This window comes from Phyllobates terribilis, unplaced genomic scaffold (assembly GCF_046119375.1).
Source record: "Phyllobates terribilis strain yellow unplaced genomic scaffold, ASM4611937v1 Scaffold_2__4_contigs__length_985480577, whole genome shotgun sequence".
NCBI lineage: Eukaryota > Metazoa > Chordata > Amphibia > Anura > Dendrobatidae > Phyllobates > Phyllobates terribilis.
Genome location: NW_027362762.1, coordinates 241,837,745 through 241,909,833, shown reverse-complemented (window position 1 = coordinate 241,909,833; position 72,089 = coordinate 241,837,745).

The window sequence follows — 72,089 nt, the reverse complement described above, 5'->3', positions numbered from 1 at the left end:
TTAGTGAAAATCAATTTAGAGTTTATCATGTTTGTGTACCCATTTGGGGAGAACAATATCTGCACCAAATACTCAATTTCACTAGAGTATAACTATACAAATGCATGGAGTCCTACATCTCTTCCAGTAATGTAAACCCAAGAGATGGAGACCTAACCAGGAGTGTTCACACTTCCCTAAATGAGGGCCTAACACCACCGAAGTAGCATAAATTTCACTAGAGTATAAGTATTGCAAAGGAGACCAAAATCTCTTCCACTACAGCCAACCCAATAGATGGAGACCCAATCAGGATTCTCTACATTTCCAAAAATAAGTGGCAGACACTAACAATGTGTAATAAATTTAACTACAGCAGAAATAGTGTAAATAAGACTCACACCTTTTCCAGTACAGCCAACCCAGGAGATGGAGACCTAACCAGGAGTATTCACATTTCCCTAAATAAGGGCCTAACACTATCGAAGTGGCATGAATTTCACTAGAGTATAAGTATTGCAAAGGAGACCAAAACCTCTTCCACTACAGCCAACCCAATAGACGGAGACATAATCAGGATTCTCTACATTTCCAAAAATAAGCGGCAGACACTAACAATGTGTAATAAATTTCACTACAGTAGAAATAGTGTAAATAAGACCCACACCTCTTCCAGTACAGCCAACCCAGGAGATGGAGACCTAACCAGGAGTGTTCACATTTCCCTAAATAAGGGCCTAACAACACCGAAGTGGCATCAATTTCATCAGACTACAAGTAGTTTAATGGAGACCCAAACCTCTTCCACTACAGTCAACCCAATGGATGGAGACCCAATCAGGATTCTCCACATTTCTAAAAATTAGGATCTAAATCCTGCAGCAGCAGCAGTAAGAACAGGCACAGAAGCCATATGACAGACTGCAATTCCGCGAGATCAATGCAGCACACTAAAAAATGACAACATTGCCTACTCTGTACAGTCTGCAATTGGGGTGCTAAAGTCCTTGGAGATCCATGACTTGTTGATCTTGAAGAAAGTTAGGTGGTCTACACTTGGGACAGCCAGATGAGCTTATCCGTAAAGACACCACCAGCAGCGCTGAAGACACATTCTGACGGGCGAGTTCAGGCCATTCATCCATTTTTGAAGACCAAAATGTAAAAGGGTACAAATCCACCCTGATGGTATTCATATTAAGCTCTAGATACTCCTCCACCATCCTTTCAAGTTGTTCACCACGTGTCAGACTTGTAGTCTGTTGTGCTGGTGCACGAGGTGGTCTAAAAAATCTGTGAAAGGACTCACAGAAATTGCTTCTGCCACTTACTCTGTTGTTGCTGCTAATGTTTTGGCGTTGACGAACTGACGTGCCGGATGTTGAAAGACTACAGCTGCGATTCACACTGTGTGCCTCACTGCTATCTTGGGGAAAAGCTCCATTAAGGTTGCTTAAAAGCTTGTTTCGATACTCCAACAAAAGCGGGAAGCATCTGGCAAAATTGACTCTTATATCGTGGATCTAACAGAGTGGAAACCCTATAGTTAGCATTATTTCGAATCCTAACTATACAGGGATCATGTTGCAGATAGTGCATCTAGAAGGCACTCATATATCTGGCTCTTCCAAGAGTTCCAAAGCCAGACTGTATTGTGGGCTGTGTAACACTGATGCTTGTTTCCTCCGTCCCCTCCTGCCAACCACGTTCAACCAAGAGGCGATGATTATCCTCTTCATCCCCTGACAGCTGCTTGCCCATCACCTCTTCCTCCTCCATTAGTTCCTCGGCTCTTGCAAACTCACTAACAGTTTGTCTGATATCCACCATCACTTAGCATCCGCCAAGTCTGGAACTTTGAGACATTCTCATCCCTTCTGCATCCTCCTCTACTTCTGGGACAACCACCTCCTGCAGCATCTTATTCAAAGTCAGCTCCAGTATGTAGATGACCGAAATATCATCAGCGCTAACCAGTTTAGTAGCCATTTCAAAACTGTGCCGAAGGGTGCAGAGGTCCTTAATCTGTTCCCACTCTGTAAACGTGATATGCCCCACGTTGATACTGCATTGGACCAGGCTATACGACATGACATTCTGCATCAGAGCTCGTTGCTGAGTTGCTGCAACATGTGTAGAGTGGAATTCCACAGCGTTAGCACATCGCAGATCAACCTGTTAACTGGCACGGACAAAGATTCTGTATCGATGCAAGTCGATGACATGAGGGGTGCGAATGGCAGAAGTGAGCACACAGCTTCCGTGCTTTGTGAAGTAGCTCATCCAGGCCAAGATAGTGGTAGAGAAATTTCTGTACCACCAGATTGAGGACGTGAGCCATTAAAGACAGTGTGTGAGCTAGCCTCAGCCTAGGGCCGCTAACAGGTTCATACCGTTATCACACACGGGCTTCCCTGGCTCTAGGTTCAGCAGAGACAGCCTTTGCTCAAACTGAGCCTGGAAAGCTGCTCACAACTTTTCACCTGTATGACTAGCATCTCCAAGGCATATTCATTTTAAGACTGCTTGATTGCTGTGAGCCCTGACTGCACAGTACGGAGGTGGTGTGGATTCACTCTGCATTGTTGGAACGTTTGTCTCGTTAAGGCAAAGGTTGAGTGTGTAAGTAGAGGCCCTAGAGGAGGTGGAGGACGCAGAAGCAGTGGAGGAAGTGGAAAATGCAGAGGTTTCTTCTGCAAGACTTGGGGATTCCAAGATTTGTGGAGCAGCCCATTCCTCGCCTGCCCACACAGCCACCAGAGTCACCCAGTGCCCAGTCAGTGAGATGTAACACCCTTGGCCATGCTTACTCGTCCAGGTGTCTATGGTGAAATGCACCCTGGCAGATGTAGATCTAGACAAGGAATGGGTGATGTTGTCTGCGACATGCTGGTGTAGCGCACACACAGCTTTCTTAGAGAAGTAATGGCAGCTGGGCAACTGGTACTGGGGGACTGCTATGGCCATCAGTTTCGGAAACCATCTGTATCTACCAGGTGGAAAGGCAGCATTTCCATGGCCAACAGATTGGAGATGGTGGAGTTCAACCTATTAGCTTTGTCATGCGTAGGATGAAACAATCTTTTACATGACCACAATTGTGGGACCGAGGGCTGTCTAAGGTGCTGAGAGAGGGTGGAGTATGGTGAATCAGACAAACTGCTGGACCGTGAGTGAGGTGCAGGTGCAGATGTTACGGTGGATTGACAAACATGCAGTGTGCACGATGAAACAAAGACAGCAGGCGTGTCCGCTTCTGTTACAGCTGACGGGCTCTCACTCAGCCTTACTGGAGCGGGTAAAGAACTGGAGTTTCTGCGATGGGAGACCTGCGTGAGAATATTTGGCATGGTACAGTAACAGAGGTGGAGGAAGAAGCAGCGGATGCGTTTGATGGGCAGCTAATGGTTGTTGAGGTCCGCTGGTCCACATTTCACCGCGGTGAGATTCCCAGCTTTAAGCATGTTGTTTGAGCATGTAAATGTTCATGCATGTAGTAGTCAAATTATTGTAGTTTTTCCCTCTACTGAGTTTTTTATCACAAAGTTTGCAGATAACGTGAGTTGACTCATCCTTTGCGGTGACAAAAAAGGCCCATGCTAGTCAACCCTTGCCACCCCTGCGAGCTGCAGACCTGTGACCACTGCTGGCCACAGCCACAGTTGTAGCTAAGGATGCAATACTCCTAGTGATTGCATCACTCAGTGTCTGCACTGTATGGCGAAATGTAACCTCCTCGTCTTCCTGCTCCATCTCCTCAGATGAACTACTCGGCTGCGTGACTCTGGGTTCACACCAAGTAGGATCTTCAAGCTCGTCATCATCCAATATGTTATACCATTCCTCACCCTCACAGTGACAGCACAGTACAGTCCGCATGAGCCTCAGATATCAGAGTCTCATCGGGATCACCTCCCTCCCCTGCAGTTAACGTCTGGGGATGAGGGTCATGAACCTGCTTGGACCCTTGTTAGTCCTGCCCTAAATCCAAGTTAAAAATTGTTTGGGCATCGGTACAGATGCTTTCCTCCTCTTGACTCTGTGACTGTTTGGAGTACACTTCTGATGCCTACGGTATAGAATGTGTGAACAGTTCTACAGACTCGCCTATCTGTGGTTCGCTACAGACAGTTGTGAAGTTGGACCGTTGTGACACGGGGGGAAGCATGGGTAAACATCTGTGGACTGTACTATGTGTGATGTTGAGGTGGAGGAAGAAGAAAAGAGGGCACTTGAAGCAGAACTTGCCGTCCACTGGAGCACCTGCTCTTTCTTGCCCTTATCAACAAGGCGTATCGCTGTGCTGCTGCCAAAGAAAGGGAGTGGAGTAGGCCATCCAGTAACAGAAGTTGTCAGTTGCTTTTGGATAGGACCTGCTTGTGTTGGTTCACTAGTAGTGTTGAGCCACCCCCCTGGTGTTCGGGTTCGGTTCGTCGAACACCGGGATGTTCGTGGAACTGTTTGTCGAACACCTTAGATCACCGTCGAACACCTTAAAACACTGTTAAAACCAATGGCAGGCAAACAAAAACACATAGAAACACACATAAAATACATTCAAAGGTGTCCAAAAGCTGACAAACTGTTCAGAAGACTCTCTCTTTAAAAAAGCCGGCTGGCAATTCAGCAGCGGCATACACCGGTACCCGACAATTTAGAACAGAAAGAATAAAGCATCACACATAGATTAGATAGATAGAAACATGTCAGTCACATATATAAGAAGTACAGTGACAGTGTTGCTTACTGTACTTGTCATTTAGTGTTAAAGGATTTATTAAAAAAAATAATAGTGTTTTCATGCACCGTCTCTTTAAAAAAGCCAGCCGGCAATTCAGCAGCGGTACCCGACAATTTATAACAGAAAGAATAGAGCATCACACATAGATTAGATACATAGAAACATGTCAGTCACATATATAAGAAGTACAGTGATAGTGTTGATTACTGTACTTGTCATTTAGTGTTAAAATAAAGGATTTATAAAAAAAAAATTGGCGTGGGGTTGCCCGTAATTTTAGTCTCTAGCGGACGTTAAGCAGACGGCTGGGGAAGATGTTTGAAGCCTGGGAAGGGGGTAATACCCACGGAGCTTCCCAGGCTACTAATATCAGCCCCCAGCTGAATACCTAGCCTTTACTAGCTATTAAAATGGGGGACCCCCAAAATAATGACGTGGGGTCCCCCCTATTTTAGTATCTAGCAAAGGCTAGGCAGACAGCTGGGGGCTGATATTAACAGCCCAGGAAAGGTGCCATGAAGATTGGCCCCCTCCCAGGCTAGAAACACCAGCCGTCAGCCGCCCCAGAAATGGCGCATCCATAAGATGCGGCAATTGTGGCACTTAGCCTCTCTCTTCCCACTGCCCTGTAGCGGTGGCAGTGGGGAATTGGGGCTGGGATTGATGTCAGCTTATGATGCCAGCAGACATCAAGCCCAGGTTAGTAATGGAGAGGCATCTATAAGACACCCCCATTACTAACCCCATAGTCAAAGTTAAAAAAAACCACAACACCCAGAATAAAGTCCTTTTATTGAAATAAAGCACAAAATTCTTTATTGTTCTAAATTAAACCATACTTACCATCACGCCAATTCCAGCTGAAGCCAATGTCTTCTGCAATAAATGTAAAATAATAAAGCAACATCATCCTTAACTTTCCATGGTTCCCACGACAGCTTCAGCTCTGCTACATTCACATGACAGGCTGGATCGCAGCCGAGAGCTGCCATCCAGCTTGCCATGCCGCAGACACTGAGAAGCGCAGGCATGCTTGTGCTCCTAAGTGTCTCGCTGTGACGGCATAAAGATGAGCCGAGGTCATGTCCAATGAACTCAGCTCACCTCATGCACGTGACTGACAGCGTGGGAAAATTCTCCTGCGCTTGCAGTCAGCGTGAGAGAATTCTCCTCCTGAAGCGCTCTGAGCAGGAGAATTCTCCCACGCTGTCAGTGACGTGCATGAGGTGAGGTCATGTCCAATGAACTCAGCTCACCTCATGCACGTCACTGACAGCATGGGAGAATTCTGCTGTGCTCAGCGCTTGAGCAGGAGAATTCTCCCAAACTGGGATGGCATTGAGATGACAGGCTGGATGGCAGCTTAGCGCTTCCATCCAGCATGCCATCCTTCATGCCATCCTTCATAGACACTGCAGAGCGCAGGCAATTCTCCCACGCTGTCAGTGACGTGCATGAGGTGAGCTGAGTTCATTGTACATAACCTCGGCTCATCTTTATGCCGTCACAGCGAGACACTGAAGGGCACAAGCATGCCTGAGCTTCTCAGTGTCTGCGGCATGGAAAGCTGGATGGCAGCTTTCGGCTGCGATCCAGCCTGTCATGTGAATGTAGCAGAGCTGAAGCTGTCGTGGGAACCGTGGAAAGGTAAGGATTATGTTGCTTTATTATTTTACTTTTATTGCAGAAGACATTGGCTTCAGCTGGAATGGGCGTGATGGTAAGTATGGTTTAATTTAGAACAACAAAGAATTTTGTGTTTATTTCAATTGAATGACTTTATTCTGGGTGTTTGTGTTTTTTTTTAACTTTGACTATGGGGTTAGCAATGGGGGAGTCTTATAGACGCCTCTCCATTACTAACCTGGGCTTGATGTCAGCTGGCATCATAAGCTGACATCAACCCCGGCCCTATTACCCCACTGCCACCGCTACAGGGCAGTGGGAAGAGCGAGGCTAAGTGCCAGAATTGGTGCATCCTATGGATGTGCCATTTCTGGGGCGGCTGACGGCTGGTGTTTCTAGCCTGGGAGGGGGCCAATATTCATGGCACCCTTCCTGGGCTATTAATATCAGCCCCCAGCTGTCTGCCTAGCCTTTGCTAGCTATTAAAATAGGGGGGACTCCACATCATTTTTTTTGGGGTCCTCCATTTTAATAGCTAGTAAAGGCTAGGTATTCAGCTGGGGGCTGATATTAGTAGCCTGGGAAGCTCCGTGGGTATTACCCCCTTCCCTGGCTTCAAACATCTGCCCCAGCCGTCTGCTTAACCTCCGATAGAGACTAAAATTACGGGCAACCCCACGCCAATTTTTTTTTTAATAAATCCTTTATTTTAACTATAAATGACAAGTAAAGTAATCAACACTATCACTGTACTTATTATATATGTGACTGACATGTTTCTATGTATCTAATCTATGTGTGATCCTCTATTCTTCCTGTTATAAATTGACGGGTACCGATGCTGAATTGCCGGCTGGCTTTTTTAAAGAGACGGTGCATGAAAACACTAATATTTTTTTAAATAAATCCATTAACACTAAATGACAAGTACAGTAACCAACACTGTCACTGTACTTCTTATATATGTGACTGACATGTTTCTATCTATCTAATCTATGTGTGATACTCTATTCTTTCGGTTCTAAATTGTCGGGTACCGGTGTATGCCGCTGCTGAATTGCCGGCTTTTCATGTTTCACTGTGAGCACTGTTCCCATCGATTTGGGCAACCACTGTAATTCCACAACCACCATGGCTGTGGCATTACAGTGAGTGGCAGACAATTATTATTTTTATCATTATTTATTATTATAGCGCCATTTATTCCATGGCATTTTACATGTGAAAATGGGGTATACATACAAGAACAATTACAATAATCTTGAACACAATGTGACAGCGACTGGTACAGGAGGAGCGAGGACCCTGCCCGCGAGGGCTCACAATCTACAAATCCCTGCATGATTGATGATCTAAATAGCGCCAGACATGCAAGACACGCTTTTGGTGCATGAACAGTTATAGAACATAACCTCAAACAGCCGAATTTTTTGCAAATCGTTCACGTTCGTCGAACGACTCGAACACCGCCCAAAACAGCTCAAATTTGAGATTGGCGAACAGTTCTAGTCGAACACCGCTCATCTCTATTCACTAGTGCTTTCACTAACATTACCACCTACCCATGTATACCTTGAAAACCAAGCCTATTCCCCCTTCCACCACGACCTCTCTTTTTCCCACTCATGTTGCTCAGATACTGTGGTAGGAGTACTTTATTAACTAAAGAAAAATTAGTTTTTTTGCTCTTCAACAGCTCTTCACACATCTGAATTTCACACTAAATGACAAGGTAAGATATGGCCTGCCGTATAACGTTACTAACAGACGAAAGAAATTTTTTAGTGTCGATGAGGCTGATAAAACATTCAAGATATTCTCCAAACAATATAAAACTGAGATGTCTCCTGTTCTATCACGTTCGTAACAGAAGAAAGTTTATTTTTCTGTGGATGAGGCCTGTATATCATAAAAGATATTCTCCAAACAATTTAAAACTGAGATGTCTCCTGTTCTATCACGTTAGTAACAGAAGAAAGTTTATTTTTCTGTGGATGAGGCCTGTATATCATAAAAAATATGTTGCAAACAATTTCAAACTGAGATGTCCCCTGCTGTATAACGTTAGGAACAGAAGAAAGTATTTTTTTTAGTGTTGATGAGGCCTGTATAACATTGAAAATATTCTCCAAACTATTTCAGACTGAGATGTCCCCTGCTGTATCACAATAGGAACAGAATTTTTTTTTTTTACTGTGGATGAGCCTAGTATGACATAGAATATATTCTCCAAAATATTTCAAACTCAGATCTAGCCTGATGTATCACGTTATTCACAGCAAAAAATATTTTTTTTTACCCTGCAATAGTTCTGCGTAAAGCTGAATTTGACCGCCACTGACGTAGTAGCTGGCTTATAGCACAGTGTATCACTTTTGTCACAAGTTTGGCACAGAGATCTCCCGGCTTCTTAAAGGTCTCCAGAGATGTACTGGACCAGTTGGCTCAAATAAACTGGAAAAAGGAATATACGTGGCTAAGTTGTGACATTGTGTCATGATACACCAGTATACCTTACCATATTGCAATGCAAGCTTTAAATTTCCATCAGAAAAAGCATAGTAACTATACTTCTGATTTATCTAACTATATATTAATTGTTACGCAATTATCGATGACTCACAAATTTTTCACATGTGGGCATTAATACTATCTTCAAGCCAAAGGAGTTTACATGGGGGCCAAATATTCATCATCCATCGCCAACATGGTAATGTCATATTGGGAGCACGAGATGCTGTATGCTTCTCCTTGGTTCCGGGACCTTTTCTGGTAAGGCAGATACATTGACGATCTGATCTTTGTCTGGAGTGGCGATGTATCTGCCATACCAGATTTTCTGGCATATCTAAACAACAACACCTTCAATTTGTCTTTCACCCATACTTTTCATCCCACCTGCATTTCTTTTTTAGATTTCAAATTTGAAATTATTGAGGGTAATATCATCACATCCACATTTGTGCAACCTATGACAGGTAACAGTATCTTACATGCAAATAGTGGACATCCACTGTCTACCATTAAATCTATGCCGGTGGGTGTATTTACTCGCATCAAGCGAAATTTCAGTAATGCCATCAAGTTGGACAATGAAATTCGGGAGTGCAGGAATAAATTAACTAGGAGGGGATATCCCTTGTGGACACTTAAAAGAGCGAAGGATAAAGTCAAGAATAAATCCAGATCTGATCTTATTCGAATACCGCCCACCAGTAACCCTGATTGCACTGTTTCAACTAATAACCAAAGAGACAAACCAGTGATTTCCCTGAAATTTAGTCCTCAATTTTATCAAATTAACACATCATTTTAAAATATTTGCCCATTTTACTTGATGATGCCATATTGGCTAACATATTGGAACCGGGATGTAGAGTGGTAGCTAAATGTGCCCAAACTTTGGGGAATTTACTATCCCCAAGTTTTATTAACCCAAAAAGACAGCGCCACACTTGGCTTGATTTTAAGTTTTTTTTTAGGTGCGGCCAAAATCGTTGTGGGATGTGCCGATATGCAAAGGTTACAAAAGAATTCTCTAATACAGAAAAAACACAACAACATGAGATAAGGAACTTTATTAATTGCAATAGTGAGTATATTGTATACATAATTGAATACACGATTTCCAATATGTTGTATGTACAACACGTAAAATTAAGAAACGCATTGCGGAACATATCAGAGACATTGCTAATGCGACTAATCGCAATATATCTTGCGCTTCTAGGCACTTTATACAGACCCATAACAGAAATACTTCTTCTTTCCAAGTAAATGGCATTGAGTGTCTTTCTATGAATCCACGAGGTGGGGATAACAGGAGACGTCTTCTTGACCGTGAAGCTTTCTGGATGTACTACCTCAACACGTGCCATCTGGCCAGCTTAAACATGCAGAGGGAGCTTTTATTCCATTACAACTAATAGCTCCTTTTTGTATTCACCTCTCTACTCTTTTTCTTTTTGTATTATTATCAATATTATATGTTGTTGTTGTCCTATGCTTATATTATCCAACCCTATATGATGCAGTGGAGTTGCTTATTTATCCTATAGCATAGCTTGATATTAATAAGTCACGTGATTTAGGTGTATAGTTTTATTGGTGGAGTCTTATATATAAACCAGGCAATTGCTATCTGTATGTAGCTTGGATAAAGAATGCAACATTTGCGTTCGAAATGCGTTGTTTTCATGGACATGTGCTTTGGCATCAGTTTTTAATTTAATAAAGAAGAATTTTTTGGACTTATCTGCAGCTGGAGCTTCTTTTTCTTTTGCACATTTTTCAGACTGCGCCCAGCAAGAGAAAAAATGTATTTTTTTTACTCTGAGAACAGCTGAAGTTCAACGCCACTAAAATAGTATCTGCCTTTTAGCAGACTGGATCACGTTTGTGACACTAAAAAAACTTTTGTGGACTCTGCCTGCAAACCAAAAAAATATATTTGTTTTACTGGGCATACAGCTGCATTTCACCCACCAAAAAAAGGAAAAACTGGGCTAACACAACTTGACCTATTAAATTAGCAACAGAAAAAAAAGTTTTTTTTGCTCTGCAATCAGAAGCTCTGCAGACTCAACATACAGCAGAATTTCAAACCCACAAAATCAAAAAGTGGGTTGTGCTTGCTTGTTTGATCACATTAGCAAATGCAATAATAGATTAAGGCTATGTGCCCAAGCTGCGGTGTTAGGAGGGCGGTTGCAAACAACTTTAATAAATGGAACGCAACCGACCCCGGGGTCCGCAATGCAGCCTGGACTGCTGCCGAACACTTTCCGGGTGGAAAGGAATGCGACAAACTTAAATGTTAAACCCTTCCATGTTTCTGCACACAGGAACGGGTATAGCGGTTCGCTCTATCTCCGTTAACTGCACGGGAGAAGAGTGTCCGGGATAGCACCTACTTAACTGATAAACCACTCCGTGTTAAAGCACATGGAGCGGGTTTCAGCGGTTCACACAATCTCCAAGAACCGCAGGGAGACGTGCGACCGGGGGAAAAGCAGTAGCCCTGTCTTCGATACAGGCGCTATGCAATAGGAGTTGGCGCTAAGATGCGTGTGTGACTCACGCCGACGGGTATGTGTCCTCTGCCGGCGTGCTACCAGACAGAGGAGTATTTCTCCACATGGTCCACAGGTGTCTACAGGGAGTAGGACGTCTGCAGGCTGCTCGGGGTGTAAGTTGACCCCCTCTGACAGAGCCAGACTGCAACACAAAGCTACCTGCCTCTATGGAGCTAACCTGCCTCTATTGAGCTGACCTGCCTAGCGGAAACTAAACGTGGAGCACATACGTCCACACAACAGCATCATGCTCAATGATCCGAGCGCGCCGCCATGTTTGTGGGCGGGCCTTTTAAAGACTAAGCCCTGCCCACCGACGCGCCATTGGTGACGTTACCCGTGGACCAATCAGGCGGTGCCAGGTCACCGGGTCAGGTGGGTGCCAAACCATCAATCACGATCTGCCAGGTCACGGGCATGCTCAGTACGGCGAATCCTGGACTTAAACTCCAAGCACCCTGTCTCCCTCTGCAACCTATGCTTAACCTTGCTAGGTGCCAATACATCGGAGACAATCTGTATGTCTCGTGGACCAGCTAAGCGTTGTGGCTGACGATGATGCTGAGCAGCATCAGCCCTGGCTGGACTGAAAGGGAGACCACAGAAGGTCCTGGACCCATTTTGAATCCAGAACCAGACCGATGCCTAACATTATCCCCCCCTCCACTTGACACTCATTTTCCTCCATGAGCCTGAGGGCAAGGATGTGGTACATCGGGTCACAGAGAGGATTCACAAAACTGTGACCCCTCCGGTGTACAGGATACCCTTTTTTAGGGCGGGAAGCAGGATGGCAAGAAGTGACAACTGGTTCTCTATGTGTGGGATCCTTCACGGGTGACAGAGGGAAAGGACCCGCCGGTCTCTGGCGGAAAGATTTATCTCTCGCATAGACGGAACACGTGAGAACAAAGTCCTTGACGTCCTGGCGCCAACGGGGCCACCAATAGGACCGTTGAAGGGACTTAGTGGTACGTTTGACCCCCAGGTGAGCTCCGGTTTTAGGGGCATGAGACCAGGAGAGCACCATACTCGCTAGATTAGGGGAAACAAATGTCCTCCCCGACGGAACCGTGTTGGAGGATACTGCAGCCACGCCCTCTTCCTGAGAGTTCTTTGCGACATAAGCTGACAAGACCCGGGTCCTGGAAACAGACAAGGAATCTGTACCGGATGTCGCAATGATAGGAGGATCAGAGACTACCCTCCGGGTGACTTTGACCAAACACTGAGATGCCCAATTCTCACTCCAGGAAGAAATTCTCCCCGTATTCCAATCAATGTGTGGAGTATGACAACGTAACCAGGGGAGACCCAATAACACCTCGTCTAATCCACCGGGAATAATAAGAAAAGAGATAACCTCCCCGTGGCCCTGAGGAAATGACATGGTGAGAGGGATCGACTGATGGGTGATTTGCACATCCAAGAGTGAACCATTGGCAACACTAATGTTCATTGGACTAGAGAGTAGCTCAATAGGGATGGCATGCCTCTGGGCAAACGTAGATGATAAAAAATTGCCCTCAGCACCAGAGTCCACCCACGCCTTGGCAGAAACTACAGATTTATCAAAGGACAATGTCACATTATATGATAACTTGGAGGAAGAAGTCCCGGAATTTAATATACCTCCACCAACGGTGGTAAGACCTACTCGTTTTACCGACTGCTTGGAACCCTTATTTACGGGGTGCTCCAAGAGATGTGCAGGTCGGGAACGAGAGGGACTAGACTCAGTCCGGGATATATCCATAGCCTCAGGCTCCGGGACGAGAGTCTTGGGTTTGGATCTAAAGACGCCTGGTGCCAACAGATACAGAGGACTGCCAACCTCTAGCTCTAACTTGTGTTCTGCATGACGCAAGTCTATATGGTAAGAGAGAGATATTAACTCCTCCAGAGAGGCTGGAATCTCTCTGGTAGATAAAGCATCTTTAATATGCCCAGCCAGACCCTTCCAGAACACCGGGATAAGCGACCGCTCAGACCAATCCAGTTCAGCCGCTAAGGTTCTGAACTGGACGGCATAGTTACTGGCGGTGGCCGAACCCTGGACCAACGCAAGGAGCTTAAGAGCCGTATCATGCGTGACCTGAGGACCCAGGAAAACACTTTTTAGGGTCTTAAGGAAAAGACCCGCATTTACTACAGCCGGGTCGTTCCGCTCCCATAGAGGAGTAGCCCACTCCAGAGCCCTGTGAGAAAGCAATGAGATGATATATCCCACTTTGGCTCTTTCGGAGGGGAACCGTGCCTCCATCATCTCCAAATGATTGGAGCATACATTAATAAAACCCCTGCAGAGTTTACTATCCCCAGAAAATTTCTCCGGGAGAGCAAACCGTGGTAATGGGGCACTTGCAGTGGTTGCAGTATTCACCGCAGCCGAGTTAATAATATTGGCTGCTAGAGTAGCCGCCTGGGAAGCTACTGCAGTGATATCAGTGACTGGAGCAGTTTGTTCAAGAGTTCTAAGTCTGGTCTCCAGTTGCTGTATATAACGCTGCAGTTGTTGATTGTCGGCCATGTTCGGCAAGACCCTGGCGCTGGGATACTGTTAGGAGGGCGGTTGCAAACAACTTTAATAAATGGAACGCAACCGACCCCGGGGTCCGCAATGCAGCCTGGACTGCTGCCGAACACTTTCCGGGTGGAAAGGAAAGCGACAAACTTAAATGTTAAACCCTTCCGTGTTTCTGCACACAGGAATGGGTATAGCGGTTCGCTCTATCTCCATTAACTGCACGGGAGAAGAGCGTCCGGGATAGCACCTACTTAACTGATAAACCACTCTGTGTTAAAGCACACGGAGCGGGTTTCAGCGGTTCACACAATCTCCAAGAACCGCAGGGAGACGTGCGACCGGGGGAAAAGCAGTAGCCATGTCTTCGATACAGGCACTACGCAATAGGAGTTGGCGCTAAGATGCATGTGTGAATCACGCCGATGGGTACGTGTCCTCTGCCGGCGTGCAACCGGACAGAGGAGTATTTCTCCACGTGGTCCACAGGTGTCTACAGGGAGTAGGATGTCTGCAGGCTGCTCGGGGTGTAAGGTGACTCCCTCTGACAGAGCCAGACTGCAACAAAAAGCTACCTGCCTCTATGGAGCTAACCTGCCTCAATGAAGCTAACCTGCCTAGCGGAAACTACACATGAAGCACAGACGTCCACACAACAGCATCATGCTCAATGATCCGAGCACGCCGCCATGTTTGTGGGCGGGCCTTTTAAAGACTAAGCCCTGCCCACCGACGCGCCATTGGTGACGTTACCCGTGGACCAATCAGTCGGTGCCAGGTCACCGGGTCAGGTGGGTGCCAAACCACCAATCACGATCCGCCAGGTCACGGGCATGCTCAGTACGGCAAATCCTGGACTTAAATTCCAAGCACCCTGTCTCCTTCTGCAACCTATGCTTAACCTTGCCAGGTGCCAATACATGGGAGACAATTTGTATGTCTCGTGGACCAGCTAGGCGTTGGGGTTGACGACGATGCTGAGCAGCATCAGCCCCAGCTGGACTGAAATGGGAGACCACAGAAGGTCCTAGACCCATTTTGAATCCAGAACCAGACTGACGCCTAACATGCGGAAATGAAGCAGAAATTTTCTGCTTCATTTGTGCATGTCCTCTGCCGGATAAACGCATGCGGAATTCCACACGCGTTTATCACGCGATTTCCACATGCGGAATTGCCTTGCGTCTTTTATTGCACTGCAAAGGCAATTCCGCTTGCGGAAACGCAAAATTAATGAACATGATGCGGATTTTTCCCCGCAGCAGAAACACTGCGGAAAAATACGCAGCATGGGCATTGAACCTGCGGAATCCCTTTGGGGACCATGGGGGGCGGATTACATAGCGATTAACAAGCGTATACACTGCGGAAATTAAGCAGCATATGCGCTTGAAATTCGCTACGTGGGCACATAGCCCAAAGGTATACTCATGCATGGAGCTCAACACAAGCGGTGCACAGTGTTGTTCTATGGCATGGGCCCTGCTCTTTCTTTCAGAATCTCATTACTTGCACAATAAAACAAAAAATTTGCTGCATCATCGATTGCACAGGTACACAGGCCAGGAATTATCTACACTATCTGACTTCCACACAAGCGCACATCTAGCTAGCTAATATCTGTCATTACACAGGAGTATACTGAGCTGCGTCTGTCTCCCAGCAGTTACATGGATAGAATGGCGCTGAGAGATCATGGCCACTTTTTATGTAGGGAGGACATGTGATTTCAGCAGCCAATTGCACAAGCCCTTTTGTCTGGACAGTGTGGATGCTTTCTGCGCTCTGATTGGCTGGCTGCGCTTTCCTGACTTAAAGTTACCGCCTACCGGAATAAAAAATAAAAAGCGTAAGTCACTGATCTGACCTGTTCTGAGCTCTGCACAGCCCCCACACTAATCTATCACGTCTCCCCGCTCAACATACCCTTGCACTATGCTAGAAAAACTGTTCAAAATGCTGTGGTTGCTAGAAAAACTGTTCAAAACGCTGTGGTTGCCCCTTATTCGCTTTCCCACGCTTATTCATTGAACAATTTCCGATTTTAACAAATTTTGCTCGCCTTTCTGACCACGAATCCGAATGTACCATATTCGTGACGAATTTGAAACTTTAAAACATTCACCGAGCAAATTCGCTCAACACTAATGAATACCCTCATGCTTGTTATGACAATTCTCTTGGGAAAGCCAGCCTGTAGCTAGCAATCATAGGAGATTGTGATTTTCAATATACATAGCTGTGCTAATGCACTGCTATGTATAGTACAAGTGATTAGATGACCGCATCTTTAAGTCCCTTGGACTATTAAACACAGTCAAAAGTAAAAAAAAATGTTTTTAAAAATATGAACAAAATAAAAAAATACAAAAGTTAAAAACCCATTAAACATAAAGCATTTAAAAAAAATTTGATATTGCTGCAGTCGTAAAAGTCAGATCTATCAAAATATAAAATAAATTAATCTGATAGGTAAATGGCATAATGAGAAAAAAAATTGAAACTTCAGAATGAATCTGTTATGCACTGAACTCACTCATACATGGACAACATGAATAATTAAGGCTATGTGCCCACGATGCAGAAATGCTCCGGATTTTTCCTGAGCGTTTCTGCATCTCCCTGGCAGAAAAAAAACGCATGCGGATTGTACATGTGTTTTTCCTGCCAGGGACATGCGCATGTGAAGCATTCTTCACATGCATTTCCGCATGCGGGTTGAAAAGCGCTTTCCAAGCAATTTTAGCATCACTTGGAAAGTGCTTGTCAACTTGGTCACACTATATAAATCCGTGCAAATGGCATGGATTTATATAGTGTTACCCGAGAGAATGTAAAAAAATAAATCTATACTTACCTTTCTATGGCCCCCGCAGTCTTGCTTCGCTCAGTGCTGACTGCCTGCAGATCGCGGTACACTGCACTGAAGGACCTGCCGAAGTCAGCGCCGCATGACCCGTCACATGACTATGACGTCAGCGCAGGTCCTTCAGTCCATCGCTAGCTGCCAGCATGGGAGGATGAGCGCACCGGGGGCCGTCAGAAGGTAAGTATCATATTTATTTTTTATTTTATTCTTTTTTTACAGTTTCTATGGTACTCCTCTCCTCTAGACCTGGGTACCATCTGCACATTGGAACGCGTGGCATCTACATATGCAGTGATGCGTAATCCATGCATTCTAATGCAAGTCAATGGCGGTGAAAACACAGCGCTTCCGCAAAATAATTGACAGTGCTGCATTTTTCTCCGCAATGATAATCTGCAGCGTAAATTTCCGCAGCATGTGCACAGCACATGCGGATTGTCATTGGGGAACATGGCAGGCCTTCTACCATGTGTTTTCTAAGCATTTCAGCAGCATTTTTGCCGCTGCGGAAGCGCTTAAAAAACGCATCGTGGACACACAGCCTAAGCCTTCAACACAGTCCCCGCAGTCACTAGTGGTTATTGTATAAGCTGAGATAGCCCTTACCACAGACTAGACAATGGCAATTCGGACCTATGATGCCTGAAAGACAGTTGAACATTTCACGTTCGTCCTAAAGAACCAGAGGGCAGACAAAGTACAAATTACCTACAGAAAGGAAAGTATGCTGAAATAGAAAGAGATCACAGAGTGAGTAAAACAAACCACTAAATACAAAATAAAAGATGATGTACTGTACATACTGTTAGAAAATATGTCGCCTATTTCCTAAAAAGAAACAGAAGTTAGGTGTATGGTAAAGAACAAAAACAGCAGAGAGATAAAATCTAGCTGGTCTTTCACTGACTGGCTTAAACTACAGTAGCATGGCTGGACATTTAAATGAGACCATCACTAGCAGAAAATACTAGCAGGGGTGAAAGTATTTAAAGCAGCACCCAAAAGGTGATAGGGTAGATAAGTGAGTAAATAAAAACACCTGTTGCCCCAAAAAGACTGAAGCAAGAGTAACAAAATCTAAACACCCCGAGAACAGGCATAGCTGCTGTGACTTGGCTGACTCAACGAGGGGCCGGGAAGGTGAACCAGGTGCAACTCTGGGACCAACCTTGTGTGAGAGCAGGCGACTCCCACGGGACTGATGGCTGAAGCTGACAAGCACAGCAGATGAGCACGGCTGGTAGTCAGGCAGGTGATGTGGGTAGGCAAGGAGGCGGGCATGGCAGGTAGACAGGCAGGTGGGCACGACTGATAGACAGGCAGGCGGGCTCGGCTGATAGACAGGCTGGCGGGCACGGCTGATAGACAGGCAGGCGGGCATGGCTGATAGACAGGCTGGCGGGCACGGCTGATAGGCAGGCTGGTGGCCACGGCTGATAGACAGGCTGGCAGTCACTGGAACCTGAGGGCTGAGGAGAGTGTTAGCACACAAACAGCAACCTTGCACAGGCACCTCTATTTTGGAGGAGGAGCTTTATATAGGAGCAGTCCTCTGACCATTGGCCGGGGACTCTTTAGGACGCCGCGCCTCCCCTTTAAGAGGGAAGGAGCGCACGCGCGCAATCTAAGTACAGTGCCTGGGGAACTGAGCGTGGTGCGTGCACCCCGGGCAGATGCAGCAGGGGAGCTGGAGGATGCTGGACCGGGACCACAGAGGTGAGGGGATCCAGAATCGGAGTCCAGAAGTGAGAAGTGAACTGAACTCCTCGGTCCAAGACAATGTGGAGGGGTAAGCCATGGAGACGAAAGATATGACAGATGAAGTCCTTAGCCAGCACTGGTGCGGATGGAAGGCCAGGTAGATGGAAAAAGTGAGCCATCTTGGAGAAGTGGTCAGCGACCACCCAAATGACGGTAGAACCGGAAGATACCAGGAGATCAGTGATGAACTCCATAGCAATGTGTTGCCAAGGAGCAGAAGGCACAGGAAGAGGAAGAAGACGACCAGCTGAAAGGTGCCTAGGTATCTTGTTACGGGCACAATAGGAGCAAGTCTCGACAAAGTCCTTGACATCCTTGCACAGGGTGGGCCACCAATAATGTTGAGCAATGAGCAGAAGAGTCTTCCTCTGGCTGGCATGACCAGCCAGTTTGGACGAATGACCCCAGAGTAAGACCCTCTTCCGATCCTGAGCCGCTACAAAGGTCATACCAGGAGGTAGATGAGACAGGCCAAAAGGAGCAACAGTTATTATTCTGGAGGGGTCAATGATGTGTAGATGCTCCTCCTCTTGGTCGGTAGACAGAAAACAGCGGGATAGAGCGTCAGCTTTAATATTCTTGTCTGCTGGATGGTAATGGAGAGAGAAGCAGAAACGAGCAAAGAACAAAGACCATCTGACCAGACGTGGATTTAGTCTTTGGGCAGTCTGCAAGAAACCAAGGTTTTTTTGGTCAGCGTAGATGACCACCGAGTGCAGAGCCCCCTCAAGCAAGTAGCACCACTCCTCCAACACTAATTTGATGGCCAGAAATTCTATGGAGTAATTGCGCTTGGACGAAGAAAAGAGTTTGGAGAAGAAGCCGCAGGTCACCATTCGCCCGGACGAGGATTTCTGGGTCAGCACTGCTCCGGCCCCGGAGGAAGAAGCATCAACCTCCAGGAAGAACTGTTTATTGCAATCAGGATGCAGTAGCACTGGAGCAGAGGAGAAGGCTTGCTTAAGAGAGACAAAGGCATTTTTTGCCTCGGAAGTTCATTCCCTGGGTTTTGCTCCTTTACGGGTGAAAGCAGAGATGTGAGCAGTCCGGGAGGAGAAATGAGGAATCAAGAGGTGGTAATAGCTAGCGAATCCCAGAAACCGCTAAATAGCCTTCAACCCCTCAGGTTGGAGCCACTTTAAGATGGCAGACACCTTCTCGGGATCCATCAATAGTCCGGTCTCAGAGATCATATATCCCAAAAAAGGTAGGGAGGTCTGCTCAAAGAGGCATTTCTCATACTTAGCATACAGGTGATTCTTCCAGAGCCGCAGTAGTACCTGATGAACATCCCTCCGGTGAGAGGGCAGATCAGGGGAGAACTCCAAGATATCGTCCACGTACACCACCATGCAATAATACAGGAGATCTCGGAAGATGTCGTTTACTAACTCCTGGAAGACAGCTGGAGCATTACAGAGACTGAAGGGCATCACGCGGTACTCATAGTGACCATCCCGAATGTTGAATGTCATCTTCCACTCGTCTCCCTGGCGAATCCGGACCAGATTGTACGCCCCATGAAGATTGAGCTTAGTGAAGATCTTCACGCCTTCACTCCTTTTAGGCGGTCAAACAGCTCCGAGAGGCAGGGGGCACTTATTTTTGATGGTAATCTGGTTTAGACCCATATAGTTGATACATGGATGAAGAGAGCCATCTTTCTTTTTGACGAAGAAGAATCCTGCTCCAGCCGGAGAGGTGGATTTCTGGATAAATCCCCTAGCAAGATTCTCTTCTATGTATTCAGACATAGCACGGGTCTCGGCCAGTGACAAGGGGAAGATTCGCCCACAAGGAGGTGAAGCACCAGGTATTAGGACGCTGGGGAAATCATATGGCCTATGAGGTGGTAGTGTCTCTGCCTCCTTTTTATCAAAGACGTCTGCATATGACCAGTAGTGTGCCAGCAGGCCAGGTAGGTTAGCTGGAGTAGACGGGAGTCGAGCTGGACGAACCGGAACCAGACAGGACTTATGATATTCCTGACCCCAACGGAGCACCTAACCTCAGCTCCAATTCAGGACGGGCTCATGTCTCTGTAACCAAGGCAGGCCAAGGAAGAGGGGGTGAGAGAGACCGGACAGCATGTAAAAGGAGATCTTCTCCGAATGTAACATTCCCACCTGAAGAGTTACAGGCTCAGTGATAAACAAGATGGTCTCAGAGAGAAGCTTTCCATCCACAGAGGAAACCACTAAAGGATCAGCCAGACATATGGTAGGAATCAGATAATGCTCCACAACGGCCTGTTGAATGAGATTCCCAGCGGCTTCAGAATCCAGATAGGCAGTCTCGAAGAAGCATGTCTCAACACTGGTAACTGAAACAGACAGAGTCAAGGGCGGAGAGGAAGAATAGAGATGAGCGTTGTTCTACTCGAACTGTTCGCCAATCTCAAATTCGAGCTGTTTTGGGCGGTGTTCGAGCCGTTCGGCGAACACGAACAATTTGAGAAAAATTCGGCTGTTCGAGGTTATGTTCGATAACTGTTCGTGCACCAAAATCATAACTGGATTTTTTCTCAGTAATGATGAAAATTAATGTTAATACGCAGTTTGAGTGTACAGCGGGGTGGGGGGAGGGGCAGGGGATGGATCTCTGCAGGAACAATGAAGATCTCCATTTTTTTTTTCTCTTTCCCGCATTTACAGTGGGGAGGTGCAATCTGTCAGCCTATCAGCAGCGCACACACGGAGCGAAGTGCTTTTTTTCACACAAGCAAGGGCATGTGTCATTGGCAGTGTATGTCACATGTCCTTGCCCTATAAGACCAAGCCATTTTCCCCGTCGCCACCATTTTCTCACTGCTGCAGCTGCGTGTTAGACGGCACCGCTGTTGCTGTGTGCGCTATACCTTGTTGATTTCAAGCCAATTTTCGCACAAATCTACAGATAGCTTGGGAGTAGGGAATAGTTGTGATTACAGTCCTTTTAAGGACTAGGTTACAGCATTTCCTACGACTTTTATCAGGCAGGTCTGTGCTCTTAAATAGATAGATTGTGGGAGTAAAGACTAATTGTAATTGCAGTCCTTTTCAGGACTAGGTTACATCAGTTCCTATCAGTTTTTGCCAGGCAGGTCTGTGCCAGTGCTGTGCAAGTTTTTTTCACAGCATTTGGCTGAATCTAGCAAAGCTAATCCTTTTTGGCCTATTGCAGAGTGTGTTAGTCAGTGGAGTAGCCTATCTGTGTTGCAAGATATACCACCTGTGTATAGAATACCAATTTTTTTACTGCACCTAGTGAAGTAAAATCTTTTGGGCATAGCATCATTCTATTAGTCCATCTATACTGACCTCCATCAGGTTGCAAACTGAATATATTTTTTTCTGCATCTACCTCTGAAAAAATATTGGGCTTCTAGCTGTGTGTGGGACTTGTTCTATTAATCCATCTATACAGACCTCCATCAGGTTGCAAGCTGAATATATTTTTTTCTGCATCTACCTCTGAAAAAATATTGGGCTTCTAGCTGTGTGTGGGACTTGTTGTATTAGTCCATCTATACTGACCTCCATCAGGTTGCAAACTGAATATATTTTTTTCTGCATCTACCTCTGAAAAAATATTGGGCTTCTAGCTGTGTGTGGGACTTGTTCTATTAATCCATCTATACAGACCTCCATCAGGTTGCAAACTGAATATATTTTTTTCTGCATCTACCTCTGAAAAAATATTGGGCTTCTAGCTGTGTGTGTGACTTGTTGTATTAGTCCATCTATACTGACCTCCATCAGGTTGCAAACTGAATATATTTTTTTCTGCATCTACCTCTGAAAAAATATTGGACTTCTAGCTGTGTGTGGGACTTGTTCTATTAATCCATCTATACAGACCTCCATCAGGTTGCAAACTGAATATAATTTTTTTCTGCATCTACCTCCGAAAAAATATTTGGCCTTCTAGCAGTGTGTGGGACTTTCTCTATTAGTCCATCTATACTGACCTCCATCAGGTTGCAAATTAAAAATAATTTTTATCTGCATCTACAGTACCTCTGAAAAAATATTTTGGCTTCTAGCTGTGTGTGGGACTTGTTCTATTAGTCCATCTATACTGACCTCCATCAGGTTGCAAATTGAATATAATTTTTATCTGTATCTAGCTCTGAAAAAATATTTGGCCTTCTAGCAGTGTGTGGGACTTTCTCTATTAGTCCATCTATACTGACCTCCATCAGGTTGCAAATTAAAAATAATTTTTATCTGCATCTAGCTCTGAAAAAATATTTGGCCTTCTAGCACTGTGTGGGACTTTCTCTATTAGTCCATCTATACTGACCTCCATCAGGTTGCAAATTAAAAATAATTTTTATCTGCATCTAGCTCTGAAAAAATATTTGGGCTTCTAGCTGTGTGTGGGACTTGTTCTATTAATCCATCTATACAGACCTCCATCAGGTTGCAAACTGAATATAATTTTTTTCTGCATCTAGCTCTGAAAAAATATTTGGCCTTCTAGCAGTGTGTGGGACTTGTTCTATTAGTCCACCTATACTGACCTCCATCAGGTTGCAAATTCAAAATAATTTTTTGTCTGCATCTAGCTCTGAAAAAATATTTGGCCTTCTAGCAGTGTGTGGGACTTTCTCTATTAGTCCATCTATACTGACCTCCATCAGGTTGCAAACTGAATATATTTTTTTTCTGCATCTACCTCTGAAAAAATATTTGGGCTTCTAGCTGTGTGTGGGACTTGTTCTATTAGTCCATCTATACTGACCTCCATCAGGTTGCAAATTGAATATAATTTTTTTCTGCATCTAACCCAGGAAATAGTTTTGGCCTAATACTACAGTTTGGCCACTCAGCTCTGCTCGGTTCCCATCCATTGTTTTTTTGTGCAAACAACTCCAGAGTTGTGAATTAGTTAACCACCAAAATGAGTGGAAAAAGGCCTGCTGCTGGTGGAAAGGGGAATAGGCGTGTTGGGAAGGGGAAAAAGGTTGTGTCCGTGGGGTAGGTGTTAAAGCAACAGTAACATCTGCAGAAGAAAGACCATCTTCCAGCCAAACTAAAATGTCTACTTCTTTTAGCGGACAATGTGATAAGATCCCTTTCTTACGGCCACGCCAATCGCTACAAATTCCAGATGAGGCACAAAAACAGCAGGTGCTTCAACGGATATCAAGTGCTCCTTTAAGTGGGCTCTCCTCCACATCAACTTCAACATCACAAATACTCCAGTCCTCAAAGGTGTCACCCCAATCGCATTTGCTTCCTCACAGCTCCCAAATCTCCAGCTGCCCGTCTGAGTATGAGGTAGAACAGATGGTTGAGTCTGCAGAGCTGTTTACTCATACTATAGCCTGGGAATCAGAGGTCGACTCCAGCGCTTCTGTGAATGCAGACGAGGAAATGATCTGCACTGATGCCCAGAATCTTTATGAGTCAGATCCAGGACCAGAAGCAGAAGGTTCTGACCATAATGTAGACCCTCATTCCCAAACTGTAACTCCTGTTGGTGGAGACAATGAGGAAGACGATGATAAGACTCAAATACCTGATTGGAGCGACAACTTTAGTTTTTTGTCAGGGCAGGAACAGGCTGGCTCTGAGGACGACGGGTGTGATAACGCACAGGGTGATGATGATGAGGTTGGAGATCCCACTTACTGTCAACCCACAGTCAGCCAAGAGATGAGGTCAGCAGAGGAGGTGGAGGAAGATGCTAGTGACGACGAGGTCAGGTTGCGCCTTCCTGGACAGAGACGTAGTACTGGAAGCACGTCAACAACTGCATCCTCAAACACAACTCTGCCTCTCACCACAAGTCGTGGTGGCTCTTCAGGTCGCATGGGTGCTAAGCCTTGCATAGCCTGGGCATTTTTTCAGATTGATAAAGATGACCCAACTCGTGTTATCTGTAACATTTGTCAGCAAAAGCTAAGTAGAGGCCAAAAAATACATAGTTTGAGTACTTCATGCATGAACCGGCACATGGACATGAAGCATAAGTTGCAGTGGGAAGCTCAGTGTGCTACAATGCGGCCTAGCCGGCCGGGCCAACCACTGTCTGCCATATCTTGTGCATCCGCGGCCTCTTCATCCTCTGTGACTGGGGGGACAGCAGTCACACCTGTTTTGGGGCGCAGACCTGCCACCTCTTTACCCGCAACAGCCAGCGTGATTGGCAGGTCATCATTTTCTTTGGAGGTGGTAACACCAGCTGGAGTTGAGCGCTGTCCGACATCGATAGCACCACCTTTGGATCAAGGCAACCTAACATGTCCGCCTGCATCTTCCTCACAGACCGGCAGTTTGCCGGGGACACCCTTATCAACCCCGTCTAAGCACAATAGCCAGCCCTCGGTCCCTCAGATGTGGACAAGTAAAAGACCATTTCCTCCTAGCCATGAGAAAGCTAAGAGGTTGAATTTCAGCATCTGCAAGCTCTTGGCTACAGAAATGCTGCCTTTCCGCCTGGTGGACACAGAGGATTTTTGAGACCTTATGTCCGTCGCAGTGCCCCAGTACCAGATGCCCAGTCGGCACTACTTCTCAAAGAAAGGTGTGCCTGCGCTCCACCAGCATGTCGCACACAACATCACTGCTTCTTTGAGAAACTCTGTGTGTGACAGGGTGCATTTCACCACAGACACTTGGACGAGTAGGCATGGACAGGGGCGTTACATGTCGCTGACTGGGCACTGGGTAACTATGGTGACAGCAGGACAAGGGGCTGCTGTCCAAGTCTTACCGTCCCCACGAGTTGTGCGTCAATCCTCTTTATGTCAAAGTTCCTCCACTGCTTCTGCCTCCTCAACCTCCTCTCGGTCTTCCACCTGCACCCAAAGCCTGTCTGGTCATGCCACAAGCTTTCTAACTGCGCAGAAGGGATCCTGCACACCTCCTTACTATGCTGGCAGTAGGGCTCAACGTCATCAGGCGGTTTTTACTTTGAAATGTCTGGGAAATGTGAGTCACACAGCTGAGGAGTTGTGGTCAGCTCTGGAGAACCAATTTCATGAATGGTTGTCTCCACTGGACCTGAAACCAGGGAAGGCCGTGTGCGACAATGCTGCAAACCTGGGTGCGGCCCTTCGCCGGGCCAATGTCACACACGTGCCTTGTATGGCTCACGTGTTGAACCTGGTTGTCCAGCAATTTTTAGCCCACTATCCCAGACTAGATGGCCTTCTGCAGAGGGCACGGTCGCTGTGTGCTCACTTTCGCCATTCGCATCCCGCAGCTCAGCGACTTACATCTCTACAGAAGTCGTTGGGCCTGCCACTTCACCGGCTAAAATGCGATGTGCCTACCCGGTGGAATTCAACTCTGCACATGTTGCAGCGACTGTGGCAGCACCGACAAGCCCTGGTGCAATACGTTCTGACGTATAGTCTGGGCCAGCGAGATCCAGAGGTGGGGCAAATCACGCTGGAGGAGTGGTCTCAGATCAGGGACCTATGCACCCTTCTGCACAGTTTTGAAATGGCGACGAAGATGTTTAGTGCTGACGATGCCATTATCAGCATGACTATTCCGGTGATTTACATGCTGGAGCACATGTTAAACAGAATTCGGAGTCAGGTGGTGACACAAGAGGAGGTGGAGGAAGTAGAGGAGGAGGAGTTGTATGCGGAAGGGCTAACATCTGCAAGGTCCAGACGGTCAGCAGCACCAAGGCGGCAGGCATGTGAGGGTGGGGGAGATGGTTTTACCAGGGCGCATGGTAGCAGCCAAACTAGTGAGGAAGGTGCAGGAGCCCAGGAAGAAGTGGAGGACGAACTGATGGAAGACTCATCAGATGAGGGAGACCTTGATCACATTTCTGTTGTGCGAGGTTGGGGGGAGAGGACAGAGGAAGGAAGCATGATTGTTACCTCGCCACCAACACAACAGGGACTTGGTGCTCCTGGATGCGCAACACACATGAGTGCCTTCTTGCTGCACTACCTGCAACATGACCCTCGAATTGTGAGAATTAGAAATAATCCTGACTACTGGGTTGCCACACTGTTAGATCCCCGGTACAAAAGTAAATTTGCAGAAATTATTCCTGCCATAGAAAGGGATGCACGCATGCAGGAGTATCAGCAGAGACTGTTGAAGAATCTTACATGTGCTTTTCCACAAAATACCAGTGGTGCACGTAGTGAATCTCACAGTTCCAACTTGCCAACCGTGGGACCGTCAAGTGTTCAGCACTCAAACCGTAACAGAACCACAGTATCTGCTGGTAACATCAATTTTGCGGAATCATTTCACCACTTTTTTAGCCCATCCTTTGCAAGGCCACAGGAGACAAGAAGTCTGACACATAGTCAACGCCTAGAGACGATGGTACAGGAGTATCTCCAAGTAAACATTGAAGCCACGACTGTGTCACTGGACCCTTGCTCTTTTTGGGCTTCCAATCTGGATAAATGGCCGAAGCTAGCCTCTTACGCCTTGGAGATCTTGTCATGCCCCGCAGCCAGCGTTCTGTCTGAACGTGTGTTCAGCGCTGCTGGTGGTGTGCTGACAGATAAGCGCACACGGCTCTCCACTGATAATGTAGACAGACTCACGTTCATAAAGATGAACAAATCATGGATCCGAAATGACTTTTCTACCCCTGTGTCATCCTGGGGAGAGTAAAAGCTTGATGATTGGTTAAAATCACCCTACCAACCGTTTTAAGCTTTCAAATTACTAATCATGTTTATCTGTATCTTGACTGGAAAATAATTTGGGCTTTGTAGCAGTGTCCAGCACTGATCCTATTAGGCCATCTATACTAAAGCTTCACCAGATTTAAAATTAATAATAATTTTTAGCTGCATCTAGCCCGGAAAATAATTTTGGGGCTCCGAGATGCGCAAGACACATAAGTGCCTTCTTGCTGCACTACCTGCAGCATGACCCTCATATTGTCAGAATTCGAAGTAATCATGACTACTGGGTAGTGTTGAGCCACCCCCGTAGTGTTCGAGTTCGGTTCGGTTCGTCGAACACCCGTGTGTTCGCCGAACTGTTCGTCGATCTGTTCGTCGAACACCTTCGAACACCGTTAAAACCAATGGCAGGCAAACAAAAACACATAGAAACACATAGAAAACACCTTCAAAGGTGTCCAAAAGCTGACAAACTGCTCAGAAGACACAACTAACACATGGAAAAGTGACAAGTACATATAGTCATGCGAAAATAAAAGAGGTGGAGGAGTAAAAGGAGGGGGAGACACAGATATAGGCATGTCATGCCCTTCTAAAATCCAAAAAGTGAGAAGCCGACACGTTCAGTCCGCTCCTGCCCGTGCCACCTCCGTGTCGCCGGGTTTGTGCCAGAGCCGCGGTGAACCCTGACGGCCAGCCCCCCTCTCCCAAAACTGGTGCCTGTCCGCTGGTGGGTCGAGCGAGCCCCCCTGTGGTGGAGGCAGCTCTAAGCTTTTTAATTTAAATTGTCTCTCTAATTTGAATGAATACACTTTAAATCCATTTACAAGGATCTATTGGAGGGCAAGTCTCATGCCAGCAGCCGCGTAATTCCAGCTCCAGTAGCGTCCACTAAAGCTGCTGCAGTTAAAAAGCTTTTATAAGGATCGAGCTCGGCTGTCCACCGCAAGGCATCCTACTGCCAGTCCGAGCCCCTATGCCTTGGGGTGCCTCCTGATGCTCTTCACTGAGTATCCCTTTGAAAAAATGAAGTGTCCAAACTACAGGTGGTGTAGCTTGCTTAACAGCCGGGATAATCCGCTGACTAGCAGACCCTGCTACTAGGCACAAAGTATTTCCTGGGCTAGATGCAGTTAAAAATTTGTAATTAGATACTCTCGTTGGATGCTGAGAAAGCATTCCATAGAGTCTCCTGGCACGCCATATATGATTCTCTTAAAAAGCTTGGGGTAGGGGTCTAGGGGACCCTTTTATAGCCAAAATCACGGCCCTGTATCGCAATACGTCACCTAGGCTGAAGATAAATGGAACTGTAGCACCCTGAGGGCTCGGTTGCTACAGAGGTATTGCACCTCACCCAGAGGTGTGATATCTCACTCTCAGGTAAGGATGTAGTGTGGATCAGGACCCGACACCTGCATGCATTACACCACATTGCCGTGGGGCAGGGCGACCAATATGCCCCTGAGATGGGCACGACAGTCCCTGTCCCTGGCTGGAGTGGGGGGAGGGAACACTGAGGAAGGGGAACCCTGTAGTGCAGGAGCAGGGAGGAAGCAGTTCCTGGGTGCATTGAGAAGGGAGTATAAAAGGTGGGCACCATCTTAGTTCAGTGCAGAGAAGTCTGAGCAGAAGTGGCAGGGAGCAGGGGCTCTGCATGAGCTCTGCTCCGGAGGCGGGCCTAGTAACAGAGGCCCAGGCCTGGAAGAGGGAGAAGGAAGGAAGAGGAGCGGAGAAGGCTCCAGGAACGAGGAACGAAGGGATCTCAGGGGTGCGAACGGGCGAGTCGCCACCGCACGCCCGAATCCACCTGCGTGGAGGGGTCAGGCCAAAGGGGGAGACCGGTCCCCGAAACTAGTGGAGGCAGGAAACGACCCTCAGCTAGAAACAGGATGCTGTGACATTTTATGTGGCGCAGCCCCTCGCTACACCCACTAGGAAGGCACCACATAGGGTCAGGGAAACTGGAGCCAAGTTTACCAAGAGGAGGCCCGAGGCGGCCGGACAGAAGGGTTGGTAAGAAAGGCCAGACAAAGGACACACAAAGGGGGTCCTGTGAAGCACTCCAAAGTTATCTGGGAGTTGTCTGAGCCCCTCACCTGGTGAGCACAGTACGACATGGGCAGCCGTTACCTGCAGACGTGGTCTGGATAATAAGAACTGTGAGTAAAGGCCCTGGACTGCATCACTGACTCCGTGTCATTACTGCTGCTGCCCTGCACCATCACCCCCATCCTCCGCATACACTGCCCTGAGGCTATACTCCTCCCGTGGGGAGTTATGCTACGCTCTGCTGCACCCACAACACCAGCCTCAGCGGTCTGCCCTGGAGCGGCGTTTCACTCTGACCGCAATCCACGGGTGGCGTATTCGGCCATTTAAACATCAAAACCACATAAATAGTTCCGCCACTGGTTTGACCGCCCTGAGCCACGGAACCGGGTTGCCGCCACGGAAACTACAACCACCAGCATCCACCAAAAAGGGTCCGGCTCCGGGTGTCCCAAGGCCCAGGGGGTGCGTCAGAACATTTTCATCACCTTTCACAATCACCAATGGGACAAGGCAGGGATGTTCTCTGTCCCCTCTCTTATACATCCTAGTGACGGAGCACCTGCTCTCATCAATTCGCCATAACCCCAATATTAGGTGGATTGAGGTGGGAGGCACCGAGTACAAGTGCTCTCTATTTGCTGATGATGTCCTAGTATATATCACTCAATCACATATATCCATCCCTGCTGTTATGGCTGAAATAGATCACTTTGTTACATGGTCAAATTTTAAAATCAATGCAGCGAAGTCTGAGGCCCTAGATGTCTCCCTCCCCAAATCCATATAGGATTCCATCCAGTCCAACTTTCCCTTTGCCTGGCCCTCACAGGGTATCAAATACTTAGGAATTCCTATTCATAGAGACCTCTCCCATCTATGTTATCTTAATTTTGGGCCCTTTATTGAACAACTCCATACAGACCACGGTTGGCAAGTTAGAACTGTAAGATTCACTACGTGAACCACTGGTGTTTTGTGGAAAAGCACATGTACACTGTGTTCCAAATTATTATGCAAAAAGTGTTTAGGAGTGATAAGGGAAGAATTTGTTTGTTTGTCAGTTAAACTCATTGATGGTGATGTGTGTCAGGGCTCTTTATATCACTGTAAGCAATTGCAGACACCTGTGCTAATTAGTTTGGCAGGTGTGTCCAATGAAAGGCAAGACTACTTAAGAAGGCTGTCTCACATTATTAAGCAGCCTACATTTTCTGCCAAAATGGGAAAGAAAAAGGATGTGTCGGCTGCTGAGAAGCAACAAATTGTGGAGTGTTTAGGTCAAGGCATGACTACAATCAACATTGTGTGATGATCAGGATGAAGTGTCTTGGCAATCAAGAAGTATGTAGCTGATTCACAGTACACACGTGTGCGTGCTGATAAGGGCAAATTGAGGACTCTTTCCTACAGGCAATTACGTCAGGTTGAAAGAGCAGCGGCAAAAAAGCCTTGTCATAGCAGCAGACAAGTTTTTGAAGCTGCTGGTGCCTCCAACGTCCCCCGAACAACAAGATGCAAGGTCCTTCAGAGGTTTGCAGCTGTGCATACGCCATCCTGTCGACCTCCTCTATCCACTTCACACAAGCAGAAACGGCTCCAGTAGGCCAAACATTACATGAAGACTGATTTCAAAACTGTTTTGTTCACGGATGAGTGCCGTGCAGCGCTCGATGGTCCAGATGGATGGAGTGGAGGATGGCTGGTTGATGGACACCCCACGCAAACACGGCTACAGCGCCAACAAGGAGGAGGTGGAGTAATGTTTTGGGCTGGAATCATGGGGAGAGAGATTGTCGGCCCCTTTAGGATCCCTGAAGGCGCTAAAGATGAACTCCATAATGTATGTGGATTTTCTCAAACAGCACTTCCTGCCATGGTTCAAGAAGAAGAACCGTGTATTTCACAGCAAGATCATTTTTCTGCATGATAATGCACCATCTCATGCTGCACATAAAACATCTGCATCTCTGGCTGATATGGGCATAAAAGGGGACAAACTTATGGTGTGACCCCCATGCTCCCCTGACCTCTACCCCATTCAGAACCTTTGGAGCATCATTAAAAGGAGTGTCTATGATGGCGGGAGGCAGTTCACATCTAAGCAACAGCTCTGGGAGGGTATTCTGTCCTCATGCAAAACAATTGAAGCAGAAACCATCCAAAACCTGACAAATTCAATGGACGAGAGAGTTCAGAAGCTCCTTTCGAACAAGGGGTCCTATGTGAAAATGTAACATCACCTAGAATAAAGTTTTGAGTTGAAAACTGTTTGATTTCAGTTTCTAACAACCTGCTAATGCTTATAATTTCAAAAATGACCATTTTTTTGGTCTTTATTAAAATGAAAAGGTTGATCGAAAAGTTTGGGGGATCTAAAGTGTGGCAACCCAGTAGTCATGATTACTTCGAATTCTGACAATATGAGGGTCATGCTGCAGGTAGTGCAGCAAGAAGGCACTTATGTGTCTTGCGCATCTCGGAGCCCCAAAATTATTTTCCGGGCTAGATGCAGCTAAAAATTATTATTAATTTTAAATCTGGTGAAGCTTTAGTATAGATGGCCTAATAGGATCAGTGCTGCACACTGCTACAAAGCCCAAATTATTTTCCAGTCAAGATACAGATAAACATGATTAGTAATTCTAAATCTGGTGGAGCTTATTATAGATGGCCTAATAGAAGCAGTGCTGCACACTGCTACAAAGCCCAAATTATTTTCCAGCCAAGATACAGATAAACATGATTAGTAATTTGAAAGCTTAAAACGGTTGGTAGGGTGATTTTAACCAATCATCAAGCTTTTACTCTCCCCAGGATGACACAGGGGTAGAAAAGTCATTTCGGATCCATGATTTGTTCATCTTTATGAACGTGAGTCTGTCTACATTATCAGTGGAGAGCCGCGTGCGCTTATCTGTCAGCACACCACCAGCAGCGCTGAACACACGTTCAGACAGAACGCTGGCTGCGGGGCATGACAAGATCTCCAAGGCGTAAGTGGCTAGCTCCGGCCATTTATCCAGATTGGAAGCCCAAAAAGAGCAAGGGTCCAGTGACACAGTCGTGGCTTCAATGTTTACTTGGAGATACTCCTGTACCATCGTCTCTAGGCGTTGACTATGTGTCAGACTTCTTGTCTCCTGTGGCCTTGCAAAGGATGGGCTAAAAAAGTGGTGAAATGATTCCGCAAAATTGATGTTACCAGCAGATACTGTGGTTCTGTTACGGTTTGAGTGCTGAACACTTGACGGTCCCACGGTTGGCAAGTTGGAACTGTGAGATTCAATACGTGCACCAATGGTATTTTGTGGAAAAGCACATGTAAGATTCTGCAACAGTCTCTGCTGATAATCCTGCATGCGAGCATCCCTTTCTATGGCAGGAATAATTTCTGCAAATTTACTTTTGTACCGGGGATCTAACAGTGTGGCAACCCAGTAGTCAGGATTATTTCTAATTCTCACAATTCGAGGGTCATGTTGCAGGTAGTGCAGCAAGAAGGCACTCATGTGTGTTGCACATCCAGGAGCACCAAGTCCCTGTTGTGTTGGTGGCGAGGTAACAATCATGCTTCCTTCCTCTGTCCTCTCCCCCCAACCTTGCACAACAGAAATGTGATCAAGGTCTCCCTCATCTGATGAGTCTCCATCAGTTCGTCCTCCACTTCTTCCTGGGCTCCTGCACCTTCCTCACTAGTTTGGCTGCTACCATGCGCCCTGGTAAAACCATCTCCCCCACCCTCACATGCCTGCCGCCTTGGTGCTGCCGACCGTCTGGTCCTTGCAGATGTTAGCCCTTCCGCATACAACTCCTCCTCCTCTACTTCCTCCACCTCCTCTTGTGCCACCACCTGACTCCGAATTCTGTTTAACATGTGCTCCAGCATGTAATTCACTGGAATAGTCATGCTGATAATGGCATCGTCAGCACTAAACATCTTCGTCGCCATTTCAAAACTGTGCAGAAGGGTGCATAGGTCCCTGAACTGAGACCACTCCTCCAGCGTGATTTGCCCCACCTCTGGATCTCGTTGGCCCAGGCTATACGTCAGAACGTATTGCACCAGGGCTTGTCGGTGCTGCCACAGTCGCTGCAACATGTGCAGAGTTGAATTCCACCGGGTAGGCACATCGCATTTTAGCCGGTGAAGTGGCAGGCCCAACGACTTCTGTAGAGATGCAAGTCACTGAGCTGCGGGATGCGAACGGCGGAAGTGAGCACACAGCGACCGTGCCCTCTGCAGAAGGCCATCTAGTCTGGGATAGTGGGCTAAAAATTGCTGGACAACCAGGTTCAACACGTGAGCCATACAAGGCACGTGTGTGACATTGCCCCGGCGAAGGGCCGCACCCAGGTTTGCAGCATTGTCGCACACGGCCTTCCCTGGTTTCAGGTCCAGTGGAGACAACCATTCATGAAATTGGTTCTCCAGAGCTGACCACAACTCCTCAGCTGTGTGACTCACATTTCCCAGACATTTCAATGTAAAAACCGCCTGATGACGTTGAGCCCTACTGCCAGCATAGTAAGGAGGTGTGCAGGATCCCTTCTGCGCAGTTAGAAAGCTTGTGGCATGACCAGACAGGCTTTGGGTGCAGGTGGAAGACCGAGAGGAGGTTGAGGAGGCAGAAGCAGTGGAGGAACTTTGACATAAAGAGGATTGACTCACAACTCGTGGGGACGGCAAGACTTGGACAGCAGCCCCTTGTCCTGCTGTCACCATAGTTACCCAGTGCCCAGTCAGCGACATGTAACGCCCCTGTCCATGCCTACTCGTCCAAGTGTCTGTGGTGAAATGCACCCTGTCACACACAGAGTTTCTCAAAGAAGCGGTGATGTTGTGTGCGACATGCTGGTGGAGCGCAGGCACACCTTTCTTTGAGAAGTAGTGCCGACTGGGCATCTGGTACTGGGGCACTGCGACGGACATAAGGTCTCGAAAATCCTCTGTGTCCACCAGGCGGAAAGGCAGCATTTCTGTAGCCAAGAACTTGCAGATGGTGAAATTCAACCTCTTAGCTTTCTCATGGCTAGGAGGAAATGGTCTTTTACTTGTCCACATCTGAGGGACCGAGGGCTGGCTATTGTGCTTAGACGGGGTTGATAAGGGTGTCCCCGGCAAACTGCCGGTCTGTGAGGAAGATGCAGGCGGACACGTTAGGTTGCCTTGATCCAAAGGTGGTGCTATCGATGTCGGACAGGGCTCAACACTAGTGTTGAGCCACCCCCGTAGTGTTCGGGTTCGGTTCGGTTCGTCGAACACCCGTGTGTTCGCCGAACAGTTCGTCGATCTGTTCGTCGAACACCTTCGAACACCGTTAAAACCAAATGCAGGCAAACAAAAACACATAGAAACACATAGAAAACACCTTCAAAGGTGTCCAAAAGCTGACAAACTGCTCAGAAGACACAACTAACACATGGAAAAGTGACAAGTACACATAGTCATGCGAAAAGAAAAGAGGTGGAGGAGTAAAAGGAGGGGGAGACACAGATATAGGCATGTCATGCCCTTCTAAAATCCAAAAAGTGAGAAGCCGAGACGGCCAGTCCGCTCCTGCCCGTGCCACCTCCGTGTCGCCGGGTTTGTGCCAGAGCCGCGGTGAACCCTGACGGCCAGCCCCCCTCTCCCAATACTGGTGCCTGTCCGCTGGTGGGTCGAGAGAGCCCCCCTGTGGTGGAGGCAGCTCTAAGCTTTTTAATTTAAATAGTCCCTCTAATTTGAATGAATACACTTTAAATCCATTTACAAGGATCTATTGGAGGGCAAGTCTCATGCCAGCAGCCGCGTAATTCCAGCTCCAGTAGCGTCCACTAAAGCTGCTGCAGTTAAAAAGCTTTTATAAGGATCGAGCTCGGCTGTCCACCGCAAGGCATCCTAGTGCCAGTCCCAGCCCCTATGCCTTGGGGTGCCTCCTGATGCTCTTCACTAAGTATCCCGTGGTCCCGAAGCATTTCCTTTGAAAAAATTAAGTGTCCAAACTACAGGTGGTGTAGCTTGCTTAACAGCCGGGATAATCCGCTGACTAGCAGACACTGCTACTAGGCACAAAGTATTTCCTGGGCTAGATGCAGTTAAAAATTTGTAAGTAGATACTCTCGTTGGATGCTGAGAAAGCATTCCATAGAGTCTCCTGGCACGCCATATATGATTCTCTTAAAAAGCTTGGGGTAGGGGTCTAGGGGACCCTTTTATAGCCAAAATCACGGCCCTGTATCACAATACGTCACCTAGGCTGAAGATAAATGGAACTGTAGCACCGAGGGCTCGGTTGCTACAGACGTATTGCACCTCACCCAGAGGTGTGATATCTCACTCTCAGATAAGGATGGAGTGTGGATCAGGACCCGACACCTGCATGCATTACACCACATTGCCGTGGGGCAGGGCGACCAATATGCCCCTGAGATGGGCACGACAGTCCCTGTCCCTGGCTGGAGTGGGGGGAGGGAACACTGAGGAAGGGGAACCCTGCAGTGCAGGAGCAGGGAGGAAGCAGTTCCTGGGTGCGTTGAGAAGGGAGTATAAAAGGTGGGCACCATCTTAGTTCAGTGCAGAGAAGTCTGAGCAGAAGTGGCAGGGAGCAGGGGCTCTGCATGAGCTCTGCTCCGGAGGCGGGCCTAGTAACAGAGGCCCAGGCCTGCAAGAGGGAGAAGGAAGGAAGAGGAGTGGAGAAGGCTCCAGGAACGAGGAATGAAGGGATCCCAGGGGTGCGGACGGGCGAGTCGCCACCGCACGCCCGAATCCACCTGCGTGGAGGGGTCAGGCCAAAGGGGGAGACCGGTCCCCGAACTAGTGGAGGCAGGAAACGACCCTCAGCTAGAAACCGGAGGCTCTGACATTTTATGTGGCAGAGCCCCTTGCTCCACCCGCTAGGAAGGCACCACATAGGGTCAGGGAAACTGGCGCCAAGTTTACCAAGAGGAGGCCCGAGGCAGCCGGACAGAAGTGTTGGTAAGAAAGGCCAGACAAAGGACACACAAAGGGGGTCCTGTGAAGCGCTCCAAAGTTATCTGGGAGCTGTCTGAGCCCCTCACCTGGTGAGCACAGTACGACGTGGGCAGCCGTTACCTGCAGACGTGGTCTGGATAATAAGAACTGTGAGTAAAGGCCCTGAACTGCATCACTGACTCCGTGTCGTTACTGCTGCTGCCCTGCACCATCACCCCCATCCTCCGCATACACTGCCCTGAGGCTATACTCCTCCCGTGGGGAGTTATGCTACGCTCTGCTGCACCCACAACACCAGCCTTAGCGGTCTGCCCTGTAGCGGCGGTTCACTCTGACCGCAATCCACGGGTGGCGTAGTCGGACAATTAAACATCAAAACCACATAAATAGTTCCGCCACTGGTTTGACCGCCCTGAGCCACGGAACCGGATCGCCGCCACGAAGACTACAACCACCAGCATCCACCAAAAAGGGTCCGGCTCCGGGTGTCCCAAGGCCCAGGGGGTGCGTCAGAACATTTTCATCACCTTTCACAATCACCAATGGGACAAGGCAGGGATGTCCTCTGTCCCCTCTCTTATACATCCTAGTGACGGAGCACCTGCTCTCATCAATTCGCCATAACCCCAATATTAGGTGGATTGAGGTGGGAGGCACCGAGTACAAGTGCTCTCTATTTGCTGATGATGTCCTAGTATATATCACTCAATCACATATATCCATCCCTGCTGTTATGGCTGAAATAGATCACTTTGTTACATGGTAAAATTTTAAAATCAATGCAGCGAAGTCTGAGGCCCTCGATGTCTCCCTCCCTAAATCCATATAGGATTCCATCCAGTCCAACTTTCCCTTTGCCTGGCCCTCACAGGGTATCAAATACTTAGGAATTCCTATTCATAGAGACCTCTCCCATCTATGTTATCTTAATTTTGGGCCCTTTATTGAACAATTCCATACTGACCACGGTTGGCAAGTTAGAACTGTAAGATTCATTACGTGAACCACTGGTGTTTTGTGGAAAAGCACATGTACACCGCGTTCCAAATTATTATGCAAAAAGTGTTTAGGAGTGATAAGGGAAGAATTTGTTTGTTTGTCAGTTAAACTCATTGATGGTGATGTGTGTCAGGGCTCTTTATATCACTGTAAGCAATTGCAGACACCTGTGCTAATTAGTTTGGCAGGTGTGTCCAATGAAAGGCAAGACTACTTAAGAAGGCTCTCTCACATTATTAAGCAGCCTACATTTTCTGCCAAAATGGGAAAGAAAAAGGATGTGTCGGCTGCTGAGAAGCAACAAATTGTGGAGTGTTTAGGTCAAGGCATGACTACAATCAACATTGTGCGATGATCAGGATGAAGTGTCTTGGCAATCAAGAAGTATGTAGCTGATTCACAGTACACACGTGTGCGTGCTGATAAGGGCAAATTGAGGACTCTTTCCTACAGGCAATTACGTCAGGTTGAAAGAGCAGCGGCAAAAAAGCCTTGTCATAGCAGCAGACAAGTTTTTGAAGCTGCTTGTGCCTCCAACGTCCCCCGAACAACAAGATGCAGGGTCCTTCAGAGGATTGCAGCTGTGCATACGCCATCCTCTCGACCTCCTCTATCCACTTCACACAAGCAGAAACGGCTCCAGTGGGCCAAACATTACATGAAGACTGATTTCAAAACTGTTTTGTTCACGGATGAGTGCCGTGCAGCGCTCGATGGTCCAGATGAATGGAGTGGAGGATGGCTGGTTGATGGACACCCCACGCAAACACGGCTACAGCGCCAACAAGGAGGAGGTGGAGTAATGTTTTGGGCTGGAATCATGGGGAGAGAGATTGTCGGCCCCTTTAGGATCCCTGAAGGCGCTAAAGATGAACTCCATAATGTATGTGGATTTTCTCAAACAGCACTTCCTGCCATGGTTCAAGAAGAAGAACCGTGTATTTCACAGCAAGATCATTTTTCTGCATGATAATGCACCATCTCATGCTGCACATAAAACATCTGCATCTCTGGCTGATATGGGCATAAAAGGGGACAAACTTATGGTGTGACCCCCATGCTCCCCTGACCTCTACCCCATTCAGAACCTTTGGAGCATCATTAAAAGGAGTGTCTATGATGGCGGGAGGCAGTTCACATCTAAGCAACAGCTCTGGGAGGGTATTCTGTCCTCATGCAAAACAATTGAAGCAGAAACCATCCAAAACCTGACACATTCAATGGACGAGAGAGTTCAGAAGCTCCTTTCGAACAAGGGGTCCTATGTGAAAATGTAACATCACCTAGAATAAAGTTTTGAGTTGAAAACTGTTTGATTTCAGTTTCTAACAACCTGCTAATGCTTATAATTTCAAAAATGACCATTTTTTTGGTCTTTATTAAAATGATAAGGTTGATCGAAAAGTTTGGGGGATCTAAGAGTGTGGCAACCCAGTAGTCATGATTACTTCGAATTCTGACAATATGAGGGTCATGCTGCAGGTAGTGCAGCAAGAAGGCACTTATGTGTCTTGCGCATCTCGGAGCCCCAAAATTATTTTCCGGGCTAGATGCAGCTAAAAATTATTTTTAATTTTAAATCTGGTGAAGCTTATTATAGATGGCCTAATAGGATCAGTGCTGCACACTGCTACAAAGCCCAAATTATTTTCCAGTCAAGATACAGATAAACATGATTAGTAATTTGAAAGCTTAAAACGGTTGGTAGGGTGATTTTAACCAATCATCAAGCTTTTACTCTCCCCAGGATGACACAGGGGTAGAAAATTCGTTTCGGATCCATGATTTGTTCATCTTTATGAACGTGAGTCTGTCTACATTATCAGTGGAGAGCCGCGTGCGCTTATCTGTCAGCACACAACCAGCAGCGCTGAACACACGTTCAGACAGAACGCTGGCTGCGGGGCATGACAAGATCTCCAAGGCGTAAGTGGCTAGCTCCGGCCATTTATCCAGATTGGAAGCCCAAAAAGAGCAAGGGTCCAGTGACACAGTCGTGGCTTCAATGTTTACTTGGAGATACTCCTGTACCATCGTCTCTAGGCGTTGACTATGTGTCAGACTTCTTGTCTCCTGTGGCCTTGCAAAGGATGGGCTAAAAAAGTGGTGAAATGATTCCGCAAAATTGATGTTACCAGCAGATACTGTGGTTCTGTTACGGTTTGAGTGCTGAACACTTGACGGTCCCACGGTTGGCAAGTTGGAACTGTGAGATTCACTACGTGCACCACTGGTATTTTGTGGAAAAGCACATGTAAGATTCTGCAACAGTCTCTGCTGATACTCCTGCATGCGTGCATCCCTTTCTATGGCAGGAATAATTTCTGCAAATTTACTTTTGTACCGGGGATCTAACAGTGTGGCAACCCAGTAGTCAGGATTATTTCTAATTCTCACAATTCGAGGGTCATGTTGCAGGTAGTGCAGCAAGAAGGCACTCATGTGTGTTGCGCATCCAGGAGCACCAAGTCCCTGTTGTGTTGGTGGCGAGGTAACAATCATGCTTCCTTCCTCTGTCCTCTCCCCCCAACCTCGCACAACAGAAATGTGATCAAGGTCTCCCTCATCTGATGAGTCTTCCATCAGTTCGTCCTCCACTTCTTCCTGGGCTCCTGCACCTTCCTCACTAGTTTGGCTGCTACCATGCGCCCTGGTAAAATCATCTCCCCCACCCTCACATGCCTGCCGCCCTGGTGCTGCCGACCGTCTGGACCTTGCAGATGTTAGCCCTTCCGCATACAACTCCTCCTCCTCTACTTCCTCCACCTCCTCTTGTGCCACCACCTGACTCCGAATTCTGTTTAACATGTGCTCCAGCATGTAAATCACCGGAATAGTCATGCTGATAATGGCATCGTCAGCACTAAACATCTTCGTCGCCATTTCAAAACTGTGCAGAAGGGTGCATAGGTCCCTGATCTGAGACCACTCCTCCAGCGTGATTTGCCCCACCTCTGAATCTCGTTGGCCCAGGCTATACGTCAGAACGTATTGCACCAGAGCTTGTCGGTGCTGCCACAGTCGCTGCAACATGTGCAGAGTTGAATTCCACCGGGTAGGCACATCGCATTTTAGCCGGTGAAGTGGCAGGCCCAACGACTTCTGTAGAGATGTAAGTCGCTGAGCTGCGGGATGCGAACGGCGGAAGTGAGCACACAGCGACCGTGCCCTCTGCAGAAGGCCATCTACTCTGGGATAGTGGGCTAAAAATTGCTGGACAACCAGGTTCAACACGTGAGCCATACAAGGCACGTGTGTGACATTGCCCCGGCGAAGGGCCGCACCCAGGTTTGCACACGGCCTTCCCTGGTTTCAGGTCCAGTGGAGACAACCATTCATGAAATTGGTTCTCCAGAGCTGACCACAACTCCTCAGCTGTGTGACTCACATTTCCCAGACATTTCAATGTAAAAACCACCTGATGACGTTGAGCCCTACTGCCAGCATAGTAAGGAGGTGTGCAGGATCCCTTCTGCGCAGTTAGAAAGCTTGTGGCATGACCAGACAGGCTTTGGGTGCAGGTGGAAGACCGAGAGGAGGTTGAGGAGGCAGAAGCAGTGGAGGAAAAATGACATAAAGAGGATTGACGCACAACTCGTGGGGACGGCAAGACTTGGACAGCAGCCCCTTGTCCTGCTGTCACCATAGTTACCCAGTGCCCAGTCAGCGACATGTAACGCCCCTGTCCATGCCTACTCGTCCAAGTGTCTGTGGTGAAATGCACCCTGTCACACACAGAGTTTCTCAAAGAAGCGGTGATGTTGTGTGCGACATGCTGGTGGAGCGCAGGCACACCTTTCTTTGAGAAGTAGTGCCGACTGGGCATCTGGTACTGGGGCACTGCGACGGACATAAGGTCTCGAAAATCCTCTGTGTCCACCAGGCGGAAAGGCAGCATTTCTGTAGCCAAGAGCTTGCAGATGGTGAAATTCAACCTCTTAGCTTTCTCATGGCTAGGAGGAAATGGTCTTTTACTTGTCCACATCTGAGGGACCGAGGGCTGGCTATTGTGCTTAGACGGGGTTGATAAGGGTGTCCCCGGCAAACTGCCGGTCTGTGAGGAAGATGCAGGCGGACATGTTAGGTTGCCTTGATCCAAAGGTGGTGCTATCGATGTCGGACAGCGCTCAAGACCAGCTGGTGTTACCACCTCCAAAGAAAATGATGACCTGCCAATCACGCTGGCTGTTGCGGGTAAAGAGGTGGCAGGTCTGCGCCCCAAAACAGGTGTGACTGCTGTCCCCCCAGTCACAGAGGATGAAGAGGCCGCGGATGCACAAGATATGGCAGACGGTGGTTGGCCCGGCCGGCTAGGCCGCATTGTAGCACACTGAGCTTCCCACTGCAACTTAAGCTTCATGTCCATGTGCCGGTTCATGCATGAAGTACTCAAACTATGTATTTTTTGGCCTCTACTTAGCTTTTGCTGACAAATGTTACAGATAACACGAGTTGGGTCATCTTTATCGATCTGAAAAATGCCCAGGCTATGCAAGGCTTAGCACCCATGCGACCTGAAGAGCCACCACGACTTGTGGTGAGAGGCAGAGTTGTGTTTGAGGATGCAGTTGTTGACGTGCTTCCAGTACTATGTCTCTGTCCAGGAAGGCGCAACCTGACCTCGTCGTCACTAGCATCTTCCTCCACCTCCTCTGCTGACCTCATCTCTTGGCTGACTGTGGGTTGACAGTAAGTGGGATCTCCAACCTCATCTTCATCACCCTGTGCGTTACCACACCCGTTGTCCTCAGAGCCAACCTGTTCCTGCCCTGACAAAAAACTAAAGTTGTCGCTCCAATCAGGTATTTGAGTCTTATCATCGTCTTCCTCATTGTCTCCACCAACAGGAGTTACAGTTTGGGAATGAGGGTCTACATTATGGTCAGAACCTTCTGCGTCTGGTCCTGGATCCGACTCATAAAGATTCTGGGCATCAGTGCAGATCATTTCCTCGTCTGGATTCACAGAAGCGCTGGAGTCGACCTCTGATTCCCAGGCTATAGTATGAGTAAACAGCTCTGCAGACTCAACCATCTGTTCTACCTCATACTCAGAGGGGCAGCTGGAGATTTGGGAGCTGTGAGGAAGCAAGTGTGATTGGGGTGACACCTTTGAGGACTGGAGTATTTGTGATGTTGAAGTTGATGTGGAGGAGAGCCCACTTAAAGGAGGACTTGATATCCGTTGATGCACCTGCTGTTTTTGTGCCTCATCTGGAATATGTAGCGATTGGCGTGGCCGTAAGAAAGGGATCTTATCACATTGTCCGCTAAAAGAAGTAGACATTTTAGTTTGGCTGGAAGATGGTCTTTCTTCTGCAGATGTTACTGTTGCTTTAACACCTACCCCACGGACACAACCTTTTTTCCCCTTCCTAACACGACTATTCCCCTTTCCACCAGCAGCAGGCCTTTTTCCACTCATTTTGGTGGTTAACTAATTAACAACTCTGGAGTTGTTTGCACAAAAAAACAATGGATGGGAACCGAGCAGAGCTGAGTGGCCAAACTGTGGTAATAGGCCAAAACTATTGGCTGGGTTACATGCAGAAAAAAATTATATTCAATTTGCAACCTGATGGAGGTCAGTATAGATGGACTAATAGAGAAAGTCCCACACACTGCTAGAAGGCCAAATATTTTTTCAGAGGTAGTTGCAGATAAAAATTATTTTTAATTTGCAACCTGATGGAGGTCAGTATAGATGGACTAATAGAGAAAGTCCCACACACAGCTAGAAGGCCAAATATTTTTTCAGAGGTAGATGCAGAAAAAAATATATTCAGTTTGCAACCTGATGGAGGTCTGTATAGATGGATTAATAGAACAAGTCCCAAACACAGCTAGAAGCCCAATATTTTTTCAGAGGTAGATGCAGAAAAAAATATATTCAGTTTGCAACCTGATGGAGGTCAGTATAGATGGACTAATACAACAAGTCCCACACACAGCTAGAAGCCCAATATTTTTTTAGAGTTAGATGCAGAAAAAAATATATTCAGTTTGCAACCTGATGGAGGTCTGTATAGATGGATTAATAGAACAAGTCCCACACACAGCTAGAAGCCCAATATTTTTTCAGAGGTAGATGCAGAAAAAAATATATTCAGTTTGCAACCTGATGGAGGTCAGTATAGATGGACTAATACAACAAGTCCCACACACAGCTAGAAGCCCAATATTTTTTCAGAGGTAGATGCAGAAAAAAATATATTCAGTTTGCAACCTGATGGAGGTCAGTATAGATGGATTAATAGAACAAGTCCCACACACAGCTAGAAGCCCAATATTTTTTCAGAGGTAGATGCAGAAAAAAATATATTCAGTTTGCAACCGGATGGAGGTCAGTATAGATGGACTAATACAACAAGTCCCACACACAGCTAGTAGCCCAATATTTTTTCAGAGGTAGATGCAGAAAAAAATATATTCATTTTGCAACCTGATGGAGGTCTGTATAGATGGATTAATAGAACAAGTCCCACACACAGCTAGAAGCCCAATATTTTTTCAGAGGTAGATGCAGAAAAAAATATATTCAGTTTGCAACCTGATGGAGGTCAGTATAGATGGACTAATACAACAAGTCCCACACACAGCTAGAAGCCCAATATTTTTTCAGAGGTAGATGCAGAAAAAAATATATTCAGTTTGCAACCTGATGGAGGTCTGTATAGATGGATTAATAGAACAAGTCCCACGCACAGCTAGAAGCCCAATATTTTTTCAGAGGTAGATGCAGAAAAAAATATATTCAGTTTGCAACCTGATGGAGGTCAGTATAGCTGGACTAATACAACAAGTCCCACACACAGCTAGAAGCCCAATATTTTTTCAGAGGTAGATGCAGAAAAAAATATATTCAGTTTGCAACTTGATGGAGGTCTGTATAGATGGATTAATAGAACAAGTCCCACACACAGCTAGAAGCCCAATATTTTTTCAGAGGTAGATGCAGAAAAAAATATATTCAGTTTGCAACCTGATGGAGGTCAGTATAGATGGACTAATACAACAAGTCCCACACACAGCTAGAAGCCCAATATTTTTTCAGAGGTAGATGCAGAAAAAAATATATTCAGTTTGCAACCTGATGGAGGTCTGTATAGATGTATTAATAGAACAAGTCCCACACACAGCTAGAAGCCCAATATTTTTTCAGAGGTAGATGCAGAAAAAAATATATTCAGTTTGCAACCTAATGGAGGTCAGTATAGATGGACTAATACAACAAGTCCCACACACAGCTAGAAGCCCAATATTTTTTCAGAGGTAGATGCAGAAAAAAATATATTCAGTTTGCAACCTGATGGAGGTCAGTATAGATGGACTAATACAACAAGTCCCACACACAGCTAGAAGCCCAATATTTTTTCAGAGCTAGATGCAGAAAAAAATTATATTCAATTTGCAACCTGATGGAGGTCAGTATAGATGGACTAATACAACAAGTCCCACACACAGCTAGAAGCCCAATATTTTTTCAGAGGTAGATGCAGAAAAAAATATATTCAATTTGCAACCTGATGGAGGTCTGTATAGATGGATTAATAGAACAAGTCCCACACACAGCTAGAAGCCCAATATTTTTTCAGAGGTAGATGAAGAAAAAAATATATGCAGTTTGCAACCTGATGGAGGTCAGTATAGATGGACTAATACAACAAGTCCCACACACAGCTAGAAGCCCAATATTTTTTCAGAGCTAGATGCAGAAAAAAATTATATTCAATTTGCAACCTGATGTAGGTCAGTATAGATGGACTAATAGAATGATGCTATGCCCAAAAGATTTTACTTCACTAGGTGCAGTAAAAAAATTGGTATTCTATACACAGGTGGTATATCTTTCAACACAGATAGGCTACTCCACTGACTAACACACTCTGCAATAGGCCAAAAAGGATTAGCTTTGCTAGATTCAGCCAAATGCTGTGAAAAAAACTTGCACAGCACTGGCACAGACCTGCCTGGCAAAAACTGATAGGAACTGATGTAACCTAGTCCTGAAAAGGACTCCAATTACAATTAGTCTTTACTCCCACAATCTATCTATTTAAGAGCACAGACCTGTCTGATAAAAGTCGTAGGAAATGCTGTAACCTAGTCCTTAAAAGGACTGCAATCACATCTATTCCCTACTCCCAAGCTATCTGTAGATTTGTGCGAAAATTGGCTTGAAATTAACAAGGTAAAGCGCACACAGCAACAGCGGTGCCATCTAACACGCAGCTGCAGCAGTGAGAAAATGGTGGCGACGGGGAAAATGGCTTGGTCTTATAGGGCAAGGACATGTGACATACACTGCCAATGACACATGCTTGCTTGTGTGAAAAAAAGCACTTCGCTCCGTGTGTGCGCTGCTGATAGGCAGACAGATTGCACCTCCCCACTGTAAATGCGGGAAAGAGAAAAAAAAAATGGAGATCTTCATTGTTCCTGCAGAGATCCATCCCCTGTCCCTCCCCCCACCCCGCTGTACACTCAAACTGTGTATTAACATTAATTTTCATCATCACTGAGAAAAAATCCAGTTATGAATTTGGTGCACGAACAGTTATCGAACATAACCTCGAACAGCCGAATTTTTCTCAAATTGTTCGTGTTCGCCGAACGGCTCGAACACCGCCCAAAACAGCTCGAATTTGAGATTGGCGAACAGTTCGAGTAGAACAACGCTCATCTCTACTACTGGGTTGCCACACTCTTAGATCCCCCAAACTTTTCGATCAACCTTTTCATTTTAATAAAGACCAAAAAAATGGTCATTTTTGAAATTATAAGCATTAGCAGGTTGTTAGAAACTGAAATCAAACAGTTTTCAACTCAAAACTTTATTCTAGGTGATGTTACATTTTCACATAGGACCCCTTGTTCGAAAGGAGCTTCTGAACTCTCTCGTCCATTGAATTTGTCAGGTTTTGGATGGTTTCTGCTTCAATTGTTTTGCATGAGGACAGAATACCCTCCCAGAGCTGTTGCTTAGATGTGAACTGCCTCCCGCCATCATAGACACTCCTTTTAATGATGCTCCAAAGGTTCTGAATGGGGTAGAGGTCAGGGGAGCATGGGGGTCACACCATAAGTTTGTCCCCTTTTATGCCCATATCAGCCAGAGATGCAGATGTTTTATGTGCAGCATGAGATGGTGCATTATCATGCAAAAAATGATCTTGCTGTGAAATACACGGTTCTTCTTCTTGAACCATGGCAGGAAGTGCTGTTTGAGAAAATACACATACATTATGGAGTTCATCTTTAGCGCCTTCAGGGATCCTAAAGGGGCTGACAATCTCTCTCCCCATGATTCCAGCCCAAAACATTACTCCACCTCCTCCTTGTTGGCGCTGTAGCCGTGTTTGCGTGGGGTGTCCATCAACCAGCCATCCTCCACTCCATCCATTTGGACCATCGAGCGCTGCACGGCACTCATCCGTGAACAAAACAGTTTTGAAATCAGTCTTCATGTAATGTTTGGCCTACTGGAGCCGTTTCTGCTTGTGTGAAGTGGATAGAGGAGGTCGACAGGATGGCGTATGCACAGCTGCAAACCTCTGAAGGACCCTGCATCTTGTTGTTCGGGGGACGTTGGAGGCACCAGCAGCTTCAAAAACTTGTCTGCTGCTATGACAAGGCTTTTTTGCCACTGCTCTTTCAACCTGACGTAATTGCCTGTAGGAAAGAGTCCTCAATTTGCCCTTATCAGCACGCACACGTGTGTACTGTGAATCAGCTACATACTTCTTGATTGCCAAGACACTTCATCCTGATCATCGCACAATGTTGATTGTAGTCATGCCTTGACCTAAACACTCCACAATTTGTTGCTTCTCAGCAGCCGACACATCCTTTTTCTTTCCCATTTTGGCAGAAAATGTAGGCTGCTTAATAATGTGAGACAGCCTTCTTAAGTAGTCTTGCCTTTCATTGGACACACCTGCCAAACTAATTAGCACAAGTGTCTGCAATTGCTTATAGTGATATAAAGAGCCCTGACACACATCACCATCAATGAGTTTAACTGACAAACAAACAAATTCTTCCCTTATCACTCCTAAACACTTTTTGCATATTAATTTGGAACACAGTGTACATGTGCTTTTCCACAAAACACCAGTGGTTCACGTAGTGAATCTTACAGTTCTAACTTGCCAACCGTGGTCTGTATGGAGTTGTTCAATAAAGGGCCCAAAATTAAGATAACATAGATGGGAGAGGTCTCTATGAATAGGAATTCCTAAGTATTTGATACCCTGTGAGGGCCAGGCAAAGGGAAAGTTGGACTGGATGGAATCCTATATGGATTTGGGGAGGGAGACATCGAGGGCCTCAGACTTCGCTGCATTGATTTTAAAATTTGACCATGTAACAAAGTGATCTATTTCAGCCATAACAGCATGGATGGATATATGTGATTGAGTGATATATACTAGGACATCATCAGCAAATAGAGAGCACTTGTACTCGGTGCCTCCCACCTCAATCCACCTAATATTGGGGTTATGGCGAATTGATGAGAGCAGGTGCTCCGTCACTAGGATGTATAAGAGAGGGGACAGAGAACATCCCTGCCTTGTCCCATTGGTGATTGTGAAAGGTGATGAAAATGTTCTGATGCGCCCCCTGGGCCTTGGGACACCCGGAGCCGGACCCTTTTTGGTGGATGCTGGTGGTTGTAGTCTTCGTGGCGGCGGCCCGGTTCCGTGGCTCAGGGCGGTCAAACCAGTGGCGGAACTATTTATGTGGTTTTGATGTTTAAATGTCCGACTACGCCACCCGTGGATTGCGGTCAGAGTGAACCGCCGCTCCAGGGCAGACCGCTGAGGCTGGTGTTGTGGGTGCAGCAGAGCGTAGCATTTCTCCGCACGGGAGGAGTATAGCCTCAGGGCAGTGTATGCGGAGGATGGGGGTGATGGTGCAGGGCAGCAGCAGTAACGACACGGAGTCAGTGATGCAGTCCAGGGCCTTTACTCACAGTTCTTATTATCCAGACCACGTCTGCAGGTAACGGCTGCCCACGTTGTACTGTGCTCACCAGGTGAGGGGCTCAGACAACTCCCAGATAATTTTGGAGCGCTTCACAGGACCCCCTTTGTGTGTCCTTTGTCTGGCCTTTCTTACCAACCCTTCTGTCCGGCTGCCTCGGGCCTCCTCTTGGTAAACTTGGCGCCAGTTTCCCTGACCCTATGTGCTGCCCTCCTAGCGGGTGTAGCGAGGGGCTGCGCCACATAAAATGTCACAGCCTCCGGTTTCTAGCTGAGGGTCGTTTCCTGCCTCCACTAGTTTCGGGGACCGGTCTCCACCTTTGGCCTGACCCCTCCATGCAGGTGGATTCGGGCATGCGGTGGCGACTCGCCCGTCCGCACCCCTGGGATCCCTTCGTTCCTCGTTCCTGGAGCCTTCTCCGCTCCTCTTCCTTCCTTCTCCCTCTTCCAGGCCTGGGCCTCTGTTACTAGGCCCGCCTCCGGAGCAGAGCTCATGCAGAGCCCCTGCTCCCTGCCACTTCTGCTCAGACTTCTCTGCACTGAACTAAGATGGTGCCCACCTTTTAGACTCCCTTCTCAATGCACCCAGGAACTGCTTCCTCCCTGCTCCTGCACTACAGGGTTCCCCTTCCTCAGTGTTCCCTCCCCCCACTCCAGCCAGGGACAGGGACTGTTGTGCCCATCTCAGGGGCATATTGGTCGCCCTGCCCCACGGCAATGTGGTGTAATGCATGCAGGTGTCGGGTCCTGATCCACACTCCATCCTTACCTGAGATTGAGATATCACACCTCTGGGTGAGGTGCAATACCTCTGTAGCAACGGAGCCCTCAGGGTGCTACAGTTCCATTTATCTTCATCCTAGGTGACGTATTGCGATACAGGGCCGTGATTTTGGCGATAAAAGGGTCCCCTAGACCCCTACCCCAAGCTTTTTAAGAGAATCATATATGGCATGCCAGGAGACTCTATGGAATGCTTTCTCAGCATCCAACGAGAGTATCTAATTACAAATTTTTAACTGCATCTAGCCCAGGAAATACTTTGTGCCTAGTAGCAGTGTCTGCTAGTCAGCGGATTATCCCGGCTGTTAAGCAAGCTACACCACCTGTAGTTTGGACACTTAATTTTTTCAAAGGAAATGCTTCGGGACCACGGGATACTCAGTGAAGAGCATCAGGAGGCACCCCAAGGCATAGGGGCTGGGACTGGCAGTAGGATGCCTTGCGGTGGACAGCCGAGCTCGATCCTTATAAAAGCTTTTTAACTGCAGCAGCTTTAGTGGACGCTACTGGAGCTGGAATTACGCGGCTGCTGGCATGAGACTTGCCCTCCAATAGATCCTTGTAAATGGATTTAAAGTGTATTCATTCAAATTAGAGAGACAATTTAAATTAAAAAGCTTAGAGCTGCCTCCACCACAGGGGGGCTCGCTCGACCCACCAGCGGACAGGCACCAGTATTGGGAGAGGGGGGTTGGCCGTCAGGGTTCACCGCGGCTCTGGCACAAACCCGGCGACGCGGAGGTTTCACGGGCAGGAGCGGACTGAACGTGTCGGCTTCTCACTTTTTGGATTTTAGAAGGGCATGACATGCCTATATCTGTGTCTCCCCCTCCTTTTACTCCTCCACCTCTTTTCTTTTCGCATGACTATATGTACTTGTCACTTTTCCATGTGTTAGTTGTGTCTTCTGAGCAGTTTGTCAGCTTTTGGACACCTTTGAAGGTGTTTTCTATGTGTTTCTATGTGTTTTTGTTTGCCTGCCATTGGTTTTAACGGTGTTCGAAGGTGTTCGACGAACAGTTCGACGAACAGTTCGGCGAACACACGGGTGTTGGACGAACCGAACCGAACTCGCACACTACGGGGGTGGCTCAACACTAAGGAAGAACTTTTGCCTAGAACGACCTCTCCGAGCTGTCCTAGACACTGGAGTTTCCCGGTCTCACCAGACAATTGTGGATTTGATCTGCCACAGTAGAAGCAACTCCCCTCGGCGTGGCGGATCTCCTGGCAAGACTTGACCATCTTAACTTGGTCTATTTGCATAGACTCTGGAGAAGACATCGGGGGGAATGCTGGTTGCGAGACTGGCCTTTGGAAGGTTGGTGGGGGGCGCAGGGGTCTTCTCTCACGGGTCATCTCCTTAGAACGCTCCTGAAAATGGATGTCAATCCGGGTAGCTATTGACACCAGGTCGTCCAGAGAGGGAGGTATGTCACGACTGGCTAGCTCATCCTTGATCCATCCGGAAAGGCCCTCCCAAAAGGTGGACAACAGAGCCTCATTGTTCCAGGCAAGGTCAGATGCGAGGGTGCGGAAATGCATGGCATACTGTCCCACAGAGAGACTCCCTTGGCGGAGTTGGAGAAGAGAGGAGGCAGTCGAAGAGTTTCGTCCAGGATCATTGAACACCTTCTGGAAGGCCCCGAGGAAGGCCTGGAGGTCGGACACCAGAGTATCCCCTCTCTACCACAGAGGGTTAAGCCACTCCAATGCCTCTCTGGTGAGGTGAGACATGATGAATGCTACCTTGGCCCGGTCGGAGGTGAACTGGTGTGCCATGAGCTCAAAGTGCAGCGTGCACTGATTTATGAAGCCCAGACATAGGGCAGGGTCACCACCAAAACGTGGAGGTGCATATAGCCGGGGTCCAAAGCCGGATACCACAGCGCCACTGGGTTGAGGTGCCGCTCGTTTAGAGGTTGACACAGTCGAGGTGGACAGTGCGTCCAGGCGGGAGTTGACTATCCGCACATAGGACAGGATAGTATCCTGTTGGGATCTCTGGCGAGAGACCTCTTGATACGGGTCTGAGAGCGAAGGAGCCTGGGAGCCACCGGATTCCAATGCCTGTGCAAACTGTTATGGATCCGGGTGGTAGAACCTCTCTGCTGTGATGCAAGGAGGGACCAGAGAGGCGTAACTAAGTGCCTACCCTGACTGACCCTGGTCACAGGGCTGCTTAGTCGATTCCGTGAACTAAGGAGGGACCGGGAAGGTGAACCACTCTCAGACCGACCTTGTGTGAGAGCAGGCGACTCCCCTGGGACTGATGGCTGAAGCTGACAGGCACAGCAGATGAGCACGGCTGGTAGTCAGGCAGCTGATGTGGGTAGTCAAGAAGGCAGGCACGGCAGGTAGACAGGCAGGCGGGCTCGGGTGATAAACAGGCAGGCGGGCTCGGCTGATAGACAGGCAGGTGGGCACGGCAAACAGACAGGCAGGCACGGCTGATAGACAGGCTAGCGGGCACGGCTGATAGGCAGGCTGGTGGCCACGGCTGATAGACAGGCTGGCGGGCACTGGAACCTGGGGGCTGAGGAGAGTGTTAACACACAAACAACCATTCACGGGCACCTCCATTTTGGTGGAGGTGCTTTATATAGGAGCAGTCCTCAGGCCATTGGTCGGGGACTCTTAAGGAAAACGTGCGCGGCCCCTTTAAGAGGGAGGGAGCGCACACGCGTGCGCCCTAAGTACAGTACCCGGGGAACAACGCGTGGTGCGCGCACCCTGAGCAGATGCAGCAGGGGAGCTGGGACCACGGCGGTGAGGGGATCGATGGCTCTGCCCGGCAGGAGGCAGAGACGCTGGCGCTACACCTCTCTTTGAGGAGCTGCTTCAGTAAAGTCCCCCGTAAACACCAAACTAATATTGACCAAACTCACCGATATCACCTAGTTCGGCTGACAGTCTAAGAGTGCCTGCAGACGAGTATATGAGAAATCACCTGTTGCAACCAAAAATCTCGGATGAATTTTTTAAAATTTTCATCAGATTTTTATCCATTTGTCAGTTTATTACATCCGTCTGACATCCATGTGACGTCAGTGTGATGTCCATGTGCAATCCATTTTCATACAATTACTCTAAAACATGCATATGAGCACATACAGTTTCCTAGGTTTATTATAGAAATCAATTCATAAAAATTGGATGTCACTTGGATATTCCATATTGGTTCAGATTTTTTTCTCGAGTCCATAGACTTGAATGTGTGAGCCTCGCCCAAGACTTGGCAGAACATAATGCATGCTGTGATTTTTTTCTTATGGACAGTTGGACCAAGAGAAAAATCGTTCACCTGAACAGTACTATTGAATAACATTGATCAGTGTGCAGTCTGTGTACAATCTGATCAAGAATCAGACAGCACATGTCCGATTTACAAGTTTGCCAGCAGTAGTCCTAAGGCTACATTCACACATCCATGTCACTGTTAAAATCCAAGATAAACAGACCATTTTTTTCTTAGGTATCACCCTAGTTGAATCCTATTTGCCTGTGTGTGTAGAGGCACTTACTTCTAGCCAATAAAAAAAAAGTTTTGGAAAATCACGCTTTTATTCAAGTTTATCACTAAGCAACAAATCCATGATGCAAATGAAAGAAAATGGGAAGCCTTCCAATTTGCATCCATTTCTCTCGGATCTTCATAGACTTGAATAGTCGAATCTGATCCGCAAATTAAATCAGTTTAAGGCCACGGCCCCGCTATCAGTATTTGGTCAGTATTCAGTCAGTATTTTTTCTCAGGAGTGGGAGCAAAAACCAGGTGAGGAACAATCAGAGAAAAAAAGGTATAATAGAAACAAGTGCACGAATTCTGCATTATCTCCCACTCCTGAGAAAAAATACTGACCGAATACTGACCAAATATTGATAGCGGGGCTGTGGCCTAAGACCTGCTCTGAGTCACATGGATCTAACTTTTAGGGCTCATACCCATATGTGTGAAATAAAACATTCCGATATCTGGACCGAAAAATCGGACGAGTGTCATGCGATTTTCATGTGAGGACAATCATTTACAGGACCATTTACAGTGTTCTATGCTACAGAATGATAATGTATGTATAAAAATCGGAAGGCATACAGATGGTCTGTATGCCGTCCGTTTTGTTTCTTGCACCCATTGACTTACATTGGTGAGGCTCGTCCGATATACGGGGCAAATCGCAGTATGCTGCAATTTTTTTCTCAGTCCAATTTCAGCTGAGAGAAAAATCACAGATGAAGTGTAACTCATAGATTAACATAAGTCAGAGAGCAATCCGATTTTTTATCGGATTACACTTGTCCGTTTTTCTCGTAAATCAGTATGAGCCCTTAGATCCATAGGTGTAACGCTGTGTGAATACATCCATTCTACTCCATGGGACAAAATGCTGTCCGAGGGAAAAAAATGGGACAGCACTTGGATGGTAATGTAGCCTAAGGCCACGTGCACATGTTGAGTATTTGGTTGTTGAGTTTTTTTACCTCGAAAGTCCCTTGCAGAGCGTAGAGAATGGGTAGGCCGATAAACTGAAATGAGGGAGGAGATGTAGGGGAATGATGCACTGTGGGGAGCTTTGTGGGTGAGAATAAGCAATTTAAATTGGATACTATAATGTATGGACAGCCAGTGCTTTGGTCCAACATGTGGATGGCAACCCAAGGACAAAAGCAAAAGACCTTGTAAAGATGATGGCAGAAGCTGATAAGATTGTGTCCATATCCACAGTGAAATGAGTACTGTAACACAAAATAGATGGCATTATGAGCAAAGAAGATTATGTGGCAATACTGAAGTAACATCTCAAGACATCAGTCAGGAAGTTAAAGCTTGGGCGTAAATGGGTCTTCCAAATAGAAAATGACCCGAAGCATACTGCCAAAAATGGTAACAAAGTGTCTTAAGGATAACTAAGTCAATGTTTTGGAGTGGCCATCACAAAGCCCTGATATTAATCCTATTGAAAATTTATGGGCAAAGCTGAAAAAGCAGGTGCGAGCAAGGCGACCTACAAACCTGGATCAGTTACACCAGTTTTGTCAGGAGGAATGGTCCCAAATTCTGATCAACTATTGTGAGAAGCTTGTGGAAGGATATCCCAAATATTTGACCCAAGTCATTCAGTTTAAGGGCAATGGTACCAAATACTAATGAAATGTATGTAAACTTTTGACTTTGCAATAATAAATAAAAATGCCTTAAAACATTCTCTCTCTCTCATTATTCTGGCATTTGGCAAAAATTAAAAATTATGATAATCCTAATTTACCTAAAATTGGAAAGGTTTATTCTGTTTTCATGTCAGATATTGAGAAAAACATGCATGTGTCTTTTTATATAGTATTCTGTATGTAACCTTCTGGTTTCAACTGTATATACCAGAATGGGGGACATATATACCAGGATGAGGTATATATATTCCTGGAAGAAGCACAGGATTAGGGACATACAGTATATACGAGGAAGGTGCCCAGAATGGGGACATTAGTACCAGATTATTACATAATGAAAGGAAGAGGGCATGCACGTGTCTTTATAGGACTTAGAACCCTACATAGGCTCAGACATCTGACTTACATGCAGGTCCACGGGTGCCTAGTAGCAAATAAGGCTCTGCTTATGGATGACTTATGCCAATTTTATATCTGTACTGTCAGGGAAATATTGAGGAATATTGAAAGTCTGTCATAGATATTGACCATTTCTCCCTTATTCACCTTTTGGTCAGTACAACACTGTCTCCATAATAATCTCAGCACAAAGCCCCAATTAACACAGTCATATGTAAGGCCTTAAACAAACTGCTGGCAGCCAAAACGTGTTATAACTTAATAAAGATGCGAGCATCTCTTCCCTGGAAGACGCAAGGAGTGATTAAAATGCAGGATTGCAATAATTTGTGTGTAACTGGGAAAGCTTGCTTCCCGAGCTTCAAAAAGAAATCTCCAGACACTTTGACTCCTAAACGAAATATGAAATATTGTAATTTCCATGCGTCCGACAATAACGGGACCTATATTTTTAGTGGCAGAATCAGCCAAAGAGCAATATGCATATTCCCTGTCACTATAAGTGTCTGGGTAGAGCGGTGGCACAAAAACACCAGGATATCAGACTGCAAGTGTGCTATGTGTGGTCTCTACATGAAGGTAAAATCATAATAGAAAATATGATATCGCTTTTGGGCTTCAGGGATCAACGCACAATGAGTTATCCCAAAAAACTGATTTTTAATACAAATCTGAAGGGTGGATCCCAGCCCCTCTGATATCATCACAGGGGGGTCTCTCCCTTCAGCATAAAATAGTTTGTTGAGACTGAAGCTGTGTTCTTTGTCCTGGGGTATATGTCTGTCATAGCGGAGGACCCTGTTCGATAACAGTAAATGGAGAGTCTCCCCTCCTCCTATATTGAATCGTCGCAGTGGTCTTTATAGTGTAAGTTTCTCCTTTTATCCTGTTTTATTTATGTAACTGCTTATGTGTTTTAATGTCTCCCTTGTAACATTCTTCTATATATTTTTCCTAAATACTGCCTCCCTTTTGTATTAAATATAAAATTAAATTTAATAGTTCTGTTTCTTTTGTCCTGTAATCATTCCCTCCCCCAAAGCCATATACTCTACTAAAACACCGGCGTCCACCCTGGCCTGTATTGTATTTCAAATCTGGACTGTGGTGGCAGAGAAAAATACTAATAATCGGGCTATCGTGAAGCTGACAGTGACAGTACGGGGGCAAAAAGACATATTCCATGCTTTGGAATTCAGAGGTGTGATGCACATGCGCTCACTGGTTGCTTGTCAATACCTAAGGAGTAAGTAGTCTGGATCGTGTGCTTGCGATTCCGGATGAAATACCGACAGCGTGACGGCAACGGCGAGATATTGCTTGATCTCCCCAGTGTCATCCCTGTGGAGTTCCTGACAAATTGGTGGCAGCGGTGGGATATTACAGAACATCAGTGGCTGGATTGAGCAATCATTCCTGACACTGAAAACTTGCATGATTCTTGCAACAATTCTGTGCTAAGTTTTAAGAAATAGGACTCACTGTTTTAATATTTTTTTATATGGGACATTACTGTACCCAAAGCAGTTGAATCCCCTTCCCTTCTCTTGTTTTTCTGTCGTATCTTTTATTTGCCAATAATGGCTACACTTATGGTATCAAAAGTAGTCAGAGGACACTATCACTGCTCTCTGCGAGCTGAGACAGATTGACCCCACGGACAAAAAAAAGGGCCAAATGATTGCTGAACTGTTGCAATTTGCCGCAGAGCCAGTCCGACACCAGAGCCCTGATGATGGGGCAGTCAGCCAAGGCCCGGATAGCGCTGCTGTAGGGGTCCCACCTGTGTTTGCCAGCCATACCCGCAGCCAGGGTAGTGTGGACTCCCCCTGCAGATGGCCTTGGAGCAGCTCGCCACAGACGATCATGACGGACTACTGTAGCTGATTATGCAATTCAAAGAGCAGGAGCGACAGTACCAGCTGGAGCTAGCCCAGATTTAGAAGGAGTCATCCTCCACACAGACCCGTGAGTCCAACAGTGCTAACTGGACAACCCCGTCCTGTGCATTTCCCTGTGATGGAAAAGGATCAGGATTTGGACACATTTCTGCGAGGCTTTGAAAAGTCCTACAGGCAGTATCAGCTGCCCATGGACCAGTGGGCAAGGTATTTAACTCCAGGGCTCAGAGGAAAAGCCCTGGAGGTGTTTACTTCTTTCCCTCGAAAACAAGATGGAGACTACAAGGCCGTCAAGCAGGCCCTGATTAAAAGGTACCAGCTGACTCCGGAGGTTTACCGGAAAAAGTTCAGAGCCCTCCAACATGGACCCCATGACAGCTACAGTGATTTGGTGGAAGGGCTCAGAACCAACTTTGAGCAGTGGGTCCAAGGACTGTCCGTTACCACCTTCGAGGACCTGAAGGATCTGATGGTGAAGGACCAGTTTCTTCATCTTTGCCCAGTGGAAATGCGACAGTTTGTGCTTGACTGGGAGCCGAGGGAAGCCACCAAAGCAGCTCAGATTGCGGATGCCTATGAGGCCCACCGCACACCAGAGATGCAGAAGTCAGCTGCTGCCAGCTGGAGAGAGGGTAAGTCTACAACTATCCCCAGTGTTCCAGCCAGCCGGTCCTCAGCAGGTTCTGCCTCATCTTCCAGCACCTGGACTGCATTTGACTCCCGTAAGTGCTGTACTTGTGGCCAAACGGGTCACATAAGCCTTGTCTGCCCGGAGAGGCAGAAGATGAACACCACACCTGAGGCCCCAGGGCCTACTGCAGCCATTATTCTTGTCAGTCAGGAGGTCGGCCGGGACCGGGAGAACTTACAACCTGTTACTGTGGGCAACACCGTTACTGTTGGCCTTAAGGACACTGGCACAGAACGTACCCTCTTCCACCCTGAGTTCATGTTACCAGAGGAACTCATTCCTGGGAAGACCCTGACTGTCACTGGGGTTGGGGGTCTTCATCGTCCTATGCCAATGGCCTGAGTTTTCCTTGACTGGGGTGCAGGGGGGGTTAAGGGAAGTGGGGATGTCAGAGAATCTCCCAACTAATGTGCTATTGGAACTGATCTGGGACGGTTGGTTGCCCAATACATTCCTGACAACCCTCCCAGATCTGATATGTCATATAATGGCACTGTCATAAATGTCAATGTGATGTATAATAAAAATGTGTGTTGTGGTAAAGGGGAACTCAGCCACCTCACACCGCGGGGTGATGCTGCTGAGAATCCCCTAAAGCAAGCCAATATAAGTGCTATGGGCAATGGGAGCAGGCACGGATACCAGGAAGCAGGTCATCCCATGCAGGTGACCAGTGTCACGCTAGATGAGTTATCCCAAAAATCAGGATTTTAATACAAATCTGAAGGGTGGAGCCCAGCCCCTGTGATATCATCACAGGGGGGTCTCTCCCTTAAGCATAAAATAGTTTGTTAAGACTGAAGCTGTGTTCTTTGTCCAGGAGTATATGTCTATCATAGAGGAGGACCCTGTTCGATAACCATAAACAAAGCGTCTCCCCTCCACCCATATTGAATTGTCGCAGCGGTCTTTATAGTGTACGTTTCTCCTTTTATCCTGTTTTATTTGTGTAACTGCTTATGTATTTTAATGTCTCCCTTGTAACATCCTTGGATATATTTTTCCTAACCACTACCTCCCTTTTGGATTAAATATAAAATTTAATAGTTCTGTTTCTTTTGTCCTGCAATCGTTCCTTCCCGTGAAGCCATATACGCTACCAAAACGCAGGCGTCCGCCTTGGCCTGTATTATATTTCAAATCTGGACGGTGGTGGCAGAGAATAATACTGATAATCGGGCTATCGTGAAGCTGACAGTGACAGTATGGGGGCATAAACACTTATTCCATGTGTTGGAATCCAGAGGTGTGACACCCATACACTCACTGGTCGCTTGCCGATACCTAATGAATGAGTAGTGCTCGCGATTCCGGACGAAATATCGACAGTGTGACGGAAACGGCAAGATATTGCTTGACCTCCCCGATGTCGTCGCTGTGTTCCTGACATGTACCCTTGATCACATTGAAACCCTGGTGCCTTGCTATGTCCAGGAAATGGCAATGTAAATTAGAAGTGCAAACAATCTATTGGTAGATGAGATTCATTTGCCCTCAAATGTATATATTTAAGTATCCTATGTCTTTGAGTTATTGCTGTAAAATCAGCTGATTATTGCTGAGCAGTTTATAATAGGAAAACCTGAACTAATTAGGAATGTGAGCATTCAACCTACGAAGCCATTCTACTATCCTTAATATACATTACCATACAATGAATAGACTCCAAATATTGCAGTCATAGGAAGAAACTACTAAACCAGCATTTTCTGCAGGGTATGTAATGGCAAATTTTACTATAATTACTGTCAATGTTAACGTTTGCGGTAAGTAATTTATTTGACAATTTTTCAATAAATTTCTTTATCTTAATGTATTACAAGCCACTTAATCTACATTAACATAATGCATCCAAAGAGGCTAAAAAAATTAATACAGTGTTTAAAGTGAAAGTATTAACAGTAAAACTTTAAATCACTTGTAACTTTACTGCATTGTTCAGGACAGATAAGCAGTTTAAAAGAGCTATTTGATGAAAAATGTCACATGAATAAAAATTAAAGTCTGAGCACAGAAAAATTACAGCTTTAATATTAAATCTGTGCAATCAGACTATGAGCTAAGCTTGGTATTAAATATTAATTTACATCAGAAAGTATTGTAGCTTTGCTTTTAGCTTGGGGATCATGGCCTATTGTAGATAACACCGTGTATAATATCAGCAATTGTAATAAAAGTAATAAATGATATAACTTGGTAGACTATCAGGAGCTGGATAACTTTCAGTCATTTACTTGACTAGTTTACTGATTATCTAATTTTAAAGCCTGTATATAGCAGATACATCTTTTATTTAGTAAAATTCTCATATACACATGTTAATATTTCAGTTCTCTATTAGTGAAATCTTTGTTTTACTTTCTTTTCTATAAATAAAAGGGGTAATCCACCTTAATCATGAAAGTCTGCAGTCACTCTATGTGTCTGCAGACTTACTGTATGAATCCTCACATTCTGTACAGCGTGAGCTGTCAGGATGCACTGGTGCAGGAACCAGGAGTAGGCAGTCACGTGACAGCAAGTATGAGATATGCATACTCCGTTCACATTCCAACTAGACATGTGCAGCCTTGTTCAATACAAGTGAATTGAGTGAGGTCATGCACATCTAGTCGGGATGTGGCCAGAAGTAGGCATTTTGCATACTAGCGGTCACATGTTCGCCCAGTTTCACCACTGGCACTGAAGAATTCTGACAGCAGGCATTAGAGTGACTGTATTTTTTTGTGATTAACCTGGACAACCCCTTTAAGAAATTTCTATAACTCTGAATTGTTTCAGGGTTGATATGTGTTTACTGTATTGATCTTAATGGATGTTAAATAATGCATTTTTTTAAATCAAGATTCTGGATATCCCCTTGTTTGAAAATCAAATGTCCCATTTTATGTCCCTGTGGCCAACTATAAGGTATATGGCATGCCATTTCTTCTCCTATGATATTTTCCTTTCACCAAATGAGTTATCCTCCTACCAGTATCTTGCCCTACGGGATTTAGAGTACCCTACAATTCTACTGGCTTCTCAGAATGTTTCTTCTTTCATAAAACAATTCACTCATATTGCCTGCACATTTTTGGGAACTCCATTACACTTTATCATTCACATACACTGTCTTAGTCTCTCTTTGTCCTTATATTTATTCATTCATGGAATATACACTTCTCTACCTGAAGCGTAGAAATCATATCTCCTACAGCACAAACGAGAAAGGTTTTGTGTGAACCTACACCCTTTTCAATTTTCAGTATATTTATGTTGGTAATGTAATGGGTCTGCGACAGGGCTCTTTCTTGAACATGTTTGTGGGACTGGCACCAACCTATTACTTTCTAATGTAGGATCTCTTACTACACAAATTCCGAGAGTCCTTAAAATGAAAAGTAATTACATAGTGCTCACAGTGGCATCATTAAGTGAAATTGTCATTTACCAAGACATCACTGAGTGAATTATCATAGCTTGGTTTTTCAAGAAAGATTTTTTCCCTTCCTAGGCATGTACGTATGTAAATAGCTTTAAAAAGGTAGAATGACTTGTTGGGGCTCCCCTTCCCTTGTATGTAGAACCCAAACACATGCCTCACAAATCCCTCCTAACCACACACTATGGCATTAATGTGTGCATTATCCAGTGCCATGACATCATTGTGTGCAGTACCCCTGTACTGTTACTTTTCTCTATATATTGTGATATCACTGAGTACATTATTCTTGTATAGTCACATCCCTGAGTGTATTATCACTGTTTTGGTTCAGCCCTTTGCATTATTTAGTAACGTGACATCACTGGGATTATTAGCTGCATTATTATTATTATTATTTATTTTATTTATTTATTCAATGGTGCTGTACATAAAAAGGGGTTACATACAAAATACTGATATTACTTACAGTAAATGAACTAACAATGATTGACAGGTACAGAGAGAAGAGGACCCTGCCCTTGCAGCCTTACATTCTACATTCTAACTGTACACGGATGTAGACACAGGAACACTGTCTCTTTAAATCTTCCCTGGTTTATTATACAAATGGAATAAACCATGGTGAAGTAAAAATAAACACGGCCCTTTGGGCAAAATAGAAAACAAAACAAAGTGGTAACACAAAGCACAGTCTTTGTGGTAGTGGGGATTCGCTCGCTCAGGGTTTAACAAATGGTTCAGGTTAGCACCAAACCATGACCTTTCTGGAGTTAGACTCTCCAGACATAATGAACACTGTATGCCTCAGCAAGCCGAGGCATCTACTTAAACCCCAGACCACACCCTGGGGTGGAGATATGGAGAACAACCTCCCACCCACTTTATGGTTGTTCTCAAAAACCCAGGCCTTAAAACGGCTGCTTAACCCCTCGCAGCACTTAGAGTGCTGGAGCAAAACTTCTGGGTTTCAAATCATTGAAGCTAATAGCCTCAGTGAAACATACCTCCCCTCCAGCACTTTACCAGTGACTTTGTCACATAGGACAATATAGAAAGTATTATCCTTGTACAATAATGTCACTGTTTGGTAATAGCATACAACTCTGAACTATGCCAACTATACAGCAGTGCAGAGCTGGAAAAAGTAAAAAGTAAGACAGACACTCTCATAGGGCATTACATAAATAGGTTTTCAAAGTGAAGCTACCAATTCTAGTAGTTAGTTTCTCTGGCTAATGTGGGGAATATGTAAAAAAGTTGTCAAGTTAAAGCGTTTCTCCCATCTTGGCAATTCATCATCTATCAACGTGAAAGGTGATAACCTGATGATCAATGGGGGTAACATTAGGGGTTGTATTAGTAATAATTTAAGAGAATGTGCTCTCAGTGTCTCATAGATGCAAGTATACCCCACTAAGTTTTGTCAGAGGAATAAGCATCAGGAAAATACCGGCGGTATTTTTTCCTGAAGCGTCTTCTCTTCGATCTGTCTTTTTGTAACCAATGTTTTTTTTTTTTAACTCTGTAGTCACTAAGTAGTGACCAGGTTCCAAACAAAGTCCCAAAGAATAATGGTCAGGTCACTTCTTAAAGTCCCTTCACAGCTTTCAAGGCGTGAAGTGGTTAAAATAAGTTAAAAAAGACAGAACAGAAGCTCAGCAAATCGTTTTAACATTGCAGTGGATATGTTCATCCGTCTTACTATTTTTAAAGTGCTTATTCAGGTGGGAACCTGAGCAGACCGGCCTTAAAAAGACGTGGTGTGCACGTACCGTAAGGCAACCCATTTTAAAGCTTCCTGCCTGTACCACAATTTCATCATTGAATTTATTTTTCTAAACTTTCTCTTCTCTTCTCTGCCTATGCAACATATGAGACTAACAGTAGTTCAGAGAATTCAACTTTTAAATCTTTCTCCTTTAATGTACACAATATGTCTTTCACTGATCCTCTATATATCCAAATGCTGTCATTAGTATTAAACAGTTGGGAAGTTTCCTGTCCCACCCAGCAATCCTGCTATTTGATCACAAAATATGGGACACCACAATTCATTCAGAGGATGGCATTCTTCAGAGAATACTTATGATAATATGATAATAAATCACATTACACCTACCTGACCCAATTTTTGTTTTTTTTTCATCTTCAATGGTGGATTTTTCAAAAGTAGAGCAAACTAATAGAAGTAAAAGAGCACAATTAATCATATTATAATATTTCCACATTTCATAATTTTACGAGCTTCAAAGTCACTCATATTCTGCCAGCTGATTGTTTAAATTTCCACTTTAGTCTCATTATTTATTTCTACACAGCACTGAATGTTCCTTTTAAAGGGTTTCTAGTATCCTAGATCTTTCAAGATCACTAATTTAGAGAATGATACTTTGTTGGAACATAGAATAGAGAACAATAGTAAAGAGAAAGTGATACCCTTCAAACAGTAGCTAACCAAAATTAAAAAGTGTACTCTTTCAATAGCACTCAGGATCTCTTGCCTAGTTTCCATTATGTTTGAGCTTTAAGCTATTGTACAGACAGAAATGAAACAAGAAACATTTATATGAACTGCAATATGAGATCAAACTAAAATATTTTAAAAGTTAAATGCTAACATATGTATGGCATACCCTGCAAGATTCACAGCGTTTTTAGTTTTTTTTTGTACATTTAAAAATAAAATGAAAACATGTGTATTTTGAGTCCCGTTTACTGCAGATTTTGAAATTGTTGTTTATGTTTTTGCACATGCATTTTTGATTTGTCTTTGTAGCGACCATTTTATGTGACACTGCTCTATTTAAAATTTGCATATAATTAAAGCAGCACTCCAACAATTTTTTTAATTATCTACCCTGTTAGCCACCATAGTTATGTGCCCAGTGATGCTCACAAGGTGTCTTCTGTGTGAACTAGATATGACTTTCTCAATGAAAGTCAATAGAATTCACATTAAGTCTCTCATAGACTTACATTGAGAATGTGACTCTAAGTCAGCACACAAGACGATTTGTGAGCCGGCTAGTCAAAACTATAGACACAAGACTGTGTGTGAGCTGGCTAATCAAAACTATAGTCAAGTCATTCAGAAGATGACTACAATAGAGATGGGAATGACAAACGGCAGTGATCAGAAAGTATTTTAGCACAGATACTGTGCGCATAGTAACTATTGCTAATTGTGTAGACAATAAAAAAAAATTAAGGCAATCTGTCAGTAGCCTCAACCCTCCTAAACTGTCTATATTGATATGTACAGTACAGACCAAAAGTTTGGACACACCTTCTCGTTTAAAGATTTTTCTGTATTTTCATAACTATGAAAATTGTACATTCACACTGAAGGCATCAAAACTATGAATTAACCCATGTGGCATTATATACTAAACAAAAAAGTGTGAAACAACTGAAAATATGTCTTATATTCTAGGTTCTTCAAAGTAGCCACCTTTTGCTTTGATGACTGCTTTGCACACTCTTGGCATTCTCTTGATGAGATCAAGAGGTAGTCACCCGAAATGGTCTTCCAACAATCTTGAAGGAGTTCCCAGAGATGCTTAGCACTTGTTGGCCCTTTTGCCTTCACTCTGCGGTCCAGCTTCCCCCAAATCAACTCGATTGGGATCAGGTCTGATGACTGTGGCGTCCAGGTCATCTGACGTAGCACACCATCACTTTACCTCTTGGTCAAATAGGCCTTACACAGCCTGGAGGTGTGTTTGGGGTCATAGTCATGTTGAAAAATGAATGATGGTCCAACTAAACGCAAACCCGATGGAATAGCATGCCGCTGCAAGATGCTGTGGTAGCCATGCTGGTTCAGTATGCCTTCAATTTTGAATAAATCCCCAAAAGTGTCACCAGCAAAGCACCCCCACACCATCACACCTCCTCCTCCATGCTTCACGGCGGGAACCAGGCATGTAGAGTCCATCCGTTCACCTTTTCTGCGTCGCACAAAGACACGGTGGTTGGAACCAAAGATCTCAAATTTGGACTCATCAGACCAAAGCACAGATTTCCACTGGTCTAATATCCATTCCTTGCGTTCTTTAGCCCAAACAAGTCTCTTCTGCTTGTTGCCTGTCCTTAGCAGTGGTTTCCTAGCAGCTATTTTACGATCTGCTAACCTGCGATTTCTGAGGCTGGTGACTCGGATAAACTTATCCTCAGAAGCAGAGGTGCCTCTTGGTCTTCCTTTCCTGGGGTGGTCCTCATGTGAGCCAGTTTCTTTGTAGCGCTTGATGGTTTTTGCAACTGCACTTGTGGACACTTTCGAAGTTTTCCCAATTTTTCGCACTGACTGACCTTCATTTCTTAAAGTAATGATGGCCACTCGTTTTTCTATACTTAGCTGCTTTTTTCTTGCCATAATACAAATTCTAACAGTCTATTCAGTAGGACTATCAGCTGTGTATCCACCAGACTTCTGCACAACACAACTGATGGTCCCAACCCCATTTATAAGGCAAGAAATCACACTTATTAAACCTGACAGGGCACACCTGTGAAGTGAAAACCATTTCCGGTGGCTACCTCTTGAAGCTCATCAAGATAATGCCAAGAGTGTGCAAAGCAGTCATCAAAGCAAAAGGTAGCTACTTTGACGAACCTAGAATATAAGACATATTTTCAGTTGTTTCACACTTTTTTGTTAAGTATATAATTCCACATGTGTTAATTCATAGTTTTAATGCCTTCAGTTTGAATGTACAATTTTCATAGTCATGAAAATACAGAAAATCTTTAAATGAGAAGGTGTGTCCAAACTTTTGGTCTGTACTGTAGGTCATAGAAAGTTGAATAAAATATTGCTTTAATATCTGTAATCTGATGTCTTATTCCCGAGAATCCACATTTCTCTTAATATGTAAATTAACTGTTAAGATCTATGGGCTGAGCATAGATGTCCTGATAATCTGCCTCTTAAGCTTATTTTAAATGAAAGGTGGTGTAAGGCTATGTGCCAATGATGCAGAAATGCTCAGGATTTTTTCCTGAGCGTTTCTGCATCTCCCTGGCAGAAAAAAAACGCATGTGGATTGTACATGCGTTTTCCTGCCAGGGACATGCGGAAGTGAAGCGTTCTTCACATGCATTTCCGCATGCGGGTTGACAACCGCTTTCCAAGCGATTTTAGCATCACTTGGAAAGTGCTTGTCAAATTGGTCACACTATATAAATCCATGCAAACGGCATGGATTTATATAGTGTGACCCGAGAGAATGTCAAAAAATAAAAAAATAAATATATACTTACACTCTGATGGCCCGCGCTGTTTTGCTTCCATCCGTTCTCCCTTGCCGGCAGAGGTACACTGAAGGACCTGCCGACGTCAGCGTCATGTGACCCGTCACATGACTATGACGTCAGCGCAGGTCCTTCAGTACATCGCGAATTGTCAGCATGCGAGGAGGAGTGCACCTGGAGCCGCCAGAAGGTAAGTATATATTTACTTTTTATTTTATTCTTTTTTTTAACAGTTTTCTATGGTACCCAGTAGAGATGAGCGCTGTTCGACTCGAACTGTTCGCCAATCTCAAATTCGAGCTGTTTTGGGCGGTGTTCGAGCCGTTCGGCGAACACGAACGATTTGAGAAAAATTCGGCTGTTCGAGGTTATGTTCGATAACTGTTCGTGCACCAAAATCATAACAGGATTTTTTCTCAGTAATGATGAAAATTAATGTTAATACGCAGTTTGAGTGTACAGCGGGGCGGGGGGAGCGGCAGGGGATGGATCTCTGCTGGAATAATGAAGATCTCCATTTTTTTTCTCTTTCCCGCATTTACAGTGGGGAGGTGCAATCTGTCAGCCTATCAGCAGCGCACACAAGGAGCGAAGTGCTTTTTTTCACACAAGCAAGGACATGTGTCATTGGCAGTGTATGTCACATGTCCTTGCCCTATAAGACCCAGCCATTTTCCCCGTCGCCACCATTTTCTCACTGCTGCAGCTGCGTGTTAGACGGCACCGCTGTTGCTGTGTGCGCTATACCTTGTTAATTTCAAGCCAATTTTCGCACAAATCAACAGATAGCTTGGGAGTAGGGAATAGTTGTGATTGCAGTCCTTTTAAGGACTAGGTTACAGCATTTCCTACGACTTTTATCAGGCAGGTCTGTGCTCTTAAATAGATAGGTTGTGGGAGTAAAGACTAATTGTAATTGCAGTCCTTTTCAGGACTAAGTTACATCAGTTCCTATCAGTTTTTGCCAGGCAGGCCTGTGCCAGTGCTGTGCAAGTTTTTTTTCACAGCATTTGGCTGAATCTAGCAAAGCTAATCCTTTTTGGCCTATTGCAGAGTGTGTTAGTCAGGGGAGTAGCCTATCTGTGTTGCAAGATACACCACCTGTGTATAGAATACTAATTTTTTTACTGCACCTAGTGGAGTAAAACTTTTTAGGCATAGCATCATTCTATTAGTCCATCTATACTGACCTCTATAAGGTTGCAAATTGAATATCATTTTTTTCTGCATCTAGCTCTGAAAAAATATTTGTCCTTCTAGCAGTGTGTGGGACTTGTTCTACTAGTCCATCTATACTGACCTCCATCAGTTTGCAAATTCAAAATAATTTTTTTTCTGCATCTAGCTCTGAAAAAATATTTGGCATTCTAGCAATGTGTGGGACTTTCTCTATTAGTCCATCTATACTGACCTCCATCAGGTTGAAAATTAAAAATAATTTTTATCTGCATCTAGCTCTGAAAAAATATTTGGCCTTCTAGCAGTGTGTGGCACTTTCTCTATTAGTCCATCTATACTGACCTCCATCAGGTTGCAAATTCAAAATAATTTTTTGTCTGCATCTAGCTCTGAAAAAATATTTGGGCTTCTAGCAGTGTGTGGGACTTGTTCTATTAGTCCATCTATACTGACCTCCATCAGGTTGCAAATTAAAAATAATTTTTATCTGCATCTAGTTCTGAAAAAATATTTGGGCTTCTAGCAGTGTGTGGGACTTGTTCTATTAGTCCATCTATACTGACCTCCATCAGGTTGCAAATTCAAAATAATTTTTTGTCTGCATCTAGCTCTGAAAAAATATTTGGCCTTCTAGCAGTGTGTGGGACTTTCTCTATTAGTCCATCTATACTGACCTCCATCAGGTTGCAAATTCAAAATAATTTTTTGTCTGCATCTAGCTTGGAAAAAATATTTGGCCTTCTAGCAGTGTGTGGGACTTTCTCTATTAGTCCATCTATACGGACCTCCATCAGGTTGCAAATTAAAAATAATTTTTATCTGCATCTACCTCTGAAAAAATATTTGGGCTTCTAGCAGTGTGTGGGACTCATTGTATTAGGCCATCTATACCAAGCTCCACCAGCTTTTAAATTAATAAAAATTTTTAGCTGCATCTAGCCCTGAAAATAATTTTTCTTCCCAATAGTGGTAGCAATAGAAATATGGGGCGCGCGCCTGGCTTACAAAAATGTACGCTTCATAGCAAAAAACACCAGCCTAGCGCATTGCATTAATAAGATGGCATCATCGTCTCTCCCAGTGCTAGGCCTATTACCCAGGCTAGCATTCCTGTGCCTAAAACACAATGTATGGGTCCGCGCTAGCCACTATGCTGAGGGGTCTAAAGCTGCTGCTAACGCTTTATAACAATTCAATTGGCAGATTTTCACAGAGCTCTTCCACAACGCCCACCCATCGGGCAACAGTTGCCCACCTTCCCTATGGGATCTAGTGGCGAATAGTTGATGCCATTAATCAGAGCGTCAGTTGCCCCATCGACGTGGCAAGCATATGGTAAGGCATGGGAAGAGTGGACACGACTAGTAGCAGGCAGACGGGTTGACCAATGTGAAGAAGCCAGATCACAAGTCACCATAGAATTTCTCCACCAGCTAATTATGAGGGGCATATCAGGGGCGTCAGCGCAGCGGTGTCTGACTGGAGTAGCATTTCACTTCCAACTACTGAATTGGGGAGATGTGCCAAAGGTTCATCATCAGACAATCCATAAAAGGGTGGAAAAGGGGTCAGCCAAGTCAGGAGTGTAGACGTCCCGTCCCTTGTCACTAAAACTGATTTCTCACATCATATCCCTAACACCATTAACATGACACTCACAATTTGAAGCAACACTACTGTCTACTGCATTTGTGATCGCCTTCTTCGGGGCGCTATGCATAAGCGAATTAGTCCCTCAATCCAAAATTACCACCAGTGGAGGCTTATTACACCAGGACGTAGTCATAGCCAATAATGCAATACGTATACGCATACACAAATCGAAAACAGTTCAAGCGGGCAGGGGCACTTGGGTACTTCTACAACCCACAAACGGTACACTGAGTCGGGTAACAATAGTAAAAACATATCTAACCATCAGATCACAAAGTAATTTCTTCCTATCACACATTGATGGAATGCCATTATCAAGATACCAGTTCCAAGCTATATTTAATAAATGCATAACATCGGCAGGGAATCACCCCAAAGATTACGGGACACACTCATTCCGCATAGGCGCGGCCATGGAAGCAGCAAGAGCAGGACTGTCAGAAACGGAAGTTCAGAGGATAGGGAGATGGCGATCCACGTGTTTGGCAAGATACATAAGACCGGACTTGTTATCCTAACGTGGTTTGTTTCTTTTACAGGTGACGCTAAGCCAACAGTGTGGGTGATAGGCCACTCGTATATGTATTGGGCAGAAAAAAGGGCGAAAGTCTGCCCAGGTAGGAGGAAATTAGAGTTTCATAACACATATTTCAGCTAGAGAGGTATTAGAGGCCTGCTATGGCCACAGGTACTAATGGAGGTAATCAAGGTAGGGAGAGAGGCAAGATGTCCGGTCATCTTAGTTATACAGGCAGGGGGAAACAACCTAGGTAGTGTTGAGCGAGCACTAAAATGCTCGGGTGCTCGAAGCTCGGGCCCAGCTCGCCGTGATACTCGGGTGCTCGACCCGAGCAACGACCCCAATGTTAGTCTATGGGAGACTCGAGCATTTTTGCGGTGGCACCCCCGGCAGTCTTTTAAAAGCCTAACAAGTGCCCAAAACGATAGTGACAGTGCTCAAATGACATGGGGACAGCATGGGGATCGCCCCAGGAAGCATTTCTGACCCCCAGGTCACTGCTGTCAACAACGTGGTCAGAGGTATTAAGCCACTTTTACAGGCTCACAATAAAACGAAAGTGAAACTTTTTTCCTGTGAAATATGTTGAGGAACATCCTTTCCAGGGAAAAAAACTTGTGTATAAGTTAAAATAAATGACCAAAAACAAAAATACTCCTCTACACCTTCGGCTATGTTCACAAGTAGCATTTTTTATGCGTTTTTGCACTTTTGTATTGCTTTCAACTATGACAAATGCATTCACCGGGAAATGTCATTTTAACATTTTACAACCTTATCTGGCCATGTGCTGTGTGACACATGCATAAAGTGCTGAAAATACATGGCAACAGCATGGGGAAGACCCCTGGAAGCATCTCTGACTCCCAGGTCACTGTCTAAAAGTGTGCCCATCCAAAGTGATCCATGCCGCATCAGAAGATGCAGACTTGCATCTATCCCCATGCAAGTTCTAGTCCCAGGGCAGTGTTCAATTGTACCTCCCCCATTCCTTGCAATACAAGCGCAAGTATGCAGCCTGCCACCCACCCACCCCCAGGCTGCAATACCATACTGCTTGCTTGCTTGAACTTGAAATTGGGCCTTTTAGGCATGTGGAGGCGGAATCTGGCCACCACGTCATGGCTGTGTTGGCGGCCTGGAATCCACACTCAGTCCCCAGCCGCCTGGCGGCCGGGTGTCCATACTCAGTCCCCAGCAGCCCCGCGGCCGAGTGTCCACACGGTCCCCAGCCGCCTGGGGGCAGTCGGGTGTCCATAAACGGTCCCCAGCCAGCCCCATTTCTCCTTGGAACATCCCCCCACACACTTTTCTTAGCCCGGCCTGCTTTAGGCAGCATTGGACGAGCCCACCAGAGAACCAGACTCCTCCGGTGGGCCCTGACTCCTCCATCAGTGGAGTTGAGAATGTCAAGGTGAGGAGCATGATGATGATGACAGAAGTTAGCATCTGCTATGTTTTCTTTTAATGCAAGTGTAAGTGTGCAGCCTGCCACCCACCCACCCCCAGACTGCAATTCATACTGCTAGCTTGCACTTGAAATGGGGCCTTTTAGTTTAAAGGAGGCCGAAGCTGGCCACTACCTCATGGCTGCTTCGGCAGCGAGGTATCCATACTCAGTCCCCAGCCGCCCCTATTTGTCCCGGTGTGCCTTATACATAAGATTAAGCGGGAATACCAAAACATTACCTGTGCCCTCCCCAGTGCATTTATTGGGAAGGAGAGCCTATTCCGCTGTAGTGTGTGCATGCCAAACCCCTGTTCATGGTACATGCGAAGATGCCTCCCACCTTGCACCTGTCATTGCAGACTTGCAACTATCCCCATTCAAGTCCTTGTCCCAGGGCAGTGTTCAATTGTACCTCCCCCATTCCTTGCAATGCAAGCGCAAGTACGCAGCCTGCCACCCACCCACCCCCAGGCTGCAATACCATACTGCTTGCTTGCTTGCACTTTAAATTGGGCCTTTTAGGCATGTGGAGGCGGAATCTGGCCACCACGCCATGGCTGTGTCGGCGGCCTGGTATCCATACTCAGTCCCCAGCCGCCTGGTGGCCGGGTGTCCCCGCTTGCTCCCCAGCCTCCAGGGGGTGGCCGGGTGTCCATACTCGGTCCCCAGCCACCCCTATTTGTACCGGTAACCTTTCCCACACTTTTCTTAGCCTGGCCTGCTTTAGGGCAGCATTGGCCGAGCCCACCGGACTATCAGACTCCTCCGGTGGGCCCTGGCTTCTCCATCAGGGGAGTTGAGAGTGCCAAGGTGAGGAGCATGATGAGGATGATAGAAGTTAGCATCTGCTTTGTTTTGTTGTAATGCAAGCGCATGTATGTAGTAGTGGCTAGGCCTGAGGAAGTCAGCGTTTTGGCGCATATCCTAGCTCCTCCGAGGATTGCTGGATGTTTTCCTGCTACTATCCAAGTTCTATGACTCCCGTTAAAACAAAGCTTCAGGTGATAAATGATGGATGAGGTAGTGGCAAGGGAGAAAGAGCAGGAGGAACAGGGACCATTCACATCAATATCAGGCCAGTCAACCAGATATGTCTTGTAGGATATGTTTCTGTAACAAAAGGAGCGGTTCGGCTACACAGTTATAGGGCATACAGTGAGTGCAATGCCTACCAAAAATTTCGAGGCACTCCAATGCCCCTTGGAAATGACTTGGAGGTCAGAGGGCGTTAACTAAACCTTTTTTTCCTTTTATAGCAACTGGGTCTCCAGTGCACTGTTGGCCTAAGCAGTGAATGGAATGCCTTCCAAAAATTATGAGGTACTGCAATGCCCCTTACAAGAGCCATGTGTGGCACCCCAGGGGTCTGGTCATCACAGTAATAGAGATTACGTCGGAGAGCAAGTGGGAGGTTTCCTGGTCAGGATCCCTTAAACATGCAACATCCTCCTGCCCCAGTCCTGGGAGGGGAGAATTCTGCCCTTATAAACTGGATCT